Source organism: Onychostoma macrolepis, chromosome 16, assembly GCF_012432095.1.
Source record: "Onychostoma macrolepis isolate SWU-2019 chromosome 16, ASM1243209v1, whole genome shotgun sequence".
NCBI classification, from domain to species: domain Eukaryota; kingdom Metazoa; phylum Chordata; class Actinopteri; order Cypriniformes; family Cyprinidae; genus Onychostoma; species Onychostoma macrolepis.
In genome coordinates, this window is record NC_081170.1 from 30408456 (window position 1) to 30474394 (window position 65939).

General features: G+C 37.0%; 4 protein-coding genes and 1 pseudogene across 9 annotated transcripts in view; 3 read left to right on the forward strand and 2 right to left on the reverse strand.

Moving 5' to 3' along the window:
* stx12l (syntaxin 12, like) overlaps window positions 1-6908 on the forward strand; it is a 12817-nt gene extending 5909 nt beyond the window's left edge. Inside the window, exons 4-10 of one of the 3 annotated variants that reach the window (XM_058746921.1) lie at window positions 1972-2071; window positions 2161-2292; window positions 2370-2413; window positions 4156-4252; window positions 4480-4552; window positions 4667-4749; window positions 5630-6908. In XM_058746921.1, the coding sequence (XP_058602904.1) occupies window positions 1972-2071; window positions 2161-2292; window positions 2370-2413; window positions 4156-4252; window positions 4480-4552; window positions 4667-4749; window positions 5630-5722 (622 nt within the window). In that variant the 3' untranslated portion in view covers window positions 5723-6908. Of the gene's footprint in view, window positions 1-1971; window positions 2072-2154; window positions 2293-2369; window positions 2414-4155; window positions 4253-4479; window positions 4553-4666; window positions 4750-5629 lie in introns of all 3 variants that reach the window. The other 2 variants (XM_058746922.1, XM_058746919.1) reach the window with 2 other exon arrangements.
* Window positions 6909-13724: 6816 nt separating this feature from the next.
* popdc3 (popeye domain containing 3) lies at window positions 13725-17994 on the forward strand. The gene is made up of 3 exons (XM_058747441.1): window positions 13725-15483; window positions 15577-15685; window positions 15756-17994. Exons 1-3 carry the CDS (start codon window positions 14990-14992, stop codon window positions 16047-16049), a joined length of 897 nt encoding a protein of 298 aa, XP_058603424.1. The 5' UTR covers window positions 13725-14989; the 3' UTR covers window positions 16050-17994.
* A 140-nt stretch (window positions 17995-18134) lies between these two features.
* bves (blood vessel epicardial substance) lies at window positions 18135-33779 on the forward strand. Of its 3 annotated transcripts, none has more exons than XM_058747439.1 (8): window positions 18135-18259; window positions 18738-18960; window positions 22115-22239; window positions 22542-22723; window positions 22897-22939; window positions 23706-23873; window positions 24490-24631; window positions 33566-33779. In XM_058747439.1, the coding sequence occupies exons 2-8, from the start codon at window positions 18753-18755 to the stop codon at window positions 33694-33696; spliced, it is 999 nt and encodes a 332-aa protein (XP_058603422.1). In that variant the 5' UTR covers window positions 18135-18259; window positions 18738-18752; the 3' UTR covers window positions 33697-33779. The 3 variants fall into 3 exon arrangements, with proteins under 3 accessions (XP_058603422.1, XP_058603421.1, XP_058603423.1); XM_058747438.1 differs by having other exon boundaries at window positions 18137-18259; window positions 22542-22729; window positions 22831-22939; XM_058747440.1 differs by lacking the exon at window positions 33566-33779 and adding an exon at window positions 24985-25013 and having other exon boundaries at window positions 18137-18259; window positions 22542-22729; window positions 22831-22939.
* A 1670-nt stretch (window positions 33780-35449) lies between these two features.
* LOC131522148 (uncharacterized) lies at window positions 35450-41468 on the reverse strand. 2 transcript variants are annotated; one of them, XM_058747433.1, is made up of 7 exons: window positions 41262-41468; window positions 39764-40321; window positions 38589-38891; window positions 37565-38140; window positions 37076-37170; window positions 36853-36903; window positions 35450-36554 (listed from the first exon to the last, which is right to left on the reverse strand). In XM_058747433.1, the coding sequence occupies exons 2-5, from the start codon at window positions 39939-39941 to the stop codon at window positions 37151-37153; spliced, it is 1077 nt and encodes a 358-aa protein (XP_058603416.1). In that variant the 5' UTR covers window positions 39942-40321; window positions 41262-41468; the 3' UTR covers window positions 35450-36554; window positions 36853-36903; window positions 37076-37150. The 2 variants fall into 2 exon arrangements, with proteins under 2 accessions (XP_058603416.1, XP_058603415.1); XM_058747432.1 differs by lacking the exons at window positions 35450-36554; window positions 36853-36903; window positions 37076-37170 and having other exon boundaries at window positions 37385-38140.
* A 924-nt stretch (window positions 41469-42392) lies between these two features.
* Window positions 42393-60630, reverse strand: LOC131522002 (NACHT, LRR and PYD domains-containing protein 12-like; annotated as a pseudogene).
* Between the last annotated feature and the right edge of the window lie 5309 nt (window positions 60631-65939).

Sequence of the window (65939 nt, forward strand, 5' to 3'; positions counted from 1 at the left end):
ATATATATTTGAATAAACCAATATATAGTAACCAATACATAGTTGAGGAAACCAATGTATCTAATACAATATATAATTGAAAAAACAATACAAGCTTAAGTAAAATACATTGGTTGAACAAACCAATGTATACCTGAGCCAACCAATGTATCTAAACCATGATATACTTGAAGAAAACAATATATATACAAACCAATGTATACTTGAAGAAACCAGTGTATACTTGAGGAAACTGATTTATCTCAACCAATATATAGTTGAGGAAACCTTTGCATATTTGAGGAGCCCAATGTTTACTTGAACAAACCAATGTATACAGGAGCAAACCCACGTGCGTGTGATCAGACCAATGTATCTAAACCAATATATGTCTGGTTATACCAATGTATTATAAACGAATGCGTTTGTCATTAAACCATACATTCAACCAGTGAACCAATCCATATTCACACAATACACATGTATTATTTCCTGAACGGCTTACTTTAGCTGAAGTAATATGTTTTGTGTAATATCTTTTAAGTCTATTAATTAAGTTAATACTTGTTCAAAAATATAATTTCAGCAAAGTTTGGGCTATTTTTGTTTATTTTTATTAGATTGTTTTATTTACTTTTATTCAATAAATACATTATCAGTAAAATATTTTCATGTTGAATATGCATACAAAATTACTGCAAGATTCTGAAAGCTTTTTACACTGCATAATCATTTTAAATTGCCTTATAATAGTAACAATAAATAATCGATTTTATTATGTAAAAATAATATGATTAATGTCATATTTTTAAATAGGATGATTCCATTATAAAGATGGCGATAATCGCTCTAAGGAAGATACCCAACTTAATAAATTATACTAACTGTTTGCATCTAAACAACACATGGAAAAGTCTGCCAGCTATTAATTACCACATAAATGATTCAGCTTCAACAATAGGGGTGCATTTTACCCCAAATATACATATTCTCCAGTTACTGAAAATGTAACCAAAACTTATATTTATTAACAAGACCTTAACGCTACTATAAATTTCATTTCAAAGACCAATTTGTGAGTCGAGTTTTTACATAAACAAGAGCATAAAATAAGAAAGAGAAAATACAATCAAAATTTGGGGCAAAATATCTTTTGTCTTTCTCTTGTGATTTTAACTTTAAACTTTAACTTTAAATATTAGATCAACTTTGTGATTGTGCGAAGAATCATCCAAATATGCACAGTAAAATTTTGTCACAGTAAGTGACTTTTGTGCCATCTAGTGGTTAAGAGGACAATAAAATCTAATTCTCAAGGGATAGTTCACCCAAAAATGAAAATTATGACAGCATTTACTCACGCTCTGGTTGTTTCAAACCAGTATGAGTTTCTTCTTCTGTTGATAAACAAAAGAAGATGTTTTGAAGAATGCTGAGAACCAAACAGTTGATGGTAGCCATTGACTTCTATAGTATTAACTGTTTGTTTACCTACATTCTTTAAAATATCTTCTTCGTTCATGACAAAAGAAAGAAGCTCATATGGTTTTGGAAAACCTGAGGGTGAGTAAATAGTGAGAATTTTCATTTTTGGGTGAACTATCCCTTTACAGAGTAATTATAAAATTAAGTGTTGAGTAATATTAATTAAAAATATGTACTTACCATAGGTTTAGCTTTAGGAATAGTGTTGAAATATACAACGTGATTACTTTGCAAGTAAGTGCATTAAAAGAAACTGACTATCTGTAGCATTTGATGATAGTAACTTGCAAACATTGGCAAATGCAGTGGGCAAGTTCTCCTCAGAGATTCTAGCAGAAACTTTGCAAACAAAACTTTGTTTCCTGAGACTATACTAATTATCTCTCACAAAGTGGATAAATAGAGTGTGGGAATTATCAGCCTTTCTATTTCAGCTAGCATCTGCTCATTTTGGTATGAAATTAAGAGAGTGTTATAAATATTAACATCTCCGTATGTTGCAAACAGCCAGCAAATGCAGCACTACACAAACCAGTTAGCAAAAGAGACCAACAGACATCTGAAAGACCTGGGCTCTCTACCACAGCCACAGTCTCCTTCAGAACAGGTGAGTTCACACTTCCTCATACCGACCTGTAGCTGGCCTCATATTGGCCAGATGTGGTCATGATAATGCTTCTCTTCGCTCAGCGGCAGCAGAGGATTCAGAAAGACCGTCTGATGAATGACTTCTCAGCTGCCCTCAACAACTTCCAAGTGGTCCAGCGGCGAGCCGCAGAGAGGGAGCGTGAATCAGTGGCGCGGGCACGAGCTGGCTCCAGACTCCACGTAACTATGTATTTGCCAATTATCTGATGCTTATTTTTGTTTGCCATTTCCTTAATACAAAGCCTTTCATTTTGCAGGTTGATGAGCTCAATCAAGATGAACAGCTTGTGACATTTGAAAAGTAGGTTCATCATATTCACTAAGACATAGGAGTATCTGTTTTGTGTGAAGAATGAAAAATGAAAATTCTGTCATTATTTACTCACCCAAGGATTGTTCCAAACCCATAAATCTTTGTTTCATCTTTCAAACACCAGTGAAGATATTTTTACATTTCTCATCATTTTTGTTCAGACACTAAAAGTTCATAAAGACATTGTAAAAGTAACCCATATTAATTAAGCAGTTTATTTCAGTTTAATCTTCGTGATCGAATTGTTCTTTTGAACTAGTTCTTTTTAGTGAACTGGCAACCCGATCTCATGAAAGTGCGTATAAATAGTATGCCAAATAAAAACGAAAACTTGTGGTATCGATATGCAAAAATGGACTTTGGTGTGTATATGCTACGAAATGGGTAGGAGGATTAGGGTTGTGGGGTAGATGCATATCATATGCACGCGAAAACTGCGTATTATATGCACGCCAACAAATTTGGTATCATATGCACGCCAAACACGTTCGTATCATATGTATGCCAAAGTCCATTTATGCGAATCAATACCACATGTTTTCATTTTATTTGGCGTACTATTTGTACACATTTTCATGAGACCGGGCTCCAACTGGATGAACCCAAAAGAATTGGACTGACTTAAAACAGTCCATGTCTTGAGTCAACATTTATCCACAAGCTCACTTTCGGACGTGCCTGATAATCACTCTGGCTTGAAATATCCCAGAGTATATGATATAAAGTTGGATTTTGCTCTTCTTAGCAGGGCTCCAGAACAGAAGAAACTTTAACAAATAAAATGTACTGGAAATATAAATCGTAAATCAGCTACATGCACATAACTTTATTTAAATTAGTTTTTGAGCATGAATTTTCACCCGTGGGGATGATAGAGTGTACTAATGATGCAATTATTTTATGATGTAAAAGAACTGGTGAAACATTTTTTGAGCTAGTTCATTGAAATCCAAAAGAACTGTTTTGCGGAAAAGAATCGAATTGCTCTTCACTAATTTTTTTTTTTTTTAAATAACACACATTCACCTTATTTGTCCCATAAGAGCAGGCCATTTGTAAATTTAATGTGTCTGGCTTCCGGTGTCATTCGCTTCCAGCTAATTCTAGCTGTACAAAACTCGTTTTGCTGCTTGATATTGCAAACTGGTGTGTCTTACCATGTTATTTTAATGGTATTATCTTAATTATGAATACACTGGCTTGTAGTTCAAACAGTTTTACCGTTTACTACTTTATTGTTATTCTTCTCGTTATTTCCCTATAGCGGCTAATGAACCGGAAATCTCACACTTTCACAGAAAACGGCTTTCTTGAAAAATAAGGTGGATATAGAGCACATCAAATATGGTCAACAGAAGGTCAAAAGTATTTTTTACTTGACACTCAAGAACCAATAAGGTTCCCACGTGTCACACAAGCACATCTGAGGTTTGTTCTTGCTCTTTGAAATGACATGAGAGTGAGTAAATGAGGTTAGAATTGTCATTTTTAATAGCTCAATGTCTAAAATCTAAAAATTAATCCTTTATCAAGCGGTGTTCATAATTCATTCGAACCCAAGGATCAAATATTGCCCTCATGTATCCTGATTTTGATTAAAATGCACAAAACAAACATGCAATACATATTCCAAAATATTTTACTGATATGATATGAATCAGATATGAACAATATGGGTCTGGTGAGAGATATGAAAGCAGAAATGTTCATAGCTTTTTTCATTTGAAAAGAAATGAAGGGTGGAGGATGCAGACAGAAGAGGAACCTTTCAACGAAGAGGACCTTGAGCTTATTAAAGAGAGAGAAACTAATATCCGTCAGCTTGAGGTGAGCACTTCCTGTATGACATCAGCATACAAAAATGATAATTTCTCATAAGCATTCAAACTAGCCTTTCATAAATTGTCAACTTTTTGATAATTCATTTTTTATACCTTTAAAAGATGTCTTCAAATACATTGTCATTTTTTGCAAATTGTAATTATATGGTAATTCTCAGACATGGATTGTGGTACAATGTCCCAACCACTTTCTGTTCTTGATTCTTGCTTCAGTCAGACATTATGGATGTGAATCAGATCTTCAAGGACCTTGCAGTCATGATCCATGACCAGGGTGACATGATAGGTTAGTCAAGTTCTCTCCAACCAGATTTGAAGAGCTTTGTTTAAACTCTTTTTTTGCACAGATTCAGCTGTTCACAGATTTTAAGGCCTGGTTTCCTCCTGTTGTCATTCACAGATAGCATTGAAGCCAATGTGGAGAGTGCAGAGGTGCATGTGGAGCGAGGATCCGAACAACTCCAGCATGCGGCTTATTATCAGGTATCAGGCCACGATGGATATACTGTATATATATATATATATATATATATATTATATATTACTTTCATTCCTTTACACATACATTACCAGTCAAAGGTTTGAAATAATATATATATTTTTTTTTTATGTGCTTTGAAAGAAGTTTATTATGATCAACAAGGCTGCATTTATTTATTATACAGTATATAACAAAAATATTAGATAGTACAGCTATTTTCAACATTAATAGTAATAAGTGTTTCTTATTCACTACCATTCAAAAGTTTAGGGTCAGTAAGACTTTTTTAATTTTATTTTTAATTTTAATTTTATTCAGGTGAATGATCAAAAGTAATGTCATTTATCAAAAGATTTCTGTTTCAAATAAATTATGTTCTTTTGAACTTTGTTTAACAAAAGAATCCCAAGAAATAAAATGAATCATGTTTTTCACAAAAAAATATTATGCAGTAATGTTTTTGTTTTCAGAAAATAATATTTTTATCATTGATAATAATAATAATAATAATAAATATTTTTAGGGGCAAATCAACATATTAGAATGATTTCTTTCTGAAGAATCATGTGAAACTGAAGACTGAAGCAACGATACTGAAAATTTCACAGGAATGAATTACATTTTAAAATATATTCAGATAGAAAACAAATATAGTTCTTTAAAACTGTAATAATAACAATTCACAATATTATTGTTTTACTCTGTTTTTGATCAAATAAATGCAGCCTTGGTGAGCATAATAGATTTCTATCAAAAACAAAAAAGGTCTCTATTTCAAAATGATTTCAGACTTTCGACCGGTAGTTTATGTAACAGATGCAAACGCTAATGTTAGCATTGCCGCCTGGTAGACTGAATATAATTGTGTTTTTTCCTTTTAAGAGAAAATCCCGCAAGAGGATGTGTATTCTGGCTCTTGTCCTGTCGCTGGTGGCGACCATCTTTGCTATAATCATTTGGCAAGCAATCAGATAAGATGGGCGCAGAATCGGACAGAAGTACTGGATCCTACTTCAGTGTTGAGTGAATGACGTGTGTGTGTGTTTATTGTGTGTGCAAATGCAAGCACATATTTGTGGGGGAAAAAATGACTTCAATTTCTGTAGGAATGGCTGGTAATATTGTGATGTGAACCTAGGGTCTCTTAAACGTTTCGACCTATATACTCCCTTCTTATCTAAGACAATTATCAAACATGTATTTCATTCTAAGTGTACTACAAATACAATTACATATTTACGTACTTAATAAAAATTCCCTGCAATTGTACTTCTGGTATACTAAACCGGTATACTTAAAGTCTGATAAATTGGAACAACTAATTTTGTACTTTAATTGTGAGGAAATAGTGCTGAAGTCCAACTAAAGATATACTGAAGTATATTTGATTGTGCTAAAGTGGAACTATTGCAAGTATACTTCGTGTACACTTTAAATATCTTGCATTTAAAGTCCAATATTATTCAAAGATTATTCAATCCTCATCAAAAGTGTCATTAAAAACATTTTAAGCTTAATATTAGGAAATGCACATTGTGCTCAAGTGGTGTTCCAAATAAGTTTCATGTCAGTAAGTCTCGAGCGATATGTCAGTAAATAATATATTAATAGATTGGAACTATACTTGGTATGAAATAAATTGTGGATCAGATCCCAATACTAAGAGCCATTCATGCAGAAATACACATCAGTGTTTTCACTAAATCTTCACATATGTGTTAAATAAGCAATGCTAGTAAGAGAATAGTTTCCTCTATTAAAATGTCTGTCTATGAAATATCTGGAGCATATACAGTACAGCATCAATCATGATAAGGTTTACGTTTGCAACCACTTGCATGAATGTAATTCCTTTTAAAAAATTGTGTTTTGTTGCTTCAGGTCTTGATTCATTTTTTCAAATGAAATTATGCAAAATAATAGTTTATTCTTCAAAAATATTTATTTCTCAAAATTATATCAAAGACTTTAATGTTGTGTATCTTTTTAATGCCCAGTGCTTTGATTCTCGCAAGTACATGTATTTCTTAGTAGTACATAAATATGAAATACGTTTTAATAAATTGTTCTTCAATGCTTATCTTCTATCTCTATCTATCAGTTTGTTTGTTTTTTCAGATGATCAATATTTATTTCAGATAATTTGTTGTTAATGTTTCCTTTTGTATGCTCTAAAATTGTCATTAAAAATAGAAACAAAATGCATATACTCTTTATTATACACTACCATTATGAAATTATAATTTTATTCAGCTGGATGTGTTAAACTGATCAAAAGTAAAGACATTTATAATGTCACAAAATATTTCTGTTTCAAACAAATTGTTCTTTTGAATTTCTAATACATCAAAGAATCCTGAGAATAAAGTAAAATGAATCATGTATGCAAATCAGCATATAAGAATGATTTCTGAAGGATCAGGTGACACTGAAGACTGCAGTAATGATGCTGAAAATTCAGCTTTGCATCACAGAAATAAATTACATTTTAAAATACATTCTAATAAAAATCTGTTTAAACTTGAAATAATATTTCACAATGTTACCATTGTTAAATAAACGCAGTCTCGGTGAGCGCAAGACACTTCTTTTAAAAAAATCTTACAGAACTCAAAACTTTTGAACAGGTTTTATACTCTTAATACAGGGAATATTGGTAGTCTGCTTATTTCCCTTGACATTGCTGAAGAAGTTCTTGGCATTTTGCAGTTCTAAGGCCATCTGCTTTACAAAGCGCAGAAATCATTATCGTTTGTAAAGAAAAACAAATGTCGAAAACCAAAAGTGTATAATTGCTCACAAAATGCCAAGTGCATTGGATGTGCTGATTTAAATAGGACTGCAAAGTACCATGTTAATGTTCAGTTTCTGTTTTACCCACAAGGTGGCACACAATAAACGTCACTGATCGGCAGCATGCCTTGGTCATCAAAGGTCACCATGATATGCAAGGAGTTGATGCTTGTCCTTGTAACGACAGAATATTCAATGTTGTGTCCTGTTGCTCAGGACAGACTCTGTTTCCATCTCATCAAGGGTCAGCATCACAAATTACAATTATAACTACGTCATGTAAATGCTGAGTTTGAAGTGCTCTTTGAAGTTATTTCCGAGTGGCCCTTTGTCGTTCTTGTGCGTCACTTATTGCCATAATCAGCGGGCCGAACACCCCCACTGTCCTCCACTGATTAGCATGACATGTTCAACATGCGCATCTTATATTCTACCCCACATTTGGGAAAGTCTTGATTATGATTGCAGTGGCTGAAGCATTCCGTACGTGGAGAAGTGTTTAGAGCTGAGAGGGACTGTGTAGGAGTTAGAGGTTTTGCGTTGTTTCTTAGTGCAAACCATATCAGAATTGCAAATATTTGTTTAATTTAATGTAAAACTATTTTCAATTGGGACATCATTGGCTGCACCCAAGTTGACCAAGACACTGACCATCATTTTACCAAAGAAATGATGGTCCTGGAAAAACATTTACAGTGTATCAGCCATAGGATTTTGGGGAAAGGGGTTTAGGTTTGGCTTAGGCTAGAGGCTGAGAGCTTAAACAACACTGTTGGTTTACTGTCAGGAATCTGAACGTACCCATAAACATCCATCTTTAACATAACTCATCCTGCACTCAACCACACAGAGCAATCCATCCATTTATGTATTACTAATATAGTGTGCATTTGAATGTGAAGTGGAATATAAATAAAATATAGGTGTCTGACACCGTCAAGTTATCTCTTGCTTTTCTGCTTTATTTTGCACAGTTAATTAACAAAATAACATCTGTGTCTTCTTCAGGAGAACAAAGAGAATCCTAAGAGAAAAGGTAAAATGACCTCTCCCCCTTGGCTGCTATTTTGATTGTGGTGTGAAAGGAGGGACATTGTTTGTCATATTCCTTTTCATCTGAGGCTACTTTTTCCCTTCAATCTTTTTCATTTCCTGCTCCAGAGCTGATTCTTTGTAGAAACATGAGAACAAAGGAAATGGGAGATGGTGGTCTTGTAATTTGTGTGTGTTTGTGTCCATTCTGTTATTTTGCAAATCCAGATGGTGTGGTAGATGCATTGATGACAAACTGTTGGTCATATCAACAGATTCTTTATGCTGTGCTACACTATTAATTGTTTATTAATGTAATAGTTCACCCAAAAATGAAAATTTGCTGAAGAGTTATTCAGCTCAAGTCCTGCATGTTGTAGATGAGTTTGTTTCTTTATTGAATCAGATTTGTAGAATTTTAGAATTATATCACCTGCTCACTAATGGATCCTCTGCAGTGAATGGGTGCCGTCAGAATGAGAGTCCAAACAGCTGATAAAAACATTACAATAATCCACAATTATTCCACACGACTCGAGTCCATCAGTTAACATCTTGTGAAATGAAAAGTGGTGTGTTTGTAAGAGACAAATACAAACAAATTCCGGCTAAAATATGAGTCCTTTATCCCTAATATATATATATTTTTTTCCTTCAGTGAAATAGTCTCATCTGAATCAAGAGAAAAAGCAATTAATCAAAGAGCCAACACTTGATGTAGCACACAATGCCAAATTTATTAGACAAGTATGCACAGATTAAAAAACAGAACAAAAAACTGTCTAAAACAGTTCTAAACAAAATTCAAGAGGATAGCAGGAGATGGACATTTAACTAGAGAAAGTGTTACTATGAACCATGAACTTGTATTGTGGCCAGAAGCAACAGTTTAATGATGTATTTGTTTCTTACAAACATGCAGCTTTTCGCATTACAAGATGTTAATTGATGGACTGCAGTCACATGGATTACTTGTGGATTATTGTGCTTTTGTCCACTGTTTGACGGCACCCATTCACTGCAGAGGATAATATAATGCTATATTTCTCCAAATTCCTTTCAGATGAAGAAGCAAGCTCACGGATGGCCTGAAGGTGAGTACATTTTAAGCAAAGTATAATTTGTCGAGCTATTCCTTTAATATCAACATGGGCAAAACAACACTTACTCATAATAATATGTTATCTGAGCTTGCCCTTTGGTCAGTCTTTTTTTAACACTATAAACCCATTTAAGACTAATCTAGTTCATTAATAAAGATCATGATCACAGTCATGTAAACAGGTAGCCTACAACTGAAATAATGCAGGGAAAGCACAAAACCTCATTTTTTGATTAGTTAACTGCATTTTTATAATGAGTGTTATTGAGCAAGTGGCTGATTTCCAGTAGTTGATGTAGTTGAAACCTTTTTTAAAGTTTACTTTTTGAAATGATTGATTGATTGATCGATTGATTGATTGATTAGACATTAAGTTTATTTCATTTAGCATTTTCAGGGAGTACATATGCTCACTTAGCTAGGGAAATTTAGGATTAAATGGATAAAATTTGAAAACAGAGTATAAATAAAGCATTCATTATACTTTGCCTTCTTTAGTATGGGGCCTCTCAAGGGGTTTTCTCAAGGAAATTCCCACTGGCCAAAAAGCATATCTTGTCTCATGAAAACCAAGCTGCACCAATAGCTTGGAATCACTGGCATTCACACACCACTCCATCACCCTCAAACAGATGGTGTTGTGGTGTATTTTAATCACACACTCAAGATCATGCTCAACACATTTGTCTCAGACACTGAGACAAAATTTCACTGAGCAAGGGAAAATGCGAGTTAAGAGGGTTAACTTGCTTGGCAGAGGGTTGAAAAGTGAGGGCCAACAAAGGGGGTCCTAGACCTCCGACAATTTAACAAGTCTACACTCTTTATTGGGACTTTGATTTCATTTTGTTATGCAGTTGGCTTTGCAAGCAAATAAAGTAGATGAGCATTTGTCACTCAGTTCCTCACTTCAGTCATTACGTAAACTGGCACTCAACAGTCTGCACAATTAATACAAGTTAGCTATAAATTAGTTGGGTCTGATAAAAGTGAAAGGAGGGGTGAAGTGTATAACCTAAAGGGATAGCGACGGAGTTGGGTATCCAAAAGCAAGGCTTTAGTTCATAGAGCGTAATCACAACAGGCTGGGTCAAACACCAGCAAACAATAACATCCGAGGCACAGGCAAAAGAGTAATGCACAAGATAGGCGATGGTCAGGACAGGCAGCACTAAATCAAAAACAAGGTAACAGTTCAAGGATTAAACACAATAACCAGGAAACACAGAAGGCAAGACAACGGAAGGCTAAACATTCAATCACCAGCGAAGTGAGAGAGTGTGAGTGCTACTTTTAAAGTCCTTCTAATGTGAGACATCTGTGAACTGATGATGAGATCTGATGAGAGACAGGTGATTGCAATTAATGATGTGTCCAGGCAGAGGATCATGGGAAATTTAGTCCGGGTTAGAGATCGTGACAGCAACAAAACCTGAAACCGTTTAGAGAATTATTTTGTGGTACTTTGGCCAAGTCTGTCAGAAATCATATATAGCCTGAATAAATACCCTAAATCAGGGGTGTCAAACTCAGTTCCTGGAGGGCCGCAGCCCTGCAGAGTTTAGTTCCAACCTTGCTCCACCACACATACCATGTAGTTTTCAAATAAGCCTAAATGACTTGATTAGCTGGATCAGGTGTGTTTAATTAGGGTTGCATCCAGACTGTGCAGGGCTGTGGCCCTCCAGGAACTGAGTTTGAAATGATGAACAGTTTTACAGCAAGGTAATCACATAGCAAAATTAGTAATGGCTTTGAAAAGATGCATTTCAGCAAACATTAAATCATTCAATTTGAATGCATAGTGTTTCTATTATGACATATCTTATATTATGAAAAATCTTAATATATGAACACAAATTAAAATATTTTAGATGAAAACCGGGAGGCTAAAAGTATTCTCGTTGCTTCATAACGTTACGGTTGAACCACTGATGGCAGATGAAGTATTCTGACAATGTGTTTCATTCTTTTCTGGACCTTGACAGTGTTATTTACTTGGCAGTCAATGGGACAGTCACAAGCCTCCCGGTTTTCATCCAGAATATCTTAAATTGTGTTCCGAAGACGAGCAAAGCTTTTAAGGGTTTGGAACGACATGGGGGTAAGTGATTAATGACAAAATTTTCATTTTGGGGTGGAGTATCCCTTTAAGTACACACACACACATTATATATCATAGAATAAGTCATAGACTAAATGTACCTTACTGATTAATCTATTTTACTTCTTCTAATAAGTTGATTCTACTTTGTCATTTGCCATTTAATTAATCTGAATAAATGAATCTAAATTAACAAAACACAATTTTAAATAGTCAGCTTAGTATTTTGCATTAATGACAATTGAAATACAAACATTTTGTGCTATGGCAACTAGCAAATGTTTCTATTTATTTCCTTTAATAACACACTGGCTGATCATCATCATGCTGCACAGTGCACATGCTAAATTTATCTTAATATGTTACTATTTAAAAGTAAGGGGTCATCTTCTCCCATCTTGCCCTTCAAGCTAAAAGTTTACAAATTCAGGCCTGTATTAGTTCTAGTATTAGCAGTCAGCCAAAAGACTCCCCACCTGCACTGTCAGAGATATTTTAAGACATAATAAGATGCAATTTAAGAAACCTGCCACCAGTATTGAAGATTGCACACCTTTCATGGTGTTGTTCTATTTTTCCGGAACACCTCTCAGCTAAGGTGTCCTTGGTCTCAAAACTCAGTGCTGTTCTTTAGATTAATGACCGAGCAGGTACTTCATCTGTCAGCGAACATGCACACACCTGACACACAGTCTAATACAATGATGCTGTTAGTTTTTTTCATTATCGTGGAAGTTATGCATACATTTCACAGATCTCACACCCCAATTGCTATGCTCTAATTCCCTGTTTCTCTGTCTTTCTCTCTTGTAGACACACACACACACATATCCACTGACAGATATACTGGGGTCTGGGATTTGAATCTATATATAGACATGCTGGGTGTCTGATAGCCAGTATAAAGGCAGAGCTGTTCATGGCTGACCCTCTAACTGTGTCAGCTCTCTTAACAACATGCTATGTTCTCCATGTTTATATAAAGGGAAGTCTCAGAGATTCTGTGGATATAGAGAAGATATGATGTTTATTAGGACTTCAACACTTGCGGTTTTATGATCCCTGAATCTGTAGAGAAGGTTTGTCCTCAATTTCTTTCTCTGTTGAAGTTTGTTTTCATACCCCAGAGTGTGTATGAAAGGCACCTTCAGCTGTCAGGCTGCAGGCTGGGGGTGGGGTTGGGGTGTTAACGATGAGTTATTTTCAACCAGAACAAAACTGCCGCTGCTGAAACACCCTGATTTGTGTCTCAAGGAGAAAAGTACTGTCCCAGTGTCATACACAGTATCCCATGCCTCATTATAGTGTGATGTTTTCTCACATAAAGACTGTCTGTCCTTTACCTGATGCAGAGTCTTGGAAAATTGTATTGTACATGCAACCTATTATTATTAACATAACAACTATGTTGTGAAAGAAATGCCATTGTTCATTCTGCAGGTATAAAGTACTTGAATAACTTCATTACGATTCTCAAGTGACCTATTTTGAGAATAAGTAGCCTATTTTGTGATGTAAATTCCATTCCATTCCAACACTTCTACTCAATTACAAGAGGAGTTCTGTTTAGCCATAGGAGAAAAGGCTCGACATAGATAACATTTTTCAGGTTCCGAACAGCGGATCATAACAGATTTTGTTGTCCCAGACAACAGGAAATGTTCTCAGACCTTTGATGTTCTGGTAAGGTTCTCTCGAAGTTATGAACAATCGTTCTCCTAATGTTAATAGAATATTCATTCAAAGTTAAATGGTCTTTAATAAAGTTATCAAATCAAAAACTGCAAAGGCTTGTTTTAGAACATTCAGAAATGTTCTTGTTTGTAAATTAGTTTACACTGTAAAATTTACAGTTTGTTTTTCCTTTATGTATATATATATATATATATATATATATATTTTTTTGTTTGTTTTAAATATTCTGGTAACAACAGCTGCCAAAATAATTTTGTAAAAACTACGGATTTTATTTTATTTATTTATTTGTTTTACAGTGTACAGACTGTGAAAGAAATTGAAATAACCATTGGCATGACATATAAAAATATTTTAATAAAGAACTTTATTAATAGTCTGCATAAACAATAACAGCACAATAGTGTGAATAATTAATAAAGCCATGATATTAATATTAAGTTAAAAGAGTGATTAGTAGTAATATTGTTTACATAAAATGAATGAATAGAGTTCATATGAAATTTTAAATAATTCATAATTTTAATATTAACCATAAATTAGAACATTAACTAGATGAATGATTAATATTGTTCAAAACTGATCATTTCCCAAGTTCACACGTCCATCTATTCCTTGAAAGCAGTAAAGAGATAAGGTAAAAACATTTGACGTGCTGTCTGTAAAGGAAGGGCTCAAGCATGGGACATAACGTGAACTAGAACGTCCCCTGGACTACTTAAAGTCCATTCCAAGTTAATTTATAGCAGAGATTAAAAATAAAAGTGCAGTTGGGGTGGTGAGGGGTGCTAGAAGGACTGTGCTGTAATGGACAAATAGAAATAGAAAAAAAAAAAATATATATATATATACTAAACATAATATATATACTAAATAGTACATAATATAAGAAACTAAGTGATGGCTTTTGAATGCATTCTGTTGAACAGAAAATAAAAAATCTCCATGTTCTCAGTCAAATCCATATGAACACTCTTTGCACTAACGGGGGATGACAACCTCTTTCAGAATCATTAAATGAATCAAGCAATCCTTTTTGGGTACAACAGTCTGGTAAGTGTGCATTTTGGTCACATTTTAACAATGTACTATCAAACTCTAATCGTAGAAGTACTAATGCGGCTGCACTCAAATATCAGTGCAAGAAGAATTAAAACTTTTTTCTATAAGAACCTCTACGGCAAAAAGTGTGGAGGTGGTAATATCAGCCTCTTGCATCATATCAACATTAGTCCTCTGTAAAGTGAAATCTCAAGAAAGATTTTAGGAGAAACCTCCCAGACAAAATCACACACTTGAACACACTTAAACACAAATCAGAACTCCATTACGTCTCCAAAGCAGCAAACTTTGAGAAATAGTTTCCTTTGGGGAGGCTGAAGGATTATGTTTCTGTGTGCGCAATAAAGAGCTGTCGGTTCACAGGAGCTTGAAGACTGCCACAGATCATATCTCTTCAGAGGAGTATACAGCTGATATATACGATTCTCGTCTGAGCAATTATTCATTTTCCATTATGGATCATTTGACAGAGCATAACTCGACAGCAGAGACTCTGGAATACCCAGTGTGCTCAGAATGGAAGGAAAATCCTGAAGGATCAATGTTTCATCTCGCACACATAATGCTAGTTTTAGGATTTATGGGAGGCAGCGGCTTTTATGGATTACTCTACATGTTCAGCTTTTTAACGCTCGGGTTTTTCTGCTATTCGATGTGGGCATGGTCCGATCCCTGCACGACTGACTCGTTTTCATGGACTTTCGCGCTTTTCGCCTTCTGTCTGGCACAAGTCCTTCATGTGTCGTACCGATTGCGCAGAGTTACTTTTGATAAGGAGTTCCAGGATCTCTACGATTATATGTTCAAAAAGCTTGGAGTATCCTTAATACATTTTGGAAAAATCGTGGAGTGTTGTGAGGGCGATGTCTATACTATAGAAAAAGACCACTGCTTCGCCGTGGAGGGCAAAACCTCCATCGACAAACTGTCAGTTCTTATCTCAGGCAGGTGAGTAGATGGACTTCACTAGAAACAATCCGCGTAATATGTCATACTATGCGTGCTTAAAGGCAAACAAGGCACTCGCTTTGTCTAAAACAGGATACGAGTGACGGTGAACGGGGAGTTTTTGCACTACATCTATCCGTTTCAGTTCCTGGACTCTCCAGAGTGGGATTCCCTCAGACCTTCAGAAGAAGGGGTCTTTCAGGTGAATAAATTGCGTGTTTGTGTTCGTACTGTAAACTTTATAATGCAACAATTTCTGGTATTTTCCCCAGGTTACGTTACGTGCAGATAACCGGTGCAGGTACGTGGCATGGAGACGAAAGAAACTCTATCTGCTGTTCGCGCAGCACCGCTACATCGCTAAGATCTTCGCGCTGCTGGTGCGCAATGACATCGCGGAGAAACTCTTCTCTCTCAACGACAAGGCTTTCGACATCCGCGGGTTCCGCTATGATCTCCGGTTACCGAGCTTCTGTCACGGACCAGAGCCAGAAATAGAAAACACAAGTGAATCCCGGCCAGTGCTGGGACCGAGTAAAACCAAACCGGCAGAAAGAGACTCGTGAGAAACGCACGCTCCAAATCTCTGTATTCTTAACTGATGATAATTAATGGTCCTGTTTTTTTTTGCCATGCATTGTTTAATTCTTTTATATTAGATAAGCTTTAAGTTTTCCCCAAACACTTTTGTCTTTGTTTTATGTAATTCCAATGACCCTGAAATCAGTGTTTTTGTTCAGCCAAGCAACTTTTCAACACGAGAATCCCATAATTGTTCAGAAGAAGTGGTTTTCAGTATGATAGCCTACTTGTTAAACTGTCCTTTCTCTGTAGCCTATATCTATAGGCATAGCCTATATTTGTGGAAACGTTTGAATGAATGAGAGTTTAACTGTAGCTACTGAATCAAGCTCTCACATTAAGACATGTAGATATCCCACATCACCTACATGAAAGAGAACATTACTGTCAGCCTGAAACGTTACCCGGGTCATTCTTCATTTGCGGTGGCAAGTGGTGTCCCTCTGCTTTACAACAGTTGAAATAAACATTAAATACCAATAAATTATAAAATGTTTGCATGTTTGTATTCTGTAGGATAAACACAATTTGTGCACTATTAATAGTTACATTTTTGTTTTAAAATACATTTTTAATTGAGTTTGAGAAATTGCATTTGTAACAAAATATGCATGTTCCCACCATACCTTAATTGCAACAATATAACTTTTTTTTTAACACAAATAAAGTGGTTATAATGTGAATATAGATTTTATTTAACATGTACAATTTTATTAAGTTGTTTTAAAAAATACATATTTTGTTATATTTAAGAAAAAAAGTTGTGTCCCCCAAATTCATGTCTGTGGTGTTACCACAATGGATTTGGCCCCTTTAAGAAAAGGGGGAATGCTATTTGGACTACTTCCTGTGTGTAAAGGTCACTGCAGGTGCTGGTTGATCTGAGGGGAATACATTCTTAGCTAAGTTTAGCTAAATTTCTGACAATTTCATGTGTCACACTTTATTAGTGTCTGTGGTGTTATGTTGATAACTTGCAAATTTTACATATTTTAATCAACATTTTGGTAAATACATACTTATTAATATTTCCAAAATGTCCCCTGATCTTGAAATCATCATGATGGCAGCCTCCATTTTATAAAAGTCTAGATGTATGCCGATTTGTCTGTGGTGTTACTGTCTTTTCTGGTAACACCACAGAGCCTACAGTAACTTGCAATATAAAGTCTGTGGTGTTACTTCAAAATGACAGAGACATAAGTGGCTGTGTCACCAGTGTTTGATTGAAATTATTTAAAAATCAAAATGTTCTTAAGCTTTCATTTTAATGGATATAGCATATTAAACTAATTTTAAATGCATAGCAATATATTTTGTTAGAAAAAAACAAACAAGCATTTTTACAAATTCTGCCTCTCATTTGCCACCCAGTTGAAGAATGACCCACCTATATTGTCTATGTGTGTAGTTTGTGTGCTTTACATAAGAACTAATTGTTCACATCATTTTGAAAAATCAATCAACCAATCTTATAGAGTCACAGAATCAAATGAAGGGGCATGTCAATCATCTCAGACGTGAGGGAGACATTATAAGACCAGTTTTTCTGACAGGCTTAGTAAAGTTACATTTTCTCTCCTCTTTTATCAAGATGGTATTTTTGAATATTTGTATTGTCCTGTGCTTATTTGTGTTTTGAGTAAACAGAAACCCGTGTTTTTCAACCATGCAGTTCTCACTTTGGCTAAGCTGTGAGTGTGATACACGATTAGGCCTATCTACAACCTTGTTTACAAAATCAAAACTTGAACCAGACTTCCCATCTAAGAGCCTCAACACTGACGTTTAGTGTCAGCATTTACACACGGGCTATAGCCTGCAATTTTGGCTGATGATGAAATAGACAACATATTTTCCAGATGAAAACTGATCTAAGGGCGCTCTTGCTTAATTTATTTTTAGTACAATTAAGGGTGTGTGGTGGAGCTTGTTTTAGTGCACCTCCGTGTCAAGAAAGCAGACAATTAACAGACGCCTTATGATCATAAATGTCTCCCTCTAGTGGAGGAGAGGCGTAAGTAGGCAGAGGAGTGGCCGCTTGGTTTGTGCCCTTTTTAAGTCAATGCCTGTCATCTGGCTGGAATGCGCTGCTCACACACTGCAGCTCTCAGCTCAGCTATTAGCAGTCTGTTATCTTCTGCCTTAACATTCCTCCAGACCGCGCACATTACAGCTTGCATCGACAGCACCGGTGAGTACGCAGTGTTTTAATTAATAGGCCATAATAAAGTATTTTAAAATAACCTCTTTTAACTAGCTATATGCAATATTATCACGAAGCACAAGGTATAACCCGTACTGTTGTTCTATAGAAAGTTTATTGGAGGTCAGTGACTGCATTTCTGGCTTGCAAATCTCCCCGAAAGTTGTTTGCGCATTTTCTGTTTCTGACTTCTGACAGTAGGCTATATGTTTACGTTAGGCTACTGTTAATTGCGCTGACTGAGATTCAGCCTGTCCAGACTATTCACGTAAGATAAATGCTTGAAATTCAGATTTAGGCTATTAGAAATGAATCAATCATTTGACATGAAACACCCTTGACTTGAAATAAAGGCAGCACCTGATTCAACAGAAACCTCTTCTATAAAGAACCGTTCTGGCGTCTGCATTGCTTTGTTTATGAATGTGGCGGTTCTAACTTTACTTTCTGGCCATTTCCCTATCAGCTTGAAAACTTCAGAATGTCAGACCCCTTATACTACACACCATTTCCACTGCCCTCCAGTGTACCATCAGTCGCTGGAGATTCAAACGCCACATTATGCCAGGACTGGGAGCAGTCTCATCACCTGCTGTTCCACCTGGCCAACCTGAGCCTGGGTCTGGGTTTCCTCATCCCCACCACAATAGCGCTTCACATGATCTTCCTCAGACTGCTGCTGATGACAGGTACAGAGCGCCCTCTTATGCTGCTCAACGGAATAGCGATGCTAGTTATCTTACATTTAAACGGTTAAATTATCTTGAAGATTAAAAAGGTTGTACACATGTACTGAGACCATTGAAATAATTGGCCTATAAGAAGTTTAGAAGGGATGATTGAACTTCATGCATTGTAGTTTTAATTTCATAAAGTTTGTTGCAGTCAATTCCATTGCAGTTGATGAGCTGAGATATTAACAGATTAATGTGCTTCAAAATAAGTGATAATATAAAGTGAGGTATTAAAACTAAAACTTAATTTATTAATTTTTTTGGTAATTGAAATAAAATTGAAATAAAAATAAAATATTAATAAAACTAATGAAAATCAGAAATGTCTTGGCAAGTTTATGCGCTATTTATTAAAACTACAACAGAAAGAAAAATAAATAAATAAATAAAAAACTACAAAAAATAAAAAAATCACTTAAGCTAAAATTAAATCTGAAAATATAAAAATGAAAGATATTATGTATCAAGTATATCAAAATATTAATAAATACTATAATAATTTATAAATAATACTAAAATAACACTAATGCATCTATGATTTGAACGAATTTAATAATTTTAATGTTTCAAAATATTTTACAACCTCAAGTAACAAATTATCAAAACCATTCAAATACCAGACTGACAAAAGTGTCTGAAATTAAAAAAAATTAACTAATTATTTTTTTCTGAAATTAATCGTGATTAATCCCCCCTAACATTAAAGTTTTTAAATATACTTTTATATTGCAATAATTTCACATTCAATCTTCAAATTAATGTACAAACAACATAAAGACAGTATATTGTTTAATATTTGTTTAATGGTATCTTTTTTTCATGACTGAAGGCCAGTATCACTGATACCAATACTGATTTCTCTATAAAATTGACCCAATATTTACCTATTGACTATAGCCATTCAACATTACAGTATAATTGAGATAACAATTTTAACATTTATTAGACTTTTAAAAAATAACTTAACTCTTAAACTTAAAACAATCTTCACATAAACCCATTATTATAAATGTCATATTTACATGTGCCCTTCAGCAGAAATATACAGAAATTGAAATTGAAGTTATCAAACACTATAAATACTAAATTAAATATAGATGAATCCTTAAAGCTATAAAAGTTATTTTTTCCTCTTTTTTTTTTCTTTGTCCTTTGATGAACAGACATCCCAGCAGCTGGTTATTAGGTTATTTTGTCTGTTATTGCTTTAAGAGCTGTCGCTGCTGAACATGACGCGGATCTGCACGCATCTTATATTCTCTCAACTCTCATCACCTTTTCTGACACACTTCAGGTCATAAAGTCTCTATTAATGAGCTGACAAGTTGAATCAGGTGTGCTAGATGAGGGAGACAGTGCTGGGTTGCTCCAGGAAAGTTCTGAAAACCATTTTAGAGACATGTTCTTAAATGTGACTCATAAAATATATTAGGCTACATGCACACAGCCACGCACAGTTTTAAGGCAGCTTTAATCGCCTTTTTGGTAACATCATGACTTAACTGACCACAACATTGCATGCTCGTAGTCTATTTAGCGCTTTGACATGAAATGATACAGGGCACGCGCTGCGAGCACAGTACCGTTTCCGCACTCGTTTGACTCTCCCTGGCGCTGAAGTGAAGTGGAGCGCACGTCTGAAACATCTCCGGTTTGTTGTGGTCGTAAAGACGCTCTGAGATTGAATAAATGCACTTCTTGTCAAGAGAAAAAGTGACAGAAACAGCAGTTGTGAGAGGGGTGGCCAACCGTAGCTCCGCCCCTGAGTTAATTGCGTTAAATATTTTTAACTCGTTAAACTGAAAAAATTAATCGCCTGCGTTAACGCGCTAATTTTGACACCACTAATATATATATATATATATATATATATATATATATATATATGAGTATATATATATATATATATTAGGGGTGGCACAGTACACAGATGTCACGGTTCCATACGATTTCGGTACAACGGGAAAAAAAGAAATCTACTATGCTGAGTTTCTTTTCATTTATTTTGAACAGACAGTAGTGCAAATTACATTTTTTTTCCCATCTAGATGTGAAAATACTAAATATTATTACATTTGTTACATTATTACATACTACGACTGGAGTACAAAGCCTATAATTTACATAATAAATAATAGTTTAGCATTCAGATACGTTACATCGCAAATATGGAAATATTATGGAATATTTGGATTTGTGCTGAATGAGAGAGGTAGGATGCACGAGCATAAAGCTCAATTTTGCAAACAGTTGAGTACGAGGGGGCTTTGTTTTCAAGTGCGCCACTCACGGAATTCGCTGTTCTTCTGCTGGCGGTTATGAAACAGCGCTGCATTACTGCGGCGCCACCTACTGGATTGGGGGTGAATTGCCTGTATTCGTTGTAAGGCCTCATGCACCGAACCGAGATGTCCGTGTACCGTGCCACCCCTAATATATATATATTATTGTTTTAATCACATTTAAAAGAAATAAAAATAAAAGTAGTGGCAAGTATGGTCTATATCAGTTTTAATTTAATATAATAAGGAAGTCTGCGCTGAATATTTTGAAAGACTAAATAAGATTGTTTTTATGCACATTTAAAAGTTTTAATTTGGATTAAGTTTCATATGCACTTTTAAGAAACAAACAAAAAACTTTAATCTGTTTAGGGCAGGGGTTGGGAGTGTTGATCCTGGAGGGCCGGTGTCCCTGCAGAGTTTAGCTCCAACCCTAATCAAACACACTTGAACAAGCTAATCAAGGTCTTCAGGATACAGGTTGGTATTTTATTTAATTTTTTTCAGGGTTGGAGCTAAACCCTGCAGGGACACCAGCCCTCCAGGATCAACGTTCCCCTGATGTAGGGGGACTGATAGCCTTGTGGTTAGTGCGCGTATAGTGCAACTATGCTAGCGGTGACCCGAGTTCGATTCCCATCTCAAGATCCATTGCTGATCCCGTCTTTCTCTCCACCCAATGCTTTCCTGTTTACCCTCAACTGTTCTATCCAATAAAGGCATGAAATGCCCATAAATGTAACCTAAAAAATGTTTTGATGTTGTATTGATTCATAACACTGCTCAGCTTTGTTGGATTTGAAATGCTTATCTTTATTGGATTTCAGGGTGCTCTTTGTTTATAGCATGGGCCACATTATATAGATGCGCATTGGATGTGATGGTGTGGAATGTGGTTTTCCTTCTGGTGAACTTCATGCATTTCTTCTTCCTGCTTTATAAACGCAGACCGGTGAGTACAGTCACCATGAGCAAGCTACATATTATTGATAGAGTCTGTTTGTATGTCCATGCTGAGAGATGCTGAAACTGCATCCAGGTAAACAGGTCAAATACCATGATTTGTATTGAGAAAAGAGGTTTTGCTGTTATCGTCTTTTCTCTGCCTTTATGTCTTCATGAGTGGGAATTGTAGTTTCTGTACAATGGCTAGTAGTGATGGTCACGTTGCCTTTGAATGAATTTTGATTCAGAATTCATTTTCCCATTGTGCTAAATTCAATATACCTGTTTGGTTATGTTGTTTAATTCCAGATTAAGATTGACAGGGAGCTAAAATCATTGTACAAGCGCATGTTCGAGCCCCTGCATGTACGTGAAGCTCTGTTTCAGAGGCTCACCGGCCAGTTCTGCACCATCCAGACCTTAAAGAAGGGCCAGGTCTATGCGGCAGAAGATAAGACCTCTGTTGATGAGCGCCTCAGCATTCTTCTCAAAGGAAAGTAGGTGCTTCACTTCACTAAGAATCCACATTTACTTTCTAGCTCTCCTATTATAGATGCATTGTTTTTGAATTCTCTGACCAGGTTTATGCATTTGACAGGATGAAGGTATCATACCGTGGCCATTTCTTGCATAATATTTACACCAATGCTTTCATCGACTCTCCAGAATTCAGATCGACTCAGTTGAACAGGGGTGAGAGGTTTCAGGTAATGTGTTTAAAGTGTATTATTTAAACATATCCATTGAATATTTTTAATGGCGAAAAATCACCATCTCACACCAGTGCTTCTCAATATAGCATCAACAATGTAATTTCAGTACCCTGATATATAGTTATATCACATTTTATATAAAACATATTACAAGTATTTTTTTTTACTATACTCTTTACATATTCATAATAATGGCACACTTTATTTTAAGGTCCAATTCTCACTATTAACAAACCAGTCACTACAACTTTTGCCTCAATAAACTCCTAATTTGCTGCTTATTAATAGTTAGTAAGATAGTTGTTAAGTTTAGGTACTTGGTTGGATTAGGGATGTAGAGTATGGCCATGCAGAATATGTGCTTTATAAGTACCAATAAACAGTCATTATGTTAATAAAGGGCTTGCTAATAAGCAACTAGTTAATAGTGATAATTGGTCCCTATACTAAAGTGTGACCAATAATAATAATAATAATAATTTACTTTGTCAACAAGTGTCTGCTTTCTGTGTTGCTGCTCATTTGACAAATCAAATTTTAACTCTGGACTATAGGACAAGATAGTGGGGATAATAACATCCTCCACGCTGTTGTATGTGGTAAAAAGAAAATAGTGCTTTAGCAGATGTATGTTTGTATTTTTAATTCGTATGAGAGGGGCCATCTCAAGAAAGACGATGTCGATTTCTGGTGATTTTGTGGAAGAGTAGATTAATATACAGCATTTACATTTATCTGTTACATGCACTTGAATATACAGGTGACAATCTCTGCTGAGGAAAACTGCAAGCTCCTGTGCTGGTCTAGAGAGCGTCTGACATACTTCCTGGAGTCCGAGTCTTTTCTGAACGAGGTGTTCAGGTACCTCATTGGCAAAGACATCACCAACAAGCTTTACTCTCTCAATGATCCAACCTTGAGTGACAAGGTAAGAACATAGCATGTTAATGAATATGACAATTTTAATATATTTGGTCTTGGTAGAGTAGATCTGCTACGCACGCCACGACTGCAATGGCAATAAATACACGTACACTATGCTGTTGGCATGTAAGATCCTGCTGCTTGAATAGGCATACATAAATCCCTTAGCAGATATAGACAAGCGGTGCTGGGGGAGGTGGAGGATCTCAACAGACAATTTAAATGTTGAGCAAGCAATCTAACTGGATGCAGAATCTGGCCAGTCAGGACAGGACATATTTCAGCCGGGATTTATAAACTGCCTAAATTGTCTGGGTTTTGGCTATGTCTTCTTATTGTTTTCATACTTGTTGAAGGTAAAGACTGAAAAGCTATTTGAGCAATAGCATGCAGGTATTTTACATAGTTGCTCAATCATGGTGTGCAAGTACGTTTGAGGCTATGGAGAGCATGTCAAAAGGACAACAAAGCCAAAACCTGTGCATTTTAGGCAATTTAGAAATCTCAGCCAGAATTAGATATGTTTGTAGAAAACATATAATTTATGCCTACATATATAAGTCTTTACAAAGCTAAATTCAGAATGATTTATAACTACATTTATGGTGATTGAACCATAGGCTGTAAAGAAAATGGACCGTCAGCCAAGCCTATGTTCTCAGCTGTCTATGATGCAGATGAGGAACAGCATGGCTAGCACCAGTGACACAGACGACGTGCTCAACCAGATCCTGAGAGGCGGGTCAACTGGGTCATCACTCCGTAAGTCAATAGACTTTTCTTCAGTGTCTTTCACTAATCAGTCAGTGCTAAGCTGTATTTCAAGCACTAACCACAATTTACACAATAGGCCATGCATGATCCAATATTAGACTCCACAAATGCTGAAATAAACCAAAACACACGTCCCACTCTTCTCTGTCACTCCTAACTTTATTTAAAATATCAAGACATGTCTAATTTGCATTCTTCATCTCCACTCTGAACTCCATCTGTTTCAATGTGAGTTGCTAATAGGGTACTAAATTTGTGGTATTTCACAATACATTGGTGTGATTTCAAACTATTAATATCGGGCGTGTCCCTGATGTTCTCTCCTCCTGTTCCTTCTCTAGCTGTGACCTCAGATCGGGCCTGATGGGGTGTAAGATGGTTTCTTTTTTCTCACTATCTTTCTCTTCCTCAACCCCAACAAAAATCGTCATTTTGAACATAACCAGAAAGTAGATTAACTCCCTTCTAGTGGTCAAAATAAGTGACTTCTGATAACCAGACCTGTTATGAAGTTAACCTTTAACATTCAAAAAACTGCATTTGATGAGTTTGTCCATAACTTTCATGCCATAAAACATGTCGTCATACAACTAAATTCATCAGATCAATATACAGTATGAGCACTACACTGTATTTGGTATGTACACTGATCAGCCAAAACATTAAAATCAGGTAGGTCCCCCTCATGCTGCCAAAACAACTCCGATGCATCAAGGCATGGACTCCACAGGACCTCTAAATCTGTCCTGTGGTACTTAATGGATCTGGTACATTAGTCCTGCCAGTTGCTAGGTTAGGCCACCTTGGATTGGGTTTGTTGGTCTAGCACATTCCACAAGTCATTTTACTACCGTCTGTCCAGACTGTTCTAAGAATGGTAAGGAACAGTTACACTTATATTTCCACTTGACCTTGGTTTGGCACGGCATGATTACAAACCTTTCTCAGCCTGAAAGTGGACTGGTAACTTGTTTGTTGTCTGGCTACCAGTTTCACTTAATAGCTGGCCAAGCATGCTATTTGAGCAAAGTAAAATATCTGTTAATTCTCCATAATGTCTGTTGACACTTGAACTACCAAGGCAATGACTGACACATTTTTATTACATTCCAAAGAGCTCTTATCAGCCCCACAATGAAAAATGAAACCATATTCTGCTTGCCTGGATCGGCGTGGAAAGGAATGGTTAAGCAACAAGAACAGTTTGGCCTAATGGTGTAAAAGTGGCTATAGATGATCAATCAGATTGAGATCTGGGGAATTTGGAGGCCAAGGCAACTTGTTGTCATGTTCCTCAATCCATTCCTGAACAATTTTTGCAATGTGCCAGGGTACATTATCCTGCTGAATAAGGCCTCTGTCATCAGGGACCACCATTGTGTAAAGGGTGCATGTGGTCTGATACAATCTTTAGGTATGTGGTACATGTCAAAAGTAACATCCACATGAATGCCAACACAAAAGGTTTCCGAGCAGAACATTGGCCAGAACTTATTACTACTTCTTCCCATATTGCGTCCTGCTGCCATCTCCACTTGATCTAAAAGAAAACGTGATTCATCAGACCAGACAACCTTCTTCCATTGCTCCCAACAGGTGCGACTGTAAAGATATAATCAGTATTATTTACTACTATCAGTGTTTTAATGTTGTGGCTGATCAGTGTATATAGTTTCATGTCTTTCGTATCACTTTGCACTCTTTTATTTATTTATTCAACAAATAGCCACATATTAATAATGGGAGAATGGACAATTAGCTGTTTTGCTTTGCAGCAGGGTCCAGCTCACTCTGTTGGGTTTGCATACCCCTTTTGTCTACTAAGTTTATAAACCCTTTTTGAAATGTAATTTAATTTATTGTTATATATCTAATCCAAGTAGGATTTCTAGGTAGTACCACCGCTATTTAAATTTCAGAATGCTTTGAACATATTTAACAAAGCCTTGAACTTGTGTGACTCATGTGCCACTCTGAACCTCTGCTCCGAAAAAAAGAAAAAATCACACGTTTTGAAGCTACATGAAGCAGTGTTTCAAAAGCACTCAACATCAGTATACAGTGTTATTACGAGCATATTCCATGCCAAGTACCTATTAGCCCTTGCCATCTGGAGTTTCCTGAATGATCTTCAGGTTATGTGAAATTTGCTAATTGGCTAAATTATGTGGTTTGTATCAATTTGTGATCACAGGTGTTGGAGGTTAGTAAAGAGACCCATATAAACCCTCAGTTTGTGACTTATTAAGGAAGGGGTGTTGGTAGCTTGTGGCTATTTTTACGTGAATTAATTAATTAATTAATGAATGCATGACATTTTATCTGATAACTGTGTTGAAAAGTTGAATCTGATTAGAATGAGAATGTGAGTATTTGGGGTGAGTTTTTTATTTTATTATTTTATTTTGTGAATAGGTCATTTGTGTTTAAGAAGGAGAGGAGAGGGGGTTGCAAGGGTTTCTTTTTGTCCTTTAATGTGTTGAGATATTTGCCTCTCTCGCTCACACACAAAAAATATTTTAGATCTCTGCTCTTACTGTAGCTCTTCTCATGTCTGTCTTAAGAGGTGTGTTTTTTTCTAAAAAAAAAAACAAGAAAAAAAAACTTTAGCTTTCATTCACACTCATTTTCAAAGCAAAATGCAAATTGTTTTTTATTTCTCTACTTTTTAAAACCCTTTTAAAGCCTGATACATGAAATAATCAGTATTTATTTTTTTTAAATTGAAGACTTTATTGAACCTTTAGACAAAATCTGCATATGTGTTTTTAGCATCACATTTGATACATCATGCTCATGTACTGTTAAATGACATACGAGAATATTTAAGGAGGGGCCCAAACATTTATTCAAAGGCCCAAACTTACTGCGCAGTTGCTGATATTTATGACCAAAAGTAAGATGAAATTTGAATAATGGCTTGTAATGTAAATCAGTGAGATCTTTAACAGTATATCAGACTTGCATAAACGCATAAATATCAGTTTATCTATATATATCGCCCAATAATACGAAAGTAAGAATAGTAATTCAACATATGATTAGTAAAATAATCACTAAATATTTTTAAATAAAAATCAGTAAAGTATTTTCACAGCAAACGACATTTATCACAACCTGAAGGAGGACATTTTTATAATAAATACAAAAAGTATAAACTTATCAATCAGACAACAGAAGTCATGTACAGTAGTAGAATGTGTATAACAGGTTCCCTTCCTAAGTGGAATTCACGCTGTGTCATGGTAATTGACGCTTTGGGGAATGCCTCCAGCATTACCGGTGTCTGAAGCACGCCAGTCTTGATTGGCCACCACCTGATAGTAATTGTCACTGATGTGTCCACCACACCCAACGACATTCACAAATTGTGGGTGATGTGCCTCGGAGTGGCGCAAGCATGGGAAGCTCTCGGGGCTGGCTGTGCTCACTGTTATGCGTTCACCTGGTGTCTGCCCCTCTGCGGTGCTGGACCCACGACATCTGCATCTGCATACTTGGGACTCACAGAGGTACTTGGCTGACGAGCTTGAGATGGGTCTTTCCCTTTCTCAATCCTTGGACGCCAGTTCAAATGCACTTTGTGTTGAATCTGGGAGGCCAGCATTCATCTTCCGGTTCTGCAGAAGGAATGTCCCTTGGCCAATCTAGCTCCGAGGAGCTAAATATTATGGGGGTCGAGGCAGACATTACATCTGAGCCTGCCTCCTTTTCGTAACCAGTGTATTGAGAGCTGCTGGACACAATGCGCCACTGCTAGATTGAAACTGGACAGGATGGTGGAGAAGCAGAAGCCCACTCAAGGCAGACTGGATGAGCGCTTCCTGGTGGGTCATAAGCATCTGCCTCCTCAGAGACTTCCGTTCCTCCCTGAGCTACATGACGAGCTCTGCAAGTCATGGAGAAACCCCTTTTTTTGCCTGTCTTCCCCCCCTAGCGGGTCTAATTATGCTAACGTTAAGGGTTTGGAAGACAGCGTGTATATGAAGATGCCGTGGATGGAGGAAGCCCTCGCGGGTCTGTCAACTTGCATCTAGGCTTATGGGCAAAGCATACGCAGCAGCTGGACAGGCCTGCGGTGCCCAGCATACCATTTCGGCATTGCAGGCTTACCAAGCCACAGTTGTGGTAGAGGGTGGCCCGTCATGACATCTAGGAGCTCCACAGCACTACCAATCTTGCTCTCCGTGCATTCGTTCCCAGCGTAAATTACCATGACGCAGTGTAAGTTCCACTGGAAGGATTCCCTGAGAAGGGGAACGAGACACTGCGTTGTGTTGCCATACTTCGTGCATGCCTTCCTTCAGACAACAACGCTTAAGACATAGTCGGCACCGAGAGCCTTGTGCTACGGGCGTCCCAAGTTCAAATCCCAGCTCATGGACCTTTCCCGATCCCGCCTCTCTCTCTCCCACTTTGCTTCCTGTCTGCTCTACTCTGTCCCATCATAATGAAGGCAAAAAAAAAAACACGTTTTATAATTAGCAGATGCGCTTGTGATAATTACCATTAGGTGGTGGCCAATCGAGATTGGTGTGTAGTACACATGCATCAGACTACTTCAATTACCACGACGCAGTGTCTCATTCCCCAAGGTTACATTTGTAACCAGAGCGTTTTCAGCAAAGATTTGATCATGTTGTTAATTTAGAAATTGTGCAACAGGATTTAAACATCTTGCAGATTATTAAAAGGGTATGCACACTAAAGTACTACAGACTAATGCACGTCAGATATTAATCAATGTCACAATAAAAACACTTCTTTCATACTGCGGTCACATTAGACTTTGGACATGCAAAATTTCTTTGGAGACTACAACAGCCTCAGTTGCATAAATTCAGCATGTAAGAAAAAAAATGTAAAAAAAAAAAATGTACTCCACTTAACTGCAGTGCTGCAAACCTTCAGCTTTGAAGTGACACATCTGATTCAATGTCTTCACTTTGAATGAATTCAGAATGCAAAATTCAAACTTTATGCAGTAATGCAGTGAAATTCGCATGATCTTGAGTTTCCAGCATGCGTAATAATGGAAATGAAGGAACAAAAAGTGTAGTGTGATCGATCCTTCAGACACAATACTCAAAAACTGATTTGCAGTCCACACATTTTGGATACTGCTAATTTTATATAACATGCACAGAGTGTACATAACAAAGTTTTTTATTTACAAATTTAGGGGCAGGGGTTGGGTTATGTGCTCATAATGTGTAAATAATGTAATATAAATAAAACTGTTGTGGCTGTTTACATTGAAAAATCACACCCCAACATATATGCAATAATGGCAATGTTATTACACAATATATAATTTAATTATGACGATAAAATTCCCAGTATGGCGTCAGCATATTGACGCTAAGGGTTTCCTATTTAAAGCAATGGAGGACCCTGCAAGTCGAAAAATGACGCTAAGGGTACCTTGAGCGTCAAAAGCGACGCCAAGTGGTCCTGACCAAGCTTCAATATGTGACGAGTTGGGTGTGAGAATGGGTTGGATCAGCATAGGCTATTTGTGTTTGCGCTGAGAGGAGCTTCAAAGATTTCTACTTGCGTGTTTGTGCAGCGTTGAGTAATGTATCGCAGACATATGTTGATTCCTTGAATGCAATGTTAATCAGAATCCACTCACTGCTCAAAATACTTTTGTTCATTGCTGAGTTATGCACGCTCACAAATGCTCTCGTTATAACAAACAAAGTGTAGATGGTGTAAATAAGAGATTCGTTGTGCAGTGTAGAGAGCTTCATTGATTATAATGGAGTTTTGTGAGATTGCTGAAGTGAGTAACAGCTTTTAAAGATTATTAAAGGTGTTTGTAAATGTGATATTAAATTAATACAACAGCTCAATAAACAATAAGTTATATAAAGTGATGTACATTGTATGACTTTTAACAATATTGCCTGATTTTGCTCTATTTAGTCAAGGAACATAGTTTCAAACAGTCACAGCCGAGCAGCTGCGCGTCTCCATTCAAACATAGCGGTGTTTCATTTATGAATGAACCTGCGTTTTTAAATGAGTCTAGTGAGTCAGTGATTCAATTACCCACTCATAAAGTGAGTCACTTGCTTCGTTCCTGAATGAATCAGCTGTTCAAACGAATCAGTGATTTACCGCCACCTGTTGGCAGTTTTATTTTATGTTTAAAGTGTCCTTTCAGTTATTTAAATAATTTCAATCAAACAATAGTTCTATATTCAAAATGTTATATTTAAAACATTAATCTCACAACATTGTTATGAATTTAAAACATCCATGCCACCTCTGAGCCTCTCTAAATGTCTGTAAATTTACCTACATGCCACTTTTGTGTTCTTCTGTGCCACCTTTGTAGTGGAAACTAATTTTGTTAAATGATTTCTTTTGATTAGTAACTTATTCTTCTTATTCTACCTGTTCTTATGGAATTTTTTTTTTATTAAAAAACGGGGGCACTTCAAATGTGGTCACCCTAGGGCACTACACTGTGTTAATCCGGGCCTGTATATATATATATATATATATATATCGCCCAAGAATACGAAAGTAAGATTAGTAATTCAACATGATTAGTAAAATAATCACTAAATATTTTTAAATAAAAATCAGTAAAGTATTTTCACAGCAAAAGACATTTATCACAACCTGAAGGAGGACATTTTTATAATAAATACAAAAAGTATAAACTTATCAATCAGACAACAGAAGTCATGTACAGTAGTAGAATGTGTATAACAGGTTCCCTTCCTAAGTGGAATTCACGCTGTGTCATGGTAATTGACGCTTTGGGGAATGCCTCCAGCATTACCGGTGTCTGAAGCACGCCAGTCTTGATTGGCCACCACCTGATAGTAATTGTCACTGATGTGTCCACCACACCCAACGACATTCACAAATTGTGGGTGATGTGCCTCGGAGTGGCGCAAGCATGGGAAGCTCTCGCGGGGGCTGGCTGTGCTCACTGTTATGCGTTCACCTGGTGTCTGCCCCTCTGCGGTGCTGGACCCACGACATCTGCATCTGCATACTTGGGACTCACAGAGGTACTTGGCTGACGAGCTTGAGATGGGTCTTTCCCTTTCTCAATCCTTGGACGCCAGTTCAAATGCACTTTGTGTTGAATCTGGGAGGCCAGCATTCATCTTCCGGTTCTGCAGAAGGAATGTCCCTTGGCCAATCTAGCTCCGAGGAGCTAAATATTATGGGGGTCGAGGCAGACATTACATCTGAGCCTGCCTCCTTTTCGTAACCAGTGTATTGAGAGCTGCTGGACACAATGCGCCACTGCTAGATTGAAACTGGACAGGATGGTGGAGAAGCAGAAGCCCACTCAAGGCAGACTGGATGAGCGCTTCCTGGTGGGTCATAAGCATCTGCCTCCTCAGAGACTTCCGTTCCTCCCTGAGCTACATGACGAGCTCTGCAAGTCATGGAGAAACCCCTTTTTTTGCCTGTCTTCCCCCCCTAGCGGGTCTAATTATGCTAACGTTAAGGGTTTGGAAGACAGCGTGTATATGAAGATGCCGTGGATGGAGGAAGCCCTCGCGGGGTCTGTCAACTTGCATCTAGGCTTATGGGCAAAGCATACGCAGCAGCTGGACAGGCCTGCGGTGCCCAGCATACCATTTCGGCATTGCAGGCTTACCAAGCCACAGTTGTGGTAGAGGGTGTGGCCCGTCATGACATCTAGGAGCTCCACAGCACTACCAATCTTGCTCTCCGTGCATTCGTTCCCGAAAACGTAAATTACCATGACGCAGTGTAAGTTCCACTTCGGAAGGATTCCCTGAGAAGGGGAACGAGACACTGCGTTGTGTTGCCATACTTCGTGCATGCCTTCCTTCAGACAACAACGCTTAAGACATAGTCGGCACCGAGAGCCTTGTGCTACGGGCGTCCCAAGTTCAAATCCCAGCTCATGGACCTTTCCCGATCCCGCCCCTCTCTCTCTCCCACTTTGCTTCCTGTCTGCTCTACTCTGTCCCATCATAATGAAGGCAAAAAAAAAAAAACACGTTTTATAATTAGCAGATGCGCTTGTGATAATTACCATTAGGTGGTGGCCAATCGAGATTGGTGTGTAGTACACATGCATCAGACTACTTCAATTACCACGACGCAGTGTCTCATTCCCCAAGGTTACATTTGTAACCAGAGCGTTTTTCAGCAAAGATTTGATCATGTTGTTAATTTAGAAATTGTGCAACAGGATTTAAACATCTTGCAGATTATTAAAAGGGGTATGCACACTAAAGTACTACAGACTAATGCACGTCAGATATTAATCAATGTCACAATAAAAACACTTCTTTCATACTGCGGTCACATTAGACTTTGGACATGCAAAATTTCTTTGGAGACTACAACAGCCTCAGTTGCATAAATTCAGCATGTAAGAAAAAAAAAATGTAAAAAAAAAAAAAATGTACTCCACTTAACTGCAGTGCTGCAAACCTTCAGCTTTGAAGTGACACATCTGATTCAATGTCTTCACTTTGAATGAATTCAGAATGCAAAATTCAAACTTTATGCAGTAATGCAGTGAAATTCGCATGATCTTGAGTTTCCAGCATGCGTAATAATGGAAATGAAGGGAACAAAAAGTGTAGTGTGATCGATCCTTCAGACACAATACTCAAAAACTGATTTGCAGTCCACACATTTTGGATACTGCTAATTTTATATAACATGCACAGAGTGTACATAACAAAGTTTTTTTTATTTACATTATTGTGATGGTACTGTTTGTTGAGCTGTGGAAACAGTTAACAATGTTAAGAGAATGATAGAAAGTTTTGTCTCCTATGACTTTATAAAACATTATACTTAAATCTTAATTTGTAACTACATAATGTTAGTATGAAAGTGTCAAAAAACATTATTTTGAACTTTGACAATTAGTTTTTTTTTTGTTTTGTTTTTTGTTTCCTCCAGAGAAAAATCCTCAGACAAAAGCATCCACGACTATGAAGCCAATTGAAGAAGGAATGGAGGACGATGTTTTTGAACCTGACTCCCCCGCTACCTCCCAGAACATTTCCAGGACTCCCAGAGAAGACATGTGAAATGTATTTTATCACCTCATGGTCTTCAGAGTTCTGTGTTTCATTTCATGTTCTATTTAAAAAAAAAAAAAAAAAAAGAAGAATGTAAAAGTAATTGAACAGGAAAATAATTCAGACTCCCCTCTCAGATTACACTGTTCGGATTAGAGATGTGAGAGGTGATCTAGTGTTACAGATTTAACTTTTAAATTAATTTGGAAACCATCTCATATAATAGTTTATTTCTTGCTTTAGTAGAATCTGTATACAGAAAGGATTTTAAATGTATGCATTTTATTTAATATATATATATATATATATATATATATATATATATATACACTTTTATTTTGAATTTGGCTAACTGTCCTAATCATGTGTAAAACAAAACTGATTACTTCTTAACCCTCAGTAAAACTGGTACCATTCGTCTGATACAGAGTTCATACATATACCATGTCCATTACTTTGCATGTTCCTGTTTTTTTTTAAGTCATGTTTTCTTGTGTGATATGTTAACAGTCAGTAATATATTAAAATGAATTGTATTATTATAACACAGGTAATTATTACAGGGATAAGCAATGATGAATCATACACTGGATTTATTGAATGGCCCGTTTGAAGTATTTCCATTTCTTCCAAATGCTTTTCTTTTCTTATTGTGTGTTTATAGTCATACTGATACTTGAAATCACTTTTTTAGATTAAAGTTTGGCACTACAGACATGCGTTTCTTTACTACGGTTTCTTTCTAACCTAACAATGGCTGTGCTTAACATAAGTGATTCACAAATCACTCAAGGAACAGAAAAAACATTGCTGAAAGATTATAATTCAGGGGAACACTGCTTATGATCTAATATTCAATCTCAGAAGGTGACTTGTTAATTGTTCTCATTTTAAGAAAATTCAAATTTTACACTACATTTTTTCTGAGGCCTATTGGACGAAGATCAATCTCACACCAGTCAGGTATCATAACTCCTGTGTGCACCGTGCTGTCAAAATGTAGATCTCGAAAGCTTTGCTTTGGAGAGCCTGCCAAATGTATAAATGTAAATATTTTAGAAAGGGAAACTTACCACCGACTAACTTACCATATCCAAAGCCAAACAACTTTAACTTCAAGGTCTCTGTTTTAATCAGAACATTGTTAGTATGTATATCACCATGGTATGGTGTGCACTTTTGCACTTCTATGCTAGCTTTTGTTCCGGGTGACTTCATGCCTATGGATATCCAACAAGGTCTCACAGGCGTCTATAAATGTCCAAATCAGGATAGTTTCATTTGGTTTATCAAGCCACATATCATTCTATAACATAGGGGCTTCTGGGAGGTTCTTTCATGAAGAGCATCAGAACCACTTCCAAATTCAGAGTATCTTTTATTTGACTCACTACCAAAATGAGTTATTTCATATATCATTATATTCTTATATTATATAATTATATTGAGTTATACCAGCGGTTCTTATGCTGCCTATCGTAAATTTCCTATTTCCCACTTATGAAGGTGTGATTACGAGCTTGTCGTATTCAAGTGCTTTAATGTCGGAAAGAATAAAATGTTGCATTCCATTGTTTGACAATCACACACTCTAAAAAAAATGCTGGGTGAAATATGGACAAACCCAGTGGTTGGGTTAAATATTTAATTTTTCATTAAAATTTTATCTAGTCATTTTAAAGCAATAGTTGAGTTAAATAAACATTTAACCCAAATGCTGGGTCAAAACAACCCAGTTGCTGGGTTTGTCCATATTTCACCCAGCGCTGGGTTGTTTTTAACACAGCATTTTTTAGAGTGTATAAACATTCACTGCGCTATACATGCAGTTTGCTGACAATTCTGGAATCACTATACCCCTGCATTGTTTTGAAAGTTAAACAATTGTATCAACATATGTAGCCTATATATTCTATATCCTGCGATTCAAAAGAGGATGAGAGGTACAGAGAATGGATCAGATAATTTTTATAGAGAAAGACTGCCTAGTTAAATGTTTAGCCATGTCACTACTGATTTTTGAACTAATCAATCATGTTAACAACTTTACAGCACTTATTGTGAATTTCACTAACAGTGTAGTGGGGATGCTTTGTGAAAACATCTAGGCTAAAAAGTTTATTATAGATATAGTAAGACAGAAACTCACCTGTTCTCTACTCATGTTGGTCTGCTGTATTCCCTGAAAAGGTAAACAGGTGTTTCGGGTCTCGAGAGACTAGCGTAAATTGACCAACAGCGCCATCTGCTGTTTTTGGATTGCATTTGTGAGAAAATCCGCCTGCATCCGCCACATTTGTGAGAAAATCATGTCACATTTCGTCATAAAAAGGCAAATGAGTCTCACAGTTGTAACACACAATACATATTTGTCCATACATCTGCATTTTCTCTCAGATAGTTTTGTATTTGCAAATCAGTTTGCGTTTGTTTGAAAGTCGAGTTTTTCTTTGCAAAGCAGATTGTGTTTATTTGCAAAACACTGGATTTGTTTGATGATTATTGGCACAAAATTCGCTCCATACACTACAGCTAAAGTCTATTAGTTTGCGCTGCAGCGTCTCTATGTTGACCAGCATGTTGTCCATCTTGATGTCATTGTGGAAGATGCCCCGTTCAATGCAGTGTTTGGCTGCAAGCACCGCTTGCCGCATTAAGCCACGTGCCACAGATTCATCTAGGCGACTTCCATGGCGCATGGTAAATTCCAGCAAGGTCTCACATGGATGCGGATATTCCATAACTATGACGAGCTGATGTGGCTGATCAAACCACTCTATCATTTGTACAATGTAGGGGCTTTTCGGAGGTGCGCACACCATCACATTCATAGCCACTTCTGACAGTAGAGGTTTCGTAGATCCAGGCTAAAGAAACATATTTGACAAAAGGTTAGCTTCACCTTTCACTTCTATGTGTAATATTGACATTGAGATACAGTAGAGTCTAAAAGTCTGAGAGCACTGTTGAAAATGCTTCTACTTGTTACTGTTATCCATTACAAATGACACTATCGGCAACACAGTTTTTCTAAATTTTAAACCTTTGTTTCTAGATTTTCAATGTGTTCACAGACTTCTAAACCCAAATGTGCAATGAATGTAAACAGTACTTATTAATATAGATATATACAGTATTTATTAATATATTGTCTTGCCAACTTACCACATTAATAAAGTTGTTCCAGGGCTTCTTAGGTAGAAATTTCATAGCAACCTGCAAAGAGACAAATAGTTTTAAACATGTTTGATCAAAATAATCTGCAGTTATCTATATGTTAAAATTTCATAAAAAAGGGAAAAAAAGTATGGAACATAAAAAGAGAAACAAAACAAAGACAAAAGTAAAAGAGACCAAATGTTTTGAAAATAGAGCAGGAGTAGTTTACCTTCTGGCCACTGGATCTGCGAGTCCCCTCATACACAGAACCAAAGCCTCCCTGTCCCAACTTCACTCCCACATCCTAGCGGGAGGAAAATGATGCTGAAAAAAGAAAACATGCAAAAAGAACAGGTGAGCACTACTTTCTTTTGATTATCTTACATGAACTCCAAAAGGCAGACAGAAAAGTTATTCAAATAATGTCGCTCTTATAAAATGTATTACATGCATTAGGATCACAGCAAATTATCTAAGAGCAGACTATAAAAGGCAATCAGGGAACCAGGGAATAATGCCATACAAAGAAGCATGTGGTTCAAACAACTATGTCCACTAGAATGCCACAGGCTTAATTTTGAAAACTGAACAAGGAATTAGATACATGTCAGGAGCATAAATAATTTATACATAGTAACATATATGAAAAAGTTAATTAAAAAAATACAGCTATGTTATGGAAGTAGTGACAGTAGACTAATAATGACAGCAGACTCACCTGCAGTTGGCCAAAAAACAGATAGGATTGGGACAGGTTTTTGTTTAGAATTGTCCAGATCAGTCTCAGGTGTCAGCCTGCAGCTGGAAGAACCAGAGGCAGATGATGGCTCGGGATCAGCCAAATCCACAGCAGGTGTCAGCTCAAGACTGGAACCTGGGATGGGTTTCAGCTCAGGAACATCCAGACCCATGTCAGGTGTCAGCTTGAGACTGGGTAGACTTGGGACAGGCATTATCTCCTGACTGGATGGTCCTGGGACAGACATCAACTCAACTACAAAACCAGCTAAACCTGGGTCAAATGTTAAGTGTGAATCGAGGCTGAATGGACCTGGCTGGGAATCAGGTGGATCCTGGTTAGCCGTGACTGTCACCTCGAAACAAGATGGACCTGGATCATTTCTTAACACCCACAAGGGGCCAGATAGTCCTGGCTGGAGGTCCACTGGATCCCAGTGAGCTATTGGCTCAACGCGACATGAATCTGGGGCCAAGGAGGGAAACTTAACAGTCCTCCATGTTCGCTGGAAGAATGCTTGGATGTCTTTCTTCTTCCTCATTTTGCTTTGTTTTTCTAAAAACAAAGAAAAAAAGAAATGGAAAAGGAAAATAAATTACCACCAGTAACTGTAAGTCATATACTGAGGCTAGACATCATGAACAAAGAAGAACACTGGGTGAATACATTTCGGCGGGACAATTGGTAAAGTGGTCCACTTAAGCTTAATCATCTTGCTAAAGATCCACATTAAATTAATTCTAAGCTTGTATGGGATGTTTTAGCTCCGAAATTGGGGGCATGTCATGCTACGTTTTTGTATTTTGTCCCTTAGAAATAAACATTATATTAATTAAATGATAAAAGTAGTACTAGATCCTCACATGCTACATGTAAATACTGATAAATTTCAGGAACATAAATACAAACTGGACACAAATGTAAAACAGCAGCCAAAAGGAGAAGTAAAAATACAACTATAATAAAAGTAGTGACAGTAGACTAATAATGACAGTAGACTTACCAACAGGTGGCTCATAACCAGATTGACTTGGAGCAGGCATTGGCTCATTATTCACTTTGGATGGGCCAGGGACAGGTGATGACTCCAGATATGTTGGCTCAGCATTAACTGTCAGCCAACCAAGGCTGAGTAAAACTGGCTGGAGATCTGACATATCCCGCTGAGCCACTGGGTCAATGGTAAATGGATCTGGAGCCACTTTGTTGCCCCTTTGGCAACAGAGGGCAGCACGCTTAACAGCCCTCCATGTTCGGCGGAAGAATGAACAGATGCCTTTCTTCTTCCTCTTTGTTGATTGTTGTTCTAGAAAAAAGAAAGAAAGAAAGAAATATAAAAGTAAATAAAAATTAGAAACCGTAAGTCAAATACTGAGTCTAGACAGTAAGAAGAATACTGGGTGAATACAGATGTTAGATGAGACAACTGGTAAAATGGGACACGTAAGGGATAATCAACGGCTAGCTGTGCATTAAACGATTTGAATGCACGACGTGGAGGCGAAGAACCGCCGGACGCGCAGCAGAACGCGAAGTTTATGCCATGGTCATTTGCCAGCATTCACATATTAAAGATGTTAATAATATTTGCGCTGCAATATTTGACCGGAACGATAAAAATGACGGTTATTTTCGTTTGTATTACTATTTAACTGTAACTGTATGTTACTATGGTTACCAATGTTTATAGGAAGCGCATTAATATAGAACGTGATTAAACTGACCTGGAACTACCTGTGCGGTTCAACGAATTTAATCAACACCTGCCAGCCAATCAGAATCGAGCATACAGACAGACCATGGCATAAGTATGTTTAATCATCTTGTGACTTTCTCATAATGAAAGAATATACATTAAGTTCAGTATAAACTACAAGGGATGATGCAAAGAAAAACTTGTGGTTCTGACATTTTTTGATGCAATCTTGACACTACATTTCACTTGTTGTTTAAAAGATAAAATACAAAATAAATATACTGAAAAATAAAATCAACCATCCTAAACTAGAATTAAATTAGAACTATATCCATCAATTCCCCATGCTACATGTTGAATATTATAAAAAGTATTAGACATTAAGTCAGGAGCATAATATTATTTAGGCATAAGTGTAAAAGAGCAGATAAGTAGGTAAAATGAAAGTCCCAAAAGCAGATTAAAATTGACTGTAGACTCACCAAGAGCTGCTTCAAAACCAGATGGACCTGGGACAGGCGTTATCTCAGAATCCAGTGTGGATGGACCTGAGACAGATGATGGCTTGGGCTCGGTTGGATCCACGTCGGGTTTAATCTCGATACTGGATAGACTTGGTACAGGTGTTACATCAAGACTAGATAGTCCTGGGACATTCATTGTCTCAAAAACCAGTCTGGATAGACCTGGATCCAGTGTTAACTTTAAATCGAGACTGGATGGACCTGGGACAAGCGATGGCTCTGGATCAGCCTGATCACTGTCAGATGTCACCTCAAGACTGGATGGTCCTGAGAACGATGATGCCTCAGGATCAGCTGGATTGGCGTTAACGGTCAGCTCAATACCAGATGGACATGGATCGATTGATAATGCCCATTCAAGACCAGATAAACCTGGCTGGAGATCCGCTGGATCATCGCATAGAAATGGGGGCAATATGTCCCCGTAGCAACATAGGGTGCAAAGCTTTATAGCCTTCCCTATTCGCCGGAAGAATGAACGGATGCTTTTTTTCTTCCTCTTTTTGGCTTGTTTTTCTTAGAAAAGAAGAAATAAAGAAATAAAAAGGTAAAATAAATTACTACCAGAAAATGCAAGTCAAATTCTGAGGCAGAAACCATGAAGAAAGAAGAACATGGGTGAATACAACGGTAACACTTTAGAATAGGGAACACTTATTCACTATTAACTACGACTTTTCCCTCAATAAATTCCTAATTTGCTGCTTTTTAATAGTTAGTAAGGTAGTTGTTAAGTTTAGGTGTTGGGTAGGATTAGGGGTGTAGAATAAGGCATTAATATGTGCTTAATTATTACTAATAAATGGCTAATATTCTGGTAATATGCATGCTAATAAGCAACTAGTTAAAAGACCCTAAAATAAAGTGTTACCAATACAACTAAGTGAGTTAGTGAAGTGTGACACTTAACTTACAGGTGTACTGTATTAGATTAAATTACTAACGTTATATGTACAAAGTCCGATTTTTTCTAAATTTTTACTATTATTAATTCTATTTATTTAGCCTACAGTTTTCATTTATGTTTTATCCTAACTTGTTTGGCTGTTCTCCATCGCGGCTGCCGCAGGAGACGCCTCTTGTTGTGAAGCTGTTTTTCCTCCAGCTGTCTGAGAGCCACTCAACATCAGCTGAGCATCTGCTGACACTGAACTGCTGGAGTTGAGCTCCACGGACTCAAACGCAGGAGAAACGCGTGTTGATATGGTGTAACGCTGTCAAACTTGCTGAATATTTGTCGACCGTCTATCTGAATAGACTTTGAGTCTCTACTCAGGTGATAGTCTTCGCTACTGCTCGGATTCTCACTGAACTTCAGAGCGCGCGGTGTACAGGTGATACCGTGTGACGTCATAATCTACCGACATTATCGAGGGGGGGGGGGGTTCATTTATTCGTGTGCGGCTTATAATGCTGTGTTTTAGCGTCTCGGTTAGCAGCCCGTATTAAACTGTACCTGTATACACCCAGGGGGTGACTGTGATAAGCCGTTTCAGTCCAACAGAGTGCGTTTAATGCAGTGGAGAGGTGCTTTCCTCAGCGCATAACATAACATGTCCATGGCATTTGCGACGCCATGAAAGAAAAGCTATTTTCTTTGCGGAAGACAGAAGCTCAAGTACTTTTCCCCAAGAAACTCATTCTTGTGATTCTGATTCAATTTTTTGGAAAACCCAATGGGGAGATTATGTTAGAATCGGTCAGGTGTTGCCATTCTCATTAGCAAATTTAAAGAGGATGTTTTGGAAACAGATAATGGAAGATGTATTAGGCTATATTGAGGCTAACAAATAATTTTTTAATTCATATGGGCCCGCGAGGTGACATGGTCTGTTCACTCAGTTTTGTCGTGGCCTCGAGACATTTGGGAACGACATTTTTATTGTGGACTACGAGTTCAATGCGTAAACAAACCTGCGTGACCATAGCAACCCGGTATTACCAGAGATGGATTCATTAATATTTTATTTAGAATTAAGAAAGTATTATATTAATTATTATAGAAATTACATTATTAAATTATTACCATGACTACCGGACTGTATTACGTGCCATAGTCAGCATTCAAATGAAGTTTATCATGAAATGTTACATAAAATAAAATAGGTCCACAAGAAATTTTTTTTATCTATCCCAGTCTTGTAAATCCATTAACTTATCGTCGTAAAAAAAAATATATATATATATATATATATATATATATATATATTCAGGATTGGCCTGCACAAATTTAATGCATGATTCCTAATTGCCATTTGATTCTAACTTATAAAAACAGTCCACCAGAACATGAATGGGGGAGGATTTTAATAGATTGTGCACAAAAACATAACATTTGCAATTATATACAGTAAAGTCATTAATAGAAATACCATAAACACACTGTTGAGGTTACCGTGACTTTGGTTTTGATGATAATGCCCTTGCATTAGCCCTATATTGACCATCATTTAGCCTAATACCTGTCAATAAAACAAAACACACAGTAACAATACATTGTGGAGCATGGTCAGGGGATTGATTACAGTAGTTATCAAATGACATTATTATATGATGTGATGTGATATGATATGATTTGAATCAATACTTACAGCAGTGTCTCTAGTTTATTTAGTGGATTTTCTTTTAAGACAGAGAGCAGCTTTAAACCTCTATATCCTAGTTTATTCCCCAACAGATTGAGTTCTCTCAGGTGTGAGGGGTTTGATTTCAGAGCTGAAGCCAGAACAGCACAACTTGTATCTGTGATATCACAATCCCACAACCTGCAGAACAATGACACTCTCAGACTCACATATAATGGACAGGGTAATTTCACACTGAATAAAATTAAAAATTAAAAATTCCAACTAAAATTGGGCTTTGTTAAAATGTTAAGATTGTCTTTTTTCAGTTAGATTGATATGTACGGTCTTACTTTAGTATCTCCAGTTTGCAGTGAGGATATTTCAGTCCAGCAGAGAGCAGCTTCACACTTCTGTCTCCAAGATTATTCGCAGTCAGATCCAGTTCTCTCAGGTGTGAGGGGTTTGATCTCAGAACTGAAGCCAGAGCAGCACAACCTTCAGCTGTGATATCACAATCACTTAACCTGCAGAGAACAATATGTTTACATGCACACCACAAAAAACGGTTCTTGCGAGAAAGCTGTTTAAGACTTGAAAGCATACATTTATACCCGGATTTTAGAATTTGAATGCACTTTAACATTTATAATACATATTTTGAGTTGTCACATGTGTCCACCAATCTGATATTCACTACTGTAATGAATATGAATGTAAGTTTTCAAAGGGAACATGCATAGTCAAACACTTCTGGGAGCTCTGCTGGCTGCTAGCAGTTTAGAATTCTAAGAGCAATCCAGCTGCATATATAAATCAGCAGTTACAACCTTAAGGCATTTTAAAATACCAGATGCGGAGGTGCAACATAGTGCATGAACAAACCTGCCTTTATGTTTTAAAAATATTATTTGGCATATACCATTGCCAGCCAGCGTGCAAGTGCTGAATTCAGTTCTCTTGCGCAGTTTATTGCACTTTTAATAACTTATTAAGCAGATCCTTTTTTGGTAATTTACCCATGTTTTTTATTACTCTAACATGTCAATAACTTGACCGCTGATCAGTAAATGTCATTGATAAATGAGCAATGTGGACTCAAAAATTGACAGTAACACTTTACGTAAAGCCTTTATATATAATGCATTATAAAAGTAGTTTTAATGCATTAATTATGACTTGTAATGCACCTTATAAGGCATTGTACAATCTCATGAATAATTGTAATCACAGTTAATACATTATAACACTTATCAAGTCATTGTTACACTATGCATTTGGTTACAATTATTTATGATAAGACATAATGTATCACAATGCACATTACAAATAATTATAATGCATTATAGCCTTTAATAACCCTGTATAATGCATTATACATAAAGGCTTTAAGTAAAGTGTTACCAAAACTGCAAAGACAAAGAGATTTTACTGAAGTAAAATGACAGAAAAAGGTTAAATATTTTCCCCCCTAAATGTGTGCTAAAATTAATGACACACCAAAAAAATCTTATGAGAATAATGTATCTTTCTTTTTTTTCATTTGTATGTGGTTTGTCTTCTTGATGGTCACTATGACACCTGTTGTAGGTGTATGATTTGGGGATTCTATGAGTAAAAATCTGATATTTCCAGTCACATTGTTCATTATTAAATTTGCCAAAGTCTGGGGAAAGTCTACCATTTTTAAGTCCAAGTGGCAAAGCCCTTTGCTGTCTTCAAAGAACATACTCCAGTACCAACTGTTTGCCAGACAACTTGTTAGGACACGTAGTATCATGGACTTCATCAAGCACCAGTAAGCCAGGAAGCTTAAACTTGACTGTGACTGGATCCTCCAGCAAGATAATGATCCAAAGCACACCTCCAAAAACAATACAAAAACTGCTCAGTTACCAGAAAATCAAGGTTTTGTAATGGCCATCTCAGTCTTCCGACAGAAAAACTGTGGGATGAAAATCTCAAAATCTGAGGGATCTAGAATGGTATGGGTTCTGTGTGGGTGAATAGTACCAGATCACTTGCCATGTCGTCTCCCCTCTTAGCATGCATTATAGGAGAAGACAAAGAGGAGGTACACTAGCAAGTGAAGGGGTGCCAATAACTGTGGTACACATTCGAGAAAAAATTATTTGTTTAAATTAAAAAGTTAGATGTTTTTGAATATTTGAATGACAGACAGAATGATTAACAATACAAACATTTGTCAACAGCCTGTTTTGCTCACATTTACCAAGATTTGCAGAGGGCACTGCATTCAGTCACATATTGGCAAATTTTCATTTACATTTTTATGTTGAGATTAATGTATGAACTCACCTCAGTTTCTCCAGCTTACAGTGAGGATCCTTCAGTCCATCAGTGGTGACAGTGGTGTCAGACCTCCATCTCCTAGATTATTCCCAGTCAGATCTAGTTCTCTCAGATTTGATCTCAGAGCTGAAGCCAGAGCAGCACAACCTTCATGTGTGATATCACAATAACTCATCCTGCAGAGAACAATGGCATGCTTCACTCTCTTAGTTCAGCAGGAACTACTGAACAACCACAGAGAGACAATAATATTAAATCCCTAATCTGTGTTAGTTTTCATTTGCTTTACTGTGTTAAAGGAAAAAAATAAATAAATCATCCTTTACTCACCCTCATGCCGTTCCAGATATATATGACGTTGTTTCTTCAGATAAACACAGGCAAAGACAGCTAACCAGAAGCTATGATTTATAGTTAAAAAAAGTTATAATATATAGTTATAATATATATTTTTTTTTTCTTACAAAACCTATGATTTAATCCACCGTACATTTTTGAACCATCAGCTTGCCATCATTTCCATTATGAAGTCTTAGAGATGCATTCTTTTTCTAAAAAATATTTTATTGTTTGTGTTTATCTGAAGAAGAAAAAAAAAAGCAATATACATCTGGGACAGCAGGGGGGTGAGTAAAGGCTGAGAGAATTTTCATTTTTGGGTAAACGACAGTGATCTGAACAACATGATCATAGACCCTTAATGTATATAGCCGTTTGCAGTTAAGATTAATGTATGAGCTTACGTCAGTTTCTCCAGTTTACAGTGAGGATCCTTCAGTCCAGCAGCAAGATGTGTCAGACCTGCATCTCGTAGATTATTCCATGTCAGATCCAGTTCTCTCAGACGTGAGGAGTTTGATTTCAGAGCTGAAGCCAGAGCAGTACAACCTTCATCTGCGAAGCCACAATGACTTAACCTGCAGAACAATGACACACTCTTCACTCTTTTAGTTCAGCAGGAACTACTGCACAAACACAGAGAGATTATGATATTAAATCGTAAATCTGTGAAGATTTAATGTTTTTGTTACTTGTTATCTACTTTTGCTTTATTGTGTGTAATGCTGCCTTCACGTGCTATCGGAATTATCTAAACGGAAATTAGGCGTGAACGGCCTCTCAAGTCGTATTTAATACTGGGAAATTCAGAAATAATTTTGATACCAGAGTTTCTGAGTTGGGCGGGTCATAAACTTTAAACATGGTGGAGGGAACAACCATTGCTGTTCTCACAACTACATCCCTTTGTCTTGTCTCTAAAGTAGTATATTTATAGGCTAGATATGAACGATCATTCGAAGCATATTGTATGTTTAATAAGCAGTGAAATAAGCATGTATTTGACCGAAATTCCAGAATTGTCAGCAAACTGCATGTATAGCGCGGTGAATGTTTATATGATTGTCAACCAATGGGATGGTACATTTTATTCTTTCCGACAATAAAACACTTGAATACGACACGCTCGTAATCACGATTTCATAAGTGAATATTTCCAATAGCACGTGAAGGCAGCATTAATGCAAATTGCTATGAACAGAGCAACATACTGTCAATAGGTCGTTATAATCAGGGGTGTCCAATCCTGTTCCTGGAGGACCACTGTCCTGTAGAGTTTAGCTCCAACCCCAATTAAACACACCTGAACCAGCTAATCAAGGTCTTACTAGGCATACTAGAAACTCCCAGGGCCTGTGCTGAGGCAAAACTCTGCAGGACAGTGGTCCTCCAGGACCGAGTTTGGACCACCCTACTTAAAATAATGATTCTTGTCTCATTTGAGATTAATGTATGATCTTACATCAATTTTTCCAGTTTACAGTGAGGATCTTTCAGTCCATCAGAGAGCAGATTCAATCCTGAGTCTTGTAGTTTATTTTTAGACAGATCTAGTTCTCTGAGGCGTGAGGGGTTTGATCTTAGTGCTGAAACCAGGGCAGCACAACCTTCAGCTGTGATGCCACAATTACTCAACCTGCAGAACAATGACACACTCTTCACTCTCTAAGATCAGAAAGCAAAGACCAGTTTAACAGTGGGCTTCATCAACAATCATAGCGATTACAGTGGTTGCAACAACCATAAAATTCAAATGTACAATGTGTTACAGAGCAGAAACAACAGTATTAATATCTCTGCAAAATAATAATAGTAAATTATAATTCTCCAATGTCTAATGCAAACATGGTTGCCTCATTTGTGGTGAATGTTCCCTCACTATATTTTGTACAGATTTTTTTACAATAACGTTCTAGAATGTTTTTAATTGTTTGCTGATATTTGTTAACTGTACTGTGTCTGTGTTTGTCAAACAGACAAATAGTACAGTATGTCATATTTTATACTTGAAGAATAAATGTCTCATCAATGTGTAAGATCATGTAAACACCTCAAACAAGGTTCCTTTATTGGACAATGGTTTTGGGAAAATCCAACAAGAACAAATGGCCAATTTAGTATACGTACAAAAGATTTGGCAAAATTCATTATATCTGAGAGTTAGAGAAAGTCTTACTGCAAGGGCAATAGTTGAGGTCTCACAGACAATATAATGTAGGTGAAATTAGCATCTTAATCTCCAGTTCACTCTTAATGTGGAAAGGAAGAGGCACTTAAGTGTGTCTTTTGTCTAAAATAATCAGGCAAAATTGCTACTTACTGAGCTGATCTGGAGGCTTTAACTACGGGCAAGAGCTTCAGAAGTACTTCATCCGGTGCCATGTGATCTTGACTTTGCTCGCTGCTTGTGTATTTACTCAAATGAAACTCGTCTAAATGCTTGGAGGTTAATAAAACAAATACAACAGCTGACCACTATGATGAGGACAATCTTGTACTTGAAAGACCTCCAGATCTGACACACTCCTGGACTTCATTCACAAGAGAATGATCACCCAGTTCATTTAAACAATGGAACAGATTGATGGATTTCTCTGGTGATGGATTCATTCTAATTCTTGTTTTAACATACTCAATCGTTTTCTCTTTGCTGTACGAGATGTTTCTAACATGTGACAGGAGGACTTACAAAAGTGTCTGATTGGACTCTAGAGAGAGACCTAAAAGAAATCTGAGAAAAAGGTCCAGATGTCCATTCCTACCCTGTAAAGCCTTGTCCACAGCTCTCTGGTGCAGGTCAAAGATTGTGTGACATGTGAACTTGTGTGCATGTTTTGAGCTGAGGTTTTCATTGAGCACATCTCTCTTGTACAGCAGGAATGAAAGCAGCACATATAGAGCTGCTAGATGTTCCTGGACACTCAGATGAACGAAGCAGAAGACTTTCCCCTGATACAAGCCCAACTCCTCTCTGAAGATCTGAGTGCACAATCCTGAGTAAACTGATGCTTCTGTCTCATCAATGCCACACTCGCTCAGGTCTTCCTCATAGAAGATCAGGTTGCCTTTCACAAGCTGCTGGAAAGCCAGTTTCCCCAGTTTTAGGATCATGTCTTCATCCTTCACGTTCTTCTCATAGTCCTTCTCATGTTTGATGCTGGTCTGAATGATCAGGAAGTGTGTGTACATTTGAGTGAGAGTCTTGGGAATCTCTCCACTCTCTGCTTCCTCAACATCTTCTCCAGAACAGTGGCTGAGATCCAGCAGAACACAGGGATGTGGCACATGATGAAGAGGCTCCTTGATGACTTCAGGTGTGTGATGATCCTGTTGACCAGACTATGATCACTGATTCTCTTCCTGAAATATTCCTCCTTCTGTGGATCGCTGAAGCCTCGCACCTCTGTCACTCGATGGACACACTCACAGGGGACGAGATCGGCTGCTGCTGGTCTGGAGGTGATCCAGATGAGAGCAGAGGGAAGCAGATTCCCCACAATGAGGTTCGTCAGCAGCACGTCCACTGAGGCTGATTTACTCGCTTCACACAACCTCACATTGCTCTGAAAATCCAGAGACAGACGACACTCATCCAGACCATCAAAGATGAACAGCACTTTATATTTTTCACTGGATATTTCCATTTCTTTAGTATCAGGAAAAAAGACATAAAGAAGATCTGAAAGACTGAGTGTTTTGTGCTTCATCAGATTGAGCTCTCTGAAAGGAAGTGGAAATATGAGCTGGACGTCCTGATTCTCTTTCTCTTCAGCCCAGTCCAGGATGAACTTCTGCACAGAGACTGTTTTTCCAATGCCAGCGACTCCCTTTGTCAGCACAGTTCTGATGGGTTTGTCTTGTCCAGGTAAAGGTCTAAAGATGTCATTGCATTTGATCGGTGTGTCCTCTGTTGCTGCTCTCCTGGATTGTGTCTCAATCTGTCTAACCTCATGCTCATTACTGATCTCTCCACTCACACTCTCTGTGATGTAGAGCTCTGTGTAGATCTCATTCAGGAATGTTGGGTTTCTTTGCTTTGCTGTTCCCTCATACAGACACTCAAACTTCTTCCTCAGATTTGATCTAAATGTCTCGAGGGCTTTGGCATGTTGAGGGTCATGGCTGTAAGATTAAAATAACAAATTATTAGAATATGTTGTATATGCATATTTTATAATAGAGACATACTTCATACAGTATATTTGATGACTACCAGTTCGTTTAAAGATATCTTTCTTTAGTATAGGATGTTTAGGTTTTTTTTATTATTTTTTTTTATTATGAAGAATGTGATTTTATATTATAAATACTGTCATATCATCAGAAAAGTCTGTTTTTTGGATAGAATCAAATTGCAGGACAGTCAAGATGAATCAAAAAGGTCTTTATTAACAATTATGTGTAACCCTATAACTGGCCAAAACACTGAAGTCCAGGGCCCATATTCACAAAACATTTTATCTTACCACTAAGAGTTCTCCTAAATAGCAGTAAAAGTTTTTTAGCTAAGAGTTTTCTCTTAAAACCAATTCAGAAAGCTGTCAATAATTAAAGTATATGTTCAGCTAATTGTCAGCCTTTTACATGTATGCTTCTTGTAAACAATTAGTGAATATGCATATAAACAGCCTTTTAATTAACAGAGTGGAATAATCATGGCTGATAGTAAGACATGCAAACATAAAAGAAAACCAAACTGGACGCAAGAAGAGCTGTTACTTCTTGCCGAACTGGTTAATGAAAGCAAGGATATAGGGTAATCAAATGAAAATTGTCCCCGACAAGTTCTACAACAGTCATAATACCCCCGCGATTAAGGCGATATACCAACGGTGTCAAACTCAGTTCCTGGAGGGCCGCAGCCCTGCAGAGTTTAGTTCCAACCCTGCTCCAACACACAAACCATGCATTTAACACCCTTGCGATTTAAGGATAGTTTGTAGTTCGGTCTTAGTGACTTAGGAGTCCTCTTCACTAGTCCTAACATTTCACAGATGTAGGAGGTAGTTTTAGTGCTAAAATGCTTTGTGAAATACTCTTAGAGCAAAAATGTAGGAGTCCTAAATTTAGGACTGGCACGCCCATTATTTTTAAGATTTTGCAGTGTAAGGCTCATCGCTTTCCACTGTAAATTGCATTCATTCCTATTGCGTGTCTGAGGACGAGGGGGCAGGAGAAACAATATTTTGATTTTCGGACTGCAGTTCACATTTTAACTGCTAGCTGTCAATATTACATACTGCACCTTTAACAATCAAACAGATGTACGCAACTAACCAAACAAACTGACCAAAGGACCACTCCAGGACAGAGCATGCAAGGCCAATTTAAAGTGGAAGAAATCAGATTGTTAACCAGGAGGTTAGACATGGTGAACCATGTGCTCAACCAAAACAAAATGAAACATGACATGGAGCACAGGTACAAACAGACTAGATAGAAGTGACAAGAGTCTTGGCCCTATGCTCCAAGTACAACACCCACAAAAGACACAAAGAAACATGCACCCTCCCGCCAGCTAAGGTCACTGAATGAGCGATGCTGCTTCCCAGTGAGGCAAAAAGTCACATCTTTTCTGCAAGCATTTAACCACCCCACACTCTTAAACCAATGCACCTGCTTACTAATCTAGTTGTCAAACAGACCTGGCATTGTGAATTACAATTACTGTTGGCTCCTTGATAAATTACCTTTGTTCCTCTTTTGTAAATCGCTTTGGATAAAAGCATCTGCTAAATGCATAAATACAAATGAAAATCTAAACCAAAAGAGCAAAACACAACATAAACCTAGAAAACAGGAAGAATAAACATGTGTGACAACACACTGACAATAATTCAAATCAGACAAATTAAAACTGTCAAGATCCTGGCACTATGTAAGTCTTTTTGGATAAATTAAAAGCATAGTCAAATGTATACATGTAAATATAAATACATGTCAATACATTTTAACACATTATTTACCTTAACCAAAGATCAGTATATCAACTAAAGTGAAGTGAAGGATCCATTGACTTGTCACTCTTCATGAACCCACAGCTGGATGCTAGCGAGTACGGTCTGTGAATTGACATTGAAAAAAATTCAATGTAATTGATACGCACTCTTCTTATATTAATTCACTAATAATTGATAGTTCTGGTAATTAAATAATTTAGACATAACAGCAAGTGCAGCTGTTATAGTGTTCACATCCACATCCAAGCTGTTAATTAAAGTGCCCCATTATGCTTTTTTGGTAACACTTTATTTTAAGGTATGCTTGTTACACGTTACATGTGCTTACTAATAACAATTAATTATGCATAATTACATGCAAGTAACCCAAACCCTAACCATATAGTAAGTACATGTAGTTAATTACTATCACTCAGTACTTAAATGTATAATTACACTGTAAGAAGTACAGCTTAAAATAAAGTGTAACCCTTTTTTCTCAGATATTACCTTTGAGGTAGTAAAATTACTGTTTATGAATTTAAATGTTCCACAAAGTGCACAACAAATGGAATTATCATGAACTGGTTTCTGTAATTCCATCCTTTCTGCACAAACCTACATAGGTTTGTAACAATTTTGCATAATGGTCTGTTCGCAAACAACGTGTACTTTCACCTGCCCTCAAACACAGTTTGTGTTGTCGCCATGTCAATGTCAAAACCCACGATGTCAAAACCACTTTGCATGTACTACCAAAACATGAGGAAGTTAAGAGTCAGTAACATACATTAGTTATGTAAAGGAATTACACACTTATAACATCTTATCTACAATGTACGGCAAACTAAATAAAAACTTACCATTGAGAAATGTCCTGCTTAACTTGTGCTTGTGATAGTGGTTTGGGTTGATCAGCTATTTCTTCCATTGTATCATTGCCTCAAATTGATAGGCCCAATCCCATTTTAGCCCTTCCCTTTTCCCCTACCCCGCCGTTTCGCACGTTCACCTGAAGGGGTAGGGGTGTTTCGATTCTCTTTTGGTTGGAGGGGTGGGGTAAGGTGAAGGGCTAGATAGCCCTTCAAACAAAGGTTTTTCGGGACCACACTACAAACGAAGGAGTATGAATTATCTCAGCATAAACCAGCAACAGTGGCAACATGGCTGCACGAGCGAACAAAAAGACACATAAATGTACACATTTTTGGCATTAATAAAGATTAAATGAATTTAATGAAATGTAATAATTTGTTTTATGTGAGTTCATATTTACGGTCATGTTATTCAAATAAATGTTTGCAAAATATCGCTGAAGTTTGCTAACGTCATATCATTACTGACTGCATGATAGTGCCACAACATATTTTCATTTCTGATCAGGGCTGTAAACACCATAGACATTGAGGGGGGCTAGTCCCCCCAATAATTAGAAATCGCTAAACCTTTTTCTCCAATATTGCCAATTCGAGAGAGAGAGAGTGAGAGGAGTGTACGTGCGTCTGTGCCTCTCTTTTTACAATGAGTGAGTTTAACGTTACTTCAAAAACAGCGATTTTATCCTCTCGTTGCTGGAAAACATAATGTAGCGATTCAGTATTTAAACTGTTATTAATAAAAGTCGTGGGGCAGTGTTGACAAGTTTCTTTGCTCCTGGTTGTGTGAGCTGCGCATTCTCCTATATATGTGTTTGTGTGTGTGTCAGTAAGCTGTGCATTAATATAGAACGGTAATTAAAGTCTCTAATGCACACCAGTATAGGTGTATGACGTATGATGATGTGTGACAGTATAGTAGCGGTGTCCCAATTCTTAGGGGAATATTTTCACCCCTACCCCTTAGCACTCTGTTTCAAGGGACAAGGGGAAGGGGTAGGCATGGGGTAGGGGTAGGGGTAGGGTAAGGGGTTCTAAAATAGAATTGGGATTGGGCCATAGGAAAACCCACGCCATCATTACTGTTTGCATCAATGTGTATACAAGTGTTGAGGAAGCCTCCACAACTGAAATTCAGATATGGTAATGGGCGTTTCGATTTTTAACCAAACAATCTGGGCCATCTAACCAATCAGAGCACAGCAAATGTGCAAAAAGGAGGTGTTTCTAGAGATCAGATACTTGAATTAACAATTTTAGGCACTGGGACAAAATAGGTGTTACTGAAATGTACACTGAACAAAATTATATTATAAACGCAACACTTTTGCCCCCATTTTTCATGAGCTGAACTCAAAGATCTAAGACTTTTTCTATGTACACAAAAGGCCTATTTCTCTCAAATATTGTTCACAAATATGTCTAAATGTGTGTTAGTGAGCACTTCTCCTTTGCCGAGATACTCTATGCAGATGAGCTTCCCTGAGACGGTTTCTGACAGTTTGTGCAGAAATTCTTTAGTTGTGCAAACCGATTGTTGCAGCAGCTGTCCGGGTGGCTGGTCTCAGACGATCTTGGAGGTTAAGATGCTGGATGTGGAGGTCCTGGGCTGGTGTGGTTACACGTGGTCTGCGGTTGTGAGGCCGGTTGGATGTACTGCCAAATTCTCTGAAACGCCTTTGGAGACGGCTTATGGTAGAGAAATGAACATTCAATTCGCGGGCAACAGCTCTGGTGGACATTCCTGCAGTCAGCATGCCAATTGCATGCTCCCTCAAAACTTGCTACATCTGTGGCATTGTGCTGTGTGAAACTGCACATTTTAGAGTGGCCTTTTATTGTGGCCAGCCTAAGGCACAACTGTGCATAATCATGCTGTCTAATCAGCATCTTGATATGCCACACCTGTGAGGTGGATGGAGTATCTCGGCAAAGGAGAAGTGCTCACTAACACAGATTTAGACAGATTTGTGCGCAATATTTGAGAGAAATAAGCCTTTTGTGTACATAGAAAAAGTCTTAGATCTTTGAGTTCAGCTCATGAAAAATGGGGGCAAAAACAAAAGTGTTACGTTTATAATCTTGTTCAGTGTATGTTATGAGAAAATAAATTTTGCATGACTGGATGTATATAAATATATAGTAACCTCAGGACCTTTAAAATAAATTTTAACTTTAACTTTAAAATTGCATAATAAGGACACTTTAAAATCTTCATCTGAAATTCATTGCATACTTGCACTGAAGATCCTTTACAGCATTCTTTTTTGTTTCAATATCCTCCTAGGACCCAGGAATAGACTTCTCAGCTGTAATTCTCCGCTGTAGCGTACATTATATTTTAGTGAATTTCTGACATCCTGCATGTCACAGTTTTAAGTCTGGATGTCTTGTAAAGAGCACATTCAGGGCTTTTCAGAGATACCAAATATTTTATCAATGACCACGCTCTCTCCTTAGTCTTTAAAAGTGTCTGAAAATGATTTAATGATCAAATTTAACACTCATGGAAATATGATAATATTTCGTAATTATCATTTTAATCTGACTAATTTTTAAATGGTCATAACTCGGATTGGATTGAATCCAAGATGGCGGCTCGTTAGTCTGTTGGTGTTTGTGCACTGTTGTTTCATTTTATTTATTTTCTTCTAAATGGACTGTTGTTATTTTAAAGTTCAGTTTTGGAAGGTTATTGATCACTTTAACTTGATTCTCAACGCTAAAATCACTTTAATGCGATCCTTGGTTACTCAGCGTGGATGCGTTTGTGAACCGCATTGAATCTGCCTGATAGTAGTTCAATGCTTTGGGATTGGAGCTGGTCGTCTAACATTTTGACTTCGTTTGTCTGGAATACGTACTTTGTAACGGCTATTCTGTTGCACCGCACTGAAGCACTGGATCTAAGTCTGGACTAAAGGGAGAAGCCTACGCGGTCAAGGGAGATCCATGTTTGCTGCAGGTGTTCACGGATTGAGCATCAGTGAAGGCGGCATCGCACGTCTTTGACCCGAGATCCGTGTTTGTTGCGGGTGTCCACGGATTGAGCATCGGTGACGGCGGCATTGCACCTTTTACAACTCTTGGTTCGAGTCCCTTGGTAAGGGCTCGTTTGCTGTTGCCTAGCTGTTGGGGTGTTTTCATCGGTTCGGCGGCTTAAGTTTGAACAGTTGACTACTGACGGTCGTGTGAGAGAACCCCGGAGAATTCTTGGCACGTTCTGCTTCGTTCTACAGCCTTATCCGAACTTTACATCTGGGGACTTTGGAGGATAATGTGGCGCCTAATAACTGCATGCATGTTCTTAGCGGGTCTACTCATCTGGTTGCCTAACCAAGTTCACATCAGAGACAGTAGGTCTGTTTACGATTCATCCTTAATGTGCAATTTATCATCTGCACATGTCGACAGTTGGATACGCAGCGGACTGTCTACAGACATTGTTCCGTTCAAACAATATTGTTTTAAGTTGTATTTTTTGATTTTTATAAATGTAGATTTTATAAGTTGTGCGCTAACTAAGGAAGCAAACTACTGTATTAATTATTCTCTCCATGTGGGTCCAATTATAAGAAATGATGTAGTAAGTAAATCTGCTAGACGTAAGAGCTTTATATTTCTTATGCTATTAATATCTGGAAATGTACTGCCAAATCCAGGTCCATATAATAGATGTGCTCCAACTTTTTCTACTCCAACTGAATTAAAATCTAGGTCAGGCTTGGGTTTTATCCATGTCAACATTCGTAGTTTGTTACCTAAATTGGATATGGTTAATATCTGGGCAAGAAATACAAATGCGGATGTTATAATAATATCAGAATCTTGGCTCAACAAAACTATTTTAGACAAAGAGATCAACATCACTGGTTATAATGTTTTTAGAGCTGATAGACCAAAAAGGGGTGGGGGTCGTAATTTACGTTAAAGAATGCTTTGAGACTAACATGCTACTCTCAGAATCGATAGTTAAACAGCATGAATTATTAGCTCTTAATTTGTCTGTGTCAAAGACATGTCAACTCACTATAGTAGGTTTTTATAGACCTCCATCGGCTACTAGTAATACTTTGACCTCTTTGACGAATTCTCTGGCCTCCTTGAATTATAAAGAATTGATATTAATGGGTGATTTTAATTTAAATTGGTTGCTTCCGGTATCTGATGGTCTCAAAGCATTTTGTGATACTTATAATCTTTTTCAATTGGTAGATTTACCAACAAGACCTAACTTGAAGTTTCCAGAAAAATCCACATTATTAGATCTTGTTCTCACAAATGCCCCTCATAAATATTCTCTAGCTTCCGTATTTGCAAATGATATTAGTGATCATTGTGTTGTTGCAGTAGCAAGAGATATAAAAATGTTTAAGCAGAAACCACGAATTATCACCAAACGCTGTATGAAACACTTTAATATACAAGGTTTTTTATTAGACATTGCTCAATTTGATTGGGAAAAATTACATTAATCCCAGATATTGAAAGTACTTGGAAATATTTTTATGATAATTTCATTCTGATTATTAATAAGCATGCTCCTTTTAAAAAATTTAGAGTTAAGTGCCGGGATAATCCGTGGTTTTCAGCCGCACTGTCTGACCTTATTCATGAGCGGGATGCTGCATGGGCTAAGGCCAGACAAACTAACTTAAATCCTGATTGGTTGTATTTTAAACAGCTTCGTAACAAATGTACAGTTATGATCAGAAAGGCAAAAGCAGAGTATTTTCTTGATAAAACGGAAAAATCAGCAAATGCGAGTAAGTTCTGGAAAAATATAAAGTTTCTGACTGGTAATAGATCTGTTTCAGGTCTTCCCAATTGCATAACGAAGGATGGTATTAAAATAATGGATAAATTACAAATGCTCAATTGTTTTAATAGCCACTTTACTGAATCAGGGTCATTGTTTCAGACTAATAATTATACCACTGTAACTTCTGAATTTCTTAATGCAGAGCAGCATCTGTGTACAACAGAGTTCGTTTTAATCATATTACTACTTCTGATGTCTGCTCTGCACTACAAAACTTAGATGTGAATAAATCGTCAGGTCCTGATCTTATTGAACCATTGTTTTTAAAATTAGCGGCTAACATTATTTCACATCCATTGACATATCTGTTCAATCTTTCCCTAACAACTAAGGAAATTCCACAGATTTGGAAGTCTGCTTTTGTTGTTCCTCTGTTGAAAGGGGGTGACCCTACTTTATTAGATAACTATAGACCTATTTCGAAGTTATGTATCTTGTCAAAACTTTTGGAAAGTCTTATCAGTAAACAATTGACACAGTATTTACACTCTCATAAACTTTTGTCTATCAACCAATCAGGATTTCGTAAAAAACAGAGCACTATTACGGCTGTTTTAAAAGTTTTAAATGATATTGTGAGGTCCTTAGATGGAAAACACCACTGTGCATGTCTTTTTATCGATTTAGCTAAGGCATTTGATACAGTGAACTACAAGATTTTGTTAGATAGGCTCAGAAGTGTTGGTCTATCAGACAATGTAGTCTCATGGTTTAATACTTATTTAAAGGGAAGAACTCAATGTGTGCAAGTGGAAGGTATTAAATCAGACTTATTGAAGTGGGTACGGAGTCCCCAAGGATCTGTATTGGGGCCATTACTATTTATTATATATATAAATTGTTTAGACGTTAACATTGATAATGCAAGGTTCCACTTTTATGCAGACGACACTGTCATTTATTGCTCTGCTCCTACAAAACAACAAGCTTTGGGTGACTTACAATCAGTGTTTGATATTATTCAAGCAAGGTTTTTTACTTTAAAGTTGGTCTTAAATGTTGAGAAAACAAAATTTATGTGGTTATCAAACTCTAGAAATTCTTCGGATAGTCCCGTCGTTCTCCGAACTTTGCAAGGGAAACTGATCGCATTAGTGTCAGAGTATAAGTACCTGGGCATCATAATTGATGATACACTACGTTTTAATACATATATCAATTATTTGCGGTTAAAGTTGAAGAAGCGGCTAGGATTTTATTTCAGAAATAAGTCTTGCTTTTCATTTAATGCAAGGAAGAGGCTTGTGTCTGGAACTTTTTTACCAATTCTTGATTATGGGGATGTGGTGTATCAGAATGCCTCTTCTTATCTTCTTGCCTCTTTGGAAGCTGTGTATCATGGTGCTTTAAGATTTATTACGAATTGTAAATTTTCTACACATCATTGTATACTTTATAATAGAGTTGCCTGGTCTTCACTTGCTGTTCGAAGGAAAATGCATTGGTATTTACTGATTTACAAAGCTATTCTGGGTTTTTTGCCATCCTATCTCTGTTGTTTGATTCACCAAAAGTAGTTGTTAATTATTCATTGCGTTCTCAGTCTTTTTACAGTCTTCATGTACCTTCAGCACGAACTAATTTAGGTAAAATTGCATTTGAATATGCTGCACCGTCAGACTGGAATTCTCTTCAAATGAAACTCCGGCTAAATCAGTTGGTGTCTCCTTGTAAATTTAAAACACTTTTGCGTGGAATAGAAAATGATTTAATGATTTGCAAATGCTTTTAATGCTGTAATATTTTATTGTTGTGATGTATTGTTCTTTGTTGTATATGTATTTGTATAACTGGGCCGCCTATCTTGGCCAGGACACTCCTGGAAAAGAGATTTTTAATCTCAGTGAGGTTCTCTCCTGGTTAAATAAAGGCAAATAATAATAATAATAAATAATAATAATAACTCAACATCTCAGGAAAATGTTATGGGGTTTCAAATCAAAACTTTCTGTTATGAAACAGGATATCAATTTCATACATGTCCACTGTAAAGGAAACCAGGACCCAAAGCATGTTTATTGCACATTTTGGGACACAACAAATTAATTTTAATATTCCTATGAAATATTAGATATTATGAAAATCTTGCCAATTATTACTCCCATTATTACACTTCTTTTTTCATTAAATGTTGCCCCAAGAACACATTAATATGCAAATTAGATACAGCGTATAGATACATTGTATGTAATGGGAAAACCCTCTTATGGCCATTTTACACACATACTGCATGAAGCAAAATGGTACATCAAATCATTCTGTATCTTTCATAACATAGTTTGGTATAAAAAAAAAAAAAAAAACCTGAAACCTAAAAATTTATTGGTGATTAAAAAACCCATTGTTTTTTCCTACTCGTGTCTATTCCTTTCATTTTTTTTTTTTTTTTATTCATTTCATTTTATTGAGTCCTGGTGTCCTTTACAGAGGACATACCTGTAGCATAACATGAATAAATTATCATTTTTCAAAACTGGTATTTTTCCTTTTTTTCTTATGCTCAATGTAACAAACAATGTAATGACATGAGTATATATATATATATATATTTTATTTTATTTTATTTATTTATTTATTTTTTCTGGGTCCCAGGAGGATGTAGATGTAACATGATAAACAGTTTAGTACAGCATTTACCTAAACCCACGATCAGTGTGTCCACTAAAGTTACGAGGAGGTTCCATTGACCCGTTACTCTTCATGGACACACAGCTGGATTCTGGTGGGTCTGGTCTGTGCATTGAAGATGAAAACAAGTAAATGTTATTCACACATTCTTAAATTAATCACTTTTGTAATGACTGAATGTTCTTGGTAACCAAATTATTTCATTAACATGTATTATGCTTTTGGAGACATAACAGCAAGTGCAACTGTGTGTTAACATCCACATATCAGAGCTACAAATTACATTTTTCATTCTGAAATGCATTGCATACAGGCACCGAAGGCCCTGTACAGCACTGAATTTGAACAATTCTTCCTTTGTTTCAGTACAGATGTAACAAGATGAAAGTACAGCATTAGTACAGCATTTACCTAAACCCACGATCAGTGTGTCCACTAAAGTTACGTGGAGGTTCCATTGACCAGTTACTCTTCATGGACACACAGCTGGGTTCTGGTGGGTCCGAGCTGTGCAGTGAAGATGTAAACAACAAGCGAATGTAATTTACATACCCTTATATTTAATAACTGCAAGTGCAACTATTACACATATTTACATATCATAGCTGTTAATTAAGGTCTTGCAATTAATGTCTTCTGAAAGGCAATGCATACAGGCAGTGAGGTCATTCCCTTGACAATAAAAATTAATACAGCATTAATAGTGAATAATTCTGTGTTTCAACACAGAAAATGTCATAAGATAAAGGTTTAGTGTAGGTTTACCTTCCTTTAGGTAGATCTTTATCATTGTGTCCACTTAAGTTATGTGGAGGATCCACTGACCAGACACTCCTCGTGGACACACAGCTGGGTTCAGATGACTTTGGCCTTTGCATCTGGACCACACTGAAGCAAAATAAGAAGGGAATTTAGTATCAGATACTGTGATAATGATTGACTGTTGATTAAGTGAATATTTATGCTAAATGAAAGTTCACTATCAGTCATATACTGGAAAGTTCAGGATTCGTTTTTCATTGGAAAAGTCTACTGCTGGCATTTACCTAAACCCAAGATCAGTGTGTGCACTACAGTTATGTGGAGGATCCATTGACCAGTGACTCTTCACGGACGCATAGCTGGGATCTGTTGGAGACTTAACAGCAAGTGCACATCTACAGTACATATCAGAGCTCTTATATTCTGAAATGCATTGCATACAGGAACCTTTTATTCTGTTTCAACATAGATGATGTAACAAGATAAATGGTTTAATAGAAGTTTACCTAAATCAATGATCAGTTTGTCCACTAAAGATATGTGGAGGATCCATTAACCGGTCACTTCTCAGTGACACACAACTTCAACTGGACTGAACTGAAACAAAACATGAAGGGAAATTAGAATTCCAATGCTAAATTAATTATTCTACCAAAAGTCATTTTCAGGAAACTGCAAAATGCTGCCATTTGTGCATGAATATCATATTTTAACCACTTTAAAATCTTAACCTAAAAGACCAAATTTTAAACATGATGATACACAAGGTTAGATATTAATATTAATTACCAAAGACATTAAAACATATTACAGTATGTGTCGGATATTTTATGGCAAAGTTTTAAGGTTGAATGTAAAAGCAAAAATGGAAACTAATGGCCTTAACGATCAAATATAATAACAATGTATCACATTATTTACAGTCGGTATACCTAGTCTTTTTATTGTGCTGAAAGTCTGTAAGAAAAAAATCTCTTTGAACCATATGATAAACTCTAGTAAATATGACATCAGAAGCTAATTATCTGAATACAAAAACAAAAAGAAAAGAAAAAAGAAACTGTCACAGTATAACATTGTTAAACAACATCTTTATATATGTTTTCTAGCATGTTAGTCTTGGCCTTCTGAATGCAAATTCAAACAAAATGTGCCCACTTCAGTCTACTTTATGCCATTACAATCATATTTACTTCATGATTAGCAAAAACACAATGGTCCTAAATTTAATTGAGTTAGACAAAGCCCAAAAAATTTAAATATAAGAAATTACTTAAACTATGCTGTTTAAGTAATGTATCATTAACAACTGCGGTGAAGTTGGTTTGATTTTGGACATAGCTTATGTTTGACATTTTCTGAGCAAATAAAGGGACTTTCATAAAAGTGCATGGTGAAAATTATAATAATAATAATAATAATTATTATTATTATTATTGATGATAATAATATGATAATAATAAATAATTCAAATATTTGTAACATTAAAAATGAATTACATCAAGTGTAGTACCAAGAAATGTGAACTTAGCTTTTGAATTATTAATAGATACATTTTAAAATGACCTTAGAGGCAAGTTTATTTAATTGGCGAAGGAATGAATGGTACAGTTGACTATGCAGTTTAGCATGTTTGAGGTCTGTTGGACCCCGGAGACCCAGATTCAGGACTGACCAGAATCATATCCTGATTTTAATCTCCCACTGTTTTGCCTGTACTTCCTGCACTACACTTATACAGACAAAAATACAGACAAATCTCAAACAAATTATGATTGTTCCTACATTTTCTCTGAAAATGCCATAAAGGACTAAGTTAATAAATGTTTGATAGGCATATATTATACATAATATAGCAATGTAAATATTTTTGTATGAGAAAATATTTTTTGTTTGTGAATATAAACAGGTCTTGTGCAACAAAATCAGATCACATGAGCAAGAAGTTAAAAAAAAAAAGTTATTAAATAATTGTAAATAATCAAATAATTGTCTAAAATCAACAAAGATATATTCCAAAAACAGATGAATGTCCAATGTGTGAAAGATGTTTATAAATACAATACAGTGAGTGTGGCAAAATGAGGTCACATGACCAGGAAATTATATACATTTAAATATTTCAATAATTCATGAAACATACACAAAATCATATTTCCAAAATCCAAGTCATGTATGATGTGTGTCAGGATTGTGTGAAGATAGGCTATTACAACTGGTGTGACATCATCATGATTTTTTATTATTTTGTATTTATAACAGGGATATTAATCACATTAAAGTAATGAATTGTCTAAATCTAACTTAATATATTAACCAATCACAACCATAATGAATTTTATACAATATTGCAGTCCTGGAATAATGTAGGCTATAAAACTACAAAGAATGTATAAATAGATATTTGTGCGATTTGCACTTTTGAGACACTCCCTAACTTGTTGAGCTCGCCGTTTTGTGTTTTTAATCTTTGATTCTTAAAATGACTGAACAATATTGAAAAATATCATAATTACTTTTAAAATTATGCTTTAGGTGCATTATCTGAATGAGATACAACATTAACTGCCACCATTTTGCAATGACACAACATTTAATGTTGAAGAAAATAGTGAATGTCTAACGAATATCCAATAGACCTATAAAAAAACAACTTTACCGCAGTTCACTCACCTGCGTGGAAATGTATATGTGGACAGCTCATCATAACTCATCTAAATAATGTTCCAACAGGAAAATCTAAATAAAAAAAAACCCAAGTGCTAAGATGTTTCTGTTTTCATAAAATGACGGCACAGACACATTTTACTTTCTCTTTGGCGTGTGAGGCACTGTTACGATCCAAGTTTTGTCATTATTGTTGTTATTAGTATTATGCTTGGTATGTGTTGTATTGATTTCTTATGTTCTTCTCCCGAGGGTAAGCTCCGCCCCTGTACACCTGCTGCCTATTCACTAATGACGCTGAGGGCTGAATATAGGATGGGGAGAGAGTAACCGCGGGGGCTGGCTGATCATGTTTTCCACCTGAGTCTAGCCGCCCGACCGAGTTCTCTTAATCGGTACCCTCCGAAGACTAGCTATAGGCTGTAGTTAGACTTCTGGTTAGGTAGGTAGGTCCGGAGTGTGTGTGGATTTTTCCTTCTGTTTTTTTTGTTTGTTTGTTTTTTTCTCTTTCTATGGCAACTTTTGATTTAAAGGAATTCACAGATCAACCTGGTGTTGAGAGTTTAGAGGCATGTCGAAAAAATGATCTGCTTTTGATCGCTCAGCACTATGGGGTCTCTGTTTTAAAAACACAGCGTAAGGCGGAGATTAAAGCTTGTATTGTGTCTGCTTTGGTCGATAAAGGTTTTTTCCCTTCGATGGAGGCAGTTCCTGAGGAGGTAGCTGATCCAGTGATAGGGGTTGGAGGAAGCCCTTCGCTGCGAGTGCCGGTCGGTGATCAGGCTACTCCAGTGACTATTGGCGGGGAGGTAGGTCCACCATTTTCAATGCCTAAATTCGAACCAATTTCTCTTTCTACCGAGGCATCGCCTGAATTTCGTTCAGATTTGCGTTTGAAATTTCGTTTAGCTCGTCTACAATTAGAGACTCAGGATCGAGCTCAAGCGAGACAGGATGATTTAAAACATCAGCTTGAAATGTACCGAATTGATGCTGATACAAAAGTGCGACTGCGACAAGTTGAGTTGCAGGCTGCTCAAGATCTACCTAAACCGATGATTTTTAAAACTTCTACCAGTTTGAATGGTAGCTCTGAGACAGTTGCTGGTCCATCACATTCGAGTATTGTCTCCGATAATTTTGTTCCATCAGGTAATGTATCCGAGTCTGTAGAGGTGCCATCTTTACATTTTGACGTAGCTAAAAACATAGCAATAGTTCCACCTTTCCGTGAGAAGGAAGTTGAAGCTTATTTTCAAGCCTTTGAACGAATTGCAAGTGCTTTGAAGTGGCCAACCGAAGTTGGGCTTTAATGTTACAGTGCAAATTAACGGTTAAGGCGCAAGAAGTCTGTGCATCTCTTTCGTTAGAAGAGGGTGTTCAGTACGATGCTGTGAAAATTGCGATCCTTAGGGCATATGAGTTGGTTCCCGAGCACTATCGACAACGTTTCCGTGCCACAAAGAAGCTGGCGTCTCAAACTTATGTCGAATTTGCTCACGAGAAGGGAATTTTGTTTGATCGCTGGATTAAAGCATGTAAGGTGGCGGACTATAATTCTTTACGGGAACTTATGTTGATTTGAGGAATTTAAGAATTGCGTTCCAGAGCGTACGGCGTTGTACTTGAATGAACGAAAAGTCAGTACGGTGCAACAAGCTGCTGTATTAGCCGATGAATATGCTTTGATGCATAAAACAGTGTTTTATAAGCGTGTGAGTGATTCTGGAGGTTCAGCCTCAAAGGAGCACGAGAACGTTTTTGATGTAAAAAATAAATGGGTTCCTAATAGTCCGACATCTGGCAAAGAGTGTAGATATTGTTGTAAGATGGGGCATGTGATGGCTGAATGCCATAGTTTAAAACGGAAACAGGAGCGACAAGGGTCTCTCTCTGTTCAACCTCGAGGTTCCGTTTTGGTGAAAACCGTATCTTCACCTTGCCCTTCTTCTGTTCTTGATCCCTGTTTTCAGCCTTTCGTGTTTGACGGAGTTGTGTCTTTGACTGGTGGGGTCGAAAGTCAAAAACAAGTACGAATTTTACGTGACACTGGGGGATTCGGTCACTGTGCCTGATGCTTTTCCGTTACCGCGTATCGATGATTGCATTGATAATATCGGGGCGGCTAAGTATATTACAAAATTAGATCTACTTAAAGGCTATTGGCAGGTGCCTTTAACTGAGCGTGCCTCTGAGATCTCTGCATTTGCCACTCCTGATTCATTTCTTCAATATACGCGCATGGCGTTTGGCCTGCGAAATGCACCGGCAACGTTTCAGCGTTTGATGTCCATGGTTTTGGGGGACGTTGCTAATTGTAACATCTATTTAGATGACGTAGTCATTTATTCGTCCACATGGGTTGAACATCTGTCAACTTTGTATGAAGTGTTTCGTAGTTTATCTGTTGCATCTCTCACATTAAATCTTAAAAAGTGTGAATTTGCCAAAGCTTGTGTTACCTACTTGGGAAAAACGGGTAGGAAATGGGCAGGTACGACCCCTAGATGGGAAAGTGGTTGCTATTCTCGAGTATCCAGTACCTACAACAAGGAGAGTTACGTAGATTCCTCGGGATGGTAGGATACTACCGGTGTTTTTGTAAGAATTTTTCGAGTGTTGTTGCTTCATTAACCCGATTGTGTAGCCCCAAAGTTGATTTTATTTGGACTGAAGAGCGTCACCAAGCTTTTTTGTCTGCTAAATCTTTGCTTTGCAGTGCTCCTGTTCTCTCGGCTCCGGATGTGTCTGGTGCGTTCCAGCTGGAGGTAGATGCCAGCGCTGTCGGAGCGGGAGCTGTTCTGCTACAAGAGGGTGCTGATGGAATAGCTCACCCAGTATCCTATTTTTCTGCTAAGTTCAATCGTCCTCAACTAAATTACTCAACAATTGAGAAGGAAACCTTAGCACTCTTACTGGCGTTGCAACATTTTAATGTTTATGTGGGAGCCAGTAGAGTTCCGGTTGTGGTTTTTACGGACCATAATCCACTAGTGTTTTTGAGTAAGATGGGCACTAATGGTGCAACCATACAATTTAGAGATCCGTCATAAGAAGGGATCTGAGAATGTAGTTGCTGACGCTTTGTCACGGGGTTAATTTTATCTTTGTTCACAGAAACAGTTCTTTTTCTCCTCTTTCCCAAAAAGGAAATGAGTTGAAACATGTAACGGTTTCTGTTTTTTAGGTGGGGAAGTGTTACGATCCAAGTTTTGTCATTGTTGT

Bases quoted from the DNA above. Each gene is read 5' to 3' on its own strand.
- bves (XM_058747438.1), top strand. From the start codon at position 18,753: ATGTCAGACCCCTTATACTACACACCATTTCCACTGCCCTCCAGTGTA. The intron at 22,940-23,705 runs GTAATGTGTTTA...TTGAATATACAG, and splicing joins ACAGGGGTGAGAGGTTTCAG to GTGACAATCTCTGCTGAGGA. The intron at 24,632-33,565 runs GTAAGTCAATAG...TGTTTCCTCCAG, and splicing joins GTCAACTGGGTCATCACTCC to AGAAAAATCCTCAGACAAAA.
- popdc3 (XM_058747441.1), top strand. From the start codon at position 14,990: ATGGATCATTTGACAGAGCATAACTCGACAGCAGAGACTCTGGAATAC. The intron at 15,484-15,576 runs GTGAGTAGATGG...TGTCTAAAACAG, and splicing joins TCAGTTCTTATCTCAGGCAG to GATACGAGTGACGGTGAACG. The intron at 15,686-15,755 runs GTGAATAAATTG...TATTTTCCCCAG, and splicing joins CAGAAGAAGGGGTCTTTCAG to GTTACGTTACGTGCAGATAA.
- LOC131522148 (XM_058747432.1), bottom strand. From the start codon at position 39,941: ATGAATGTCCCAGGACTATCTAGTCTTGATGTAACACCTGTACCAAGT. The intron at 38,892-39,763 runs GTGAGTCTACAG...TCTTTTTTCTAG, and splicing joins TGGTTTTGAAGCAGCTCTTG to AACAACAATCAACAAAGAGG. The intron at 38,141-38,588 runs GTAAGTCTACTG...CTTTGTTTTTAG, and splicing joins TGGTTATGAGCCACCTGTTG to AAAAACAAAGCAAAATGAGG.